This window comes from Calidris pugnax, unplaced genomic scaffold (genome assembly GCF_001431845.1).
Source record: "Calidris pugnax isolate Ruff unplaced genomic scaffold, ASM143184v1 scaffold435, whole genome shotgun sequence".
NCBI lineage: Eukaryota > Metazoa > Chordata > Aves > Charadriiformes > Scolopacidae > Calidris > Calidris pugnax.
This window is the reverse complement of record NW_015091240.1, coordinates 3,375,635-3,447,723: the sequence shown is the minus strand read 5'-3', so window position 1 is coordinate 3,447,723 and position 72,089 is coordinate 3,375,635. Positions and strand designations below refer to the sequence as shown.

General features: G+C 39.4%; 1 protein-coding gene across 1 annotated transcript; it reads left to right on the top strand.

Moving 5' to 3' along the window:
- Positions 1-16,244: 16,244 nt before the first annotated feature.
- Positions 16,245-60,754, top strand: MUC5AC (mucin 5AC, oligomeric mucus/gel-forming). The gene is made up of 49 exons (XM_014959947.1): positions 16,245-16,347; positions 18,314-18,385; positions 19,994-20,065; positions 21,026-21,287; positions 22,334-22,448; positions 22,923-23,013; positions 23,410-23,522; positions 24,004-24,220; positions 24,564-24,689; positions 25,720-25,837; positions 26,679-26,817; positions 28,478-28,588; positions 29,003-29,072; positions 29,862-29,999; positions 30,084-30,248; positions 30,956-31,050; positions 31,982-32,108; positions 32,662-32,917; positions 33,517-33,566; positions 34,191-34,291; positions 34,420-34,571; positions 35,120-35,258; positions 35,359-35,472; positions 35,794-35,973; positions 36,417-36,656; positions 37,247-37,403; positions 37,995-38,123; positions 38,457-38,598; positions 39,881-39,924; positions 40,024-40,230; positions 41,506-47,415; positions 47,600-47,823; positions 48,733-48,907; positions 49,090-49,340; positions 50,791-50,974; positions 51,365-51,563; positions 52,527-52,705; positions 52,920-52,989; positions 53,292-53,392; positions 53,747-53,778; positions 54,570-54,747; positions 55,405-55,509; positions 55,702-55,736; positions 56,101-56,223; positions 56,336-56,434; positions 57,172-57,300; positions 58,087-58,144; positions 58,798-58,903; positions 59,449-60,754. The coding sequence occupies exons 1-49, from the start codon at positions 16,275-16,277 to the stop codon at positions 59,678-59,680; spliced, it is 12,405 nt and encodes a 4,134-aa protein (XP_014815433.1). The 5' UTR covers positions 16,245-16,274; the 3' UTR covers positions 59,681-60,754.
- The last annotated feature ends 11,335 nt before the right edge of the window (positions 60,755-72,089 follow it).

Here is a 72,089-nt window from a genome sequence, read left to right as displayed (position 1 = left end):
TGAAGTCATTGCAGAAACAAAAAGATTTAACTTTGTAGTGCTTCACGTGTGAAATTTGGCTGAACAAGAATTCCAAATTCAGGACCTGGATGGTTATGGGCTGTATGGTTACTATCAAGAGAAAGCCTGATATTTATTGAGGTAAAATGAAGTGGGAGTTCTGTACTTTTTCTTACTGAACATGGGAAATTTCCTTTCGGATACTGTCTGCACAGCACAGCTTAGTGTTAAACATACATTTCTGGGTGGAAACCAACCAATAAATGGTATACTTTGCTATTGTTCTTGTTTTCCTGCATAATGGTTCAGACAGGTTAGTCTTTGTTTTCACAGATGCTTGGCTTGAATTTGTTCATTTAGTGTTTTGGCACCAGAGAGAACAACTGTTTGGCAGTGCTGTGCATCCTCTATGGCTGTGTACTTGCTAAATTTCACTGAATTTTTAGAGTTGGATGATCTCTATGGTCCCTTCTAGTCCAACTCCCCTGCTAAAGCAGGATTGCCTACAGTTCGTCAGAGCATGTTACTCAGGACTCCATCCAGGTGGGTCTTGAAAATCTCCAAAAAAGGGGACTCCACAACCTCCCTGGGCAGCCTGTTCCAGGGCTCTGTCACCCTCACTGTGAAGAAGTTTCTCCTCATATTTGAGTGGAACCTCTTATGTTCCAACTTGTGCCTGTTGCCCCTTGTCCTGTCACTGGGAACCACTGAAAAAAGTCTGGCTCCATCCTCCTTCAAGCCACCCTTGAGATACTTGTAAGCATTAATAAGGTCTCCCCTCAGCCTTCTCTTCTCCAGGCTAAAGAGTCCCAGCTCTCTCAGTCTGTCTTCATAAGGGAGATGCTCCAATCCTTGAAGTAGTTCCCTGTCCCTCTTGAACTGGGGAGCCCAGAACTGGACACAGTACTCCAGTTGTGGCCTCACCAGTGCAGAGTAGAGGGGGAGAATGACTTCCCTTGACCTGCTGGCCACACTTCTCCCTATGCAGCCCAGGATTCCCTTGGCCTTCCTGGCCACAAGAGCTCACTACTTGCTCATTGTCATTTTGCTGTCCACAAGGACCCCTAGATCTTTCTCTTCAGTAGTTGCTTCTAGCAGGTCCACCCCTAACCTGTACTGGTACCTGACATTTTTCTTCCCCAGGTGCAGGACCCTACACTTTTCCCTGTTGAACCTCATGAGGTTCTTCCTTGCCCAGCCCTCCAGCCTGTCCAAGTCTCGCTGGATGGCAGCACAGCCCTCCAGGGTGTCAGCCACCCCTCCCAGTTTGGTACCATCAGTGAACTTGCTGAGGACACACTCTGTCCCCTCATGCAGGAAACCCCCTCTCCGTCTCAGCCCAGACCAAATTTAAAGAGCCACCCCTCCCAGTTTGGTACCATCAGTGAACTTGCTGAGGACACACTCTGCCCCCTCATGCGGGAAACCCCCTCTCCGTCTCAGCCTAGACCAAATTTAAATCCGCAGCACTCACCGCTCTCCGCCGTCGCCCTCCGCGCGGTCTGAGGGAAGCTCACCGTATGGCCCCTCTTAAATTTGCCGCGGCTCGCCCGGCCCGCCCCCAGTTACGTCAGCCTCTCGGCTCCCTCGCGAGATTCCCGACTGGCTTCGGGTCTCCCCGCTCTCCCTCGGCTTCCCGTCTCCGGGAAAGCCCCTCTCCGTCTCGGCCTAGATCAGATTTAAAGCTGCAGCACTCACCGCTGCTGCTCGCCGCGTGGTCATATAGATATTATATATATTATATTATATATATATAAATATGTTGTTTAAAAATACTGTCATGAAAAGAATCCACTCTTCACTCCAGCAGAAGATACTGACATATTCAAACAGCACAGGTCTTGCGCTAATAACTAACAGAATGGGAAACTGCTAAGATATTTAGCAGATAATTTTATAAATTAAAAATTTATTAAACTAATGTAGAGAATTATAAGTACATATTGTACTAATTTTAGAAATCATTCTAGTTCTTTGTATGAACATGTAAATTGCAATCTGTTCTGTATGCAGTTCTGTTCAATGTTTCATTGATTTGGATAATGGCATTTCTTTATTATATCAACCTTGGATGGGCAACAAGTTCTCCGGAAAAAAAGAATTGGTATCAAAATTATCCAGATAAAAGGGGAAAATGTCTAAAATTAAGACGAGAACATAAAAATTATTTGAGGAGTTGATTTTGGGTTGTGAAAAGGAATTTAGGAATTGCAGAGGGAATTAGATGCCAAAAGCTATCGAGAAAAGTGGCATACAGTCTGCTATAATTTCCAGTTAGCAAGTTAATAAAAAAGCATCATATTACTTCCACAGTAATTCGCTGTTTACCATTAAGTAAGTTTGAAACTCTTAAGCTTCCAGAGCACTGCTGCACAACCTTATGTATGCAAGTTGCCAGGAATTTATACTGCACCTTCATAATTATTAGAAAAATTCTCAAAACAGACTTCAATCTGTAACTAGCAGTTCTTACAATGATTACATTTCCTGCTAACAGTAGCAGAGCATCAGGAATCACCATCAGACTTATGGATATACTCAAATAAAGCTGTCAAGTTTATACTAATGAGACTCAAAGTGTTTCGGACATGAGGAGCAATTGCCAGTAAACTGGATAGCTGCATAACTCTCTAAACACATTATTAATTGTAAGGGTAAACCTCTTTAAGCTCAAAGATGTTGCTTGCAGGCTATGGTAGTGACACATGAAGGAAGAAAACTATTCACAACACCTTCAGTTTAGCTCAGCCCCTCTCAATTGCATTTTCAAAAGGTGCCCTTTTAGCTCACCTTAACCAGTGTTGCAAGACTTTGGAGAAACAGTAAGCTGTAAGCAAATCTCTTTTGTGATTGGGGCCAGAGCTTAAGGCACAACATTACCATGCTACAAGATACTACTAACAGCTATCATTCCTTCCACTTTTCCTCCTTTATCTCCCAAAATTCCCATAAGAGAGACAGAAGAAAATTCTCTGCATGCCTGCAAGGGCACATTCTGTGGCAGCACTTCCATCAAGGGTAGTTTTATTCTTTGTGGTTATTGGAATGAAGAGAAATAGCAATGCAGAGGAGATCTTTATCTGGAGCTGTTTCTCTAACAGCGTGTATCACAGGATTTCTTCCCTGGTTTGAATAGGCACATGTCAAGAAGGCTGCCAATAAAAGCATTGTTTCAGACTTTCAGTATTTCAACAAATACTGTTTTCACACTATGAAATGTGGCTCTGAGTTTTAAGTGCTTTATTTTCAGGGGATGGCAAAGGTGATTGAAGCTGTACACCCAGAGTGTGGGCACTTAAAATCATCATCAGAGCCATCGATCTGGCCTCCACCCTTTCTTAGCACTTAATCTGCCATCCTGTGTTATTAAGTGCTGAATTTTGCTAGATACTGCCCAATACAGTTGCTAGGCTTGTTGTGTATCTCGTATTTGGAACTGCACAATGTACAGTGTAAAAGAGTCATTGCTCTTTACACAGCAAAAGTGTCCTTAGACCCACTTATTTACTTGTTAATTTACAATTCTGCCTCTGACCAGGTTTCTCAGGTGTTTCTACCCTATCCCTTCATTTGCCAAGGTGGGAACAAGCACAAATCACCATCCCTTCATTGCCTTTGATTTTTAAACTTATAAGCTAGAAGCCAGCTGTGCATATCTATTTTTACTTCCCACACACTCAAAAAAACCCCACAACCAAACCACCTCTTGCACTTTAGAAATTAAAAAGGACTTGTGTTTCAAGTCCATGGAATTTTCCCCTAGCTTCTCTAGTGAAAAAGTGGATTGTCGAAATAGATTTCTTATCAAGGTGGAAAGTATCTCAGGACCACTGAATTTAATGGATTACACAACACAGAGATAATCATTACTTCCTGTAGACTTGAGGGCAAGCTGAGCAAAGGTTTTGCTTTTGGCTTTGAGGATAGCATAGTAAGTTTTGTGAATATCTGCAAAGGAATCCTGCAGTGGAAAAAGTTCAATTGATTGACTATAGGCCAGTCAGTCTGACCTCAGTACTGGGAAAGATCATCCTGGGAGAGCTCTCACAGCAAGCGCAGGGCAGGCAAGGGATCAGGGCCAGCCAGCATGGGTTTATGAAAGGGAGGTCCTGCTTAACCAACTTGATCTCTTTCTGTGACCATGTGACCCATTTTCTCGATGAGGGGAAGGCTGTGGATGTTGTCTACCTAGACTTTGGTAAGGCCTTTGACACTGTCCCCCACGGCGTTCTCCTGGAGAAACTGGCAAATCATGGCATAGACAAGTGTACCCTTCACTGGATAAAAAACTGGCTGGATGGCTGTGCCCAGCGAGTTGTGATTAATGGGGTGAAATCCGGTTGGCGACCGGTCACCAGCGGCCTCAGGGCTCAGTTTTGGGGCCAGTCTTGTTTAATATCTTTATTGATGATCTAGATAAGGGGATTGAGTGCACCCTCAGTAAGTTCACAGATGACACCAAACTAGGTGGGAGTATTGATCTGCTTGAGGGTCGGAAGGCTCTACAGAGGGATCTGGACAGACTGGATCAATGGGCCAAGGCCAATGTGCCTGTAATAAGGCCAAGTGCCGGGTGCTGCATTTGGTCACAACAACCCCAGTCAACGCTACAGGCTTGGGGAACAGTGGCGGGAAAGCTGCCCAGCAGAAAAAGACCTAGGAGTGTTGGTGGACAGCTGGCTTAACATGAGCCAGCAGTGTGCCCAGGTGGCCAAGAAGGCCAATGGCATCCTGGCCTATATCAGGAATAGTGTGGCCAGCAGGAGTAGGGAAGTCATCGTGCCTCTGTACTCGGCACTGGTGAGGCCTCACCTTGAGTCCTGTGTTCAGTTCTGGGCCCCTCACTACAGGAAGGACATTGAAGTGCTGGAGCGTGTCCAGAGGAGAGCCACCAAGCTAGTGAGGGGTCTAGAGAACAGGTCATATGAGAAGAGGCTGAGGGAACTGGACATGTTTAGTTTGGAGAAGAGGCGGCTGAGGGCTCATTGCCCTCTACAACTGCCTGAAAGGAGGTTGTAGAGAGGTGGGTGTTGGCCTCTTCTCCCAAGGGAATAATGACAGGACCAGAGGAAGTAGTCTGAAGTTGGGGCAGGGGAGGTTTAGATTAGATCTTAGGAAGAATGACTTTCCTGAGAGGCTGGTCAGGCACTGGAACAGCCTGCCCAGGGAGGTTGTGGAGTCACCATCCCTGGAGGTATTTAAGAAACATGTAGATATGGCTCTTTAGGTCATGCTCTAGTGCCCAAGATTATTGGTTTGTGGGTGGGTGTGATGTGGTGAGGTGTTGTGGTTTTTGTTTTGGTGGTGGTGGTTTTTTGGGGTTTTTTGTTTTTTGATGTTTGTTTGGTTGGTTGGTTTTTTAAGGTTGGACTCGGTGATCTCAGAGGTCCCTTTCAACCATGGTGATTCTATGATTCGGTGATTCTGTGATCAGGAGATTTTATAGGTCAGATACAATGAAACCCATTTCTACTACCTAAGAATCTAGGCTATTTTAATGTTTCATAAATGTACGAAATCTGTATTATGAACTCTTAGTAAAATTTATAACTTCAGCTTGGAACCACTAGAGGGGAAAGTCATTGCAGTAAGAAAAAATCTTCTATTTCCTCAGCTAGCTTAATTAGTGTCAATAAAATGAATTCATGTGAGCCATGACAAGATGGTTCAAATGGAGACCTAACTTGATGGAGCTTCAAGCCATTACATGCATAAATAGCTGAGTAATTGCTAAGCATTATACAAATTGTAAGACAAAACACAAAATCATTTAAGCCTTTTGATACACAGTAGTCACAGCAAAGTTGAAATACACCACAAAGCCTAAAAGAGTATGCTGTAGTTACCATTGTACAGCTCCAATGTGTTCAAAACGCCTCTAGTTATATGCAACCCAGATTATTACTGACACAGTGAATGGCTTCTCACTTTTTTCACCTACAAGCAGTATTTTGTCTTTATCTGAGTCACTTTTGCTTGGTGTGAGGCAAAACTGGACTGAGGTCCTGGAAGATGAAACTCTCCATGAAAAACAAGGCAGTCAAACCTATTTTAGCCAAATTTTAACATCTATCTTTTGGCAAACTGACTTAGTGGTCAGCTGGGCAATGCTTCAGCTTCTGATGTATGTATGCTTCCTCCCCACAACTCTTCCCTTAGAAAATAAGGCTGTCATTTAGCAATGTTGAGTATGTATCAACTAGAACAGCTTATCAACAGATGCAGACAATACTCTGTCATTGGGAATCTGTGAGCCAAGAAGGCATGTTTGTCTAAATGATTTGCACTAATTCAAATATAAATTGGTAAGTTACATGAAAAAAGCACAGGATAAAAAGCCTCTGAGACTGTAGTCTGAGTTAAACAAAAATTATCACAGTGATCTCAAGTGCCTTTAAATCTTTGAGTCTTGAAATGTTCTAGAAGTTGTTTGGAATATCATTGAAAGAGCACGGAACACACATGCAAACTTACTTCTGCATAGCTCAACCGAGTTATGATGAACTACTTTAAAAGTGCACCAGCATAAGAGACCCGAGCTTCCTGGAGTCTTGAATTCAATCCAAAAACTGTAAGAAAAGAAAGCGCTCTCCACCTGTTTGCAAGAATGATTCAGAGAGAACAAATGAGCATACAAAGGAGTTCCAAAACTGCAGGATCCACACCATAAAAGCAAACTTACTTTTCCTGTTTTTCTTCTTGTTGGACAGAAACAGAAAATGGAGATGGACAGCCTTCTGGACTGTGCTTGTTTCAGAAAGCTTAAGAGCGTACTGTCTGCCATGAAACATAGGTCAGGTTTTTTCTGTTTCTTTCTAAGGATTGTAGTAGGCTAATTTATTTGTTCCTTCTTGTAAAGACAGAAAAAATGTCTTCTCGTTGCATGACATATTCTCTATCAAAAAGTTATTGCATTGATAAGGATAATAGTGGAAGACAACCCTTTGTGTCAATATTAATCTCAGATAAACTTCAATAAGAAACCTACCTCACTTTCAAATTCCAAGAAAGTCAGTCTTTTACAGACATATGTTTTGCAGCCATTTGCATGATCAGGTAATTAATTCTACAATGGACAAGATTTCTTCAGATCTCTTCAGCATTCACTGCATAGAGATTGTAAGATTTTCAGTTCAGATCTGCATTTCATTATTGCATGTCTTACTTGCTCTAATGCAGCATTTTCTATCTGTAGTGTCCAAAACACTTTCCAGAAACATTAACAACATTCCTGTTATGTTAAGAGGGGAATGGAGAACAACACTGAGTTTAGTTTAAGTCAGCAGTCAAAGGCTTGCTCTCCACAAAATTAATTGAACTTATTCAACGTCAGGGCTTAGTGCTTTCACCAATAAGCAGGATCTACTCTTATTTCAGTCACGAAATTGAAACATACACAAATAATATATTGCAGCCAATAAGTTAAATACATTCTAGCATGAATTACTCTTGTTCTATGACATACCATACTTTCAAAAGAAGGAAAAAAGTACTGAAGACACATGAAGAACTGGCAGAGGAGTGTTTCCCTAAAGCTAGTTGTGGGGCAGTACAAACAAGAGATAAATGTGTTTTGGGGCATTGTACAAAGGGAATCATAGTTCTTCTACTCTGTACTTGTATAATGGCTCCAGTCCACAAGCATGTATCAGAACTAACCACACATAGAATAAGCCTTAAGATAGCATAATGTAGGACAAAAGTATCAGGAAGATAAATTTTGACAAAATAATTTCCACATATTCCACCGTACCTCAATGGCCACTGTCTTAAGAGACAGATGAGATATAAAAGATGAAGTGTCTGAAAATCTAGAGAGGCAAATCTGTCCTCTAGAAATTAAGTACTTGAATACCACTTTTATTATGAAAACTAGGTGAATTTGGCACTGTCCAGGGAATACAGAAGTATCATTAATCTGATTTATAGAATGACTATAAACACTTTATAATTTAGTCTTACTTTCCTAATCAGCAGCTCACTAAAACCTCCTTCAGATCTGAAGTCTGTGTGGGATTCTCTCTGTTCACTTTATTACTAATAATGCAGATGCTGCCTTCATTCAGTCAGAAATATTATTAGCAATCGAAGGTGCTGCAGAGGTAGAAGATGAACTCTGTCAAAATTAGTCAATGACTAAAGCAATCACTACCAGCTTACAACATCATACTTCTACTGAAGACTGACAGTTGAACTGCCTTTGATAAAGTTTGCCTGATTATGACAGTAGAAAGGAGCAGAATCATGTTCTACTCATCTGTAACTCCAGCAGTCATTTCAGGTCAAGGGAAGAAATTTCAGTCAATACAGTTCTTATGTGCAAAACATGAATGTGCAATACTAGTTTTCAGTCACTTGCAGCAACAGACCAATGCAGATAAGGATTTTCATAGTTTTCAGATCAATAAAGCCGAAAACTGACTATAATAGAGGTCAACAGACAGACAATTCATCCACTGACGTATTGAATTTCAATACAGTACAAGTCTAGCTGCTCGAGTTTGACAGCATTCTTGTTTTATATCATACTTGGACATTCCAAAATGATAAGGCGGCTGACAGCTCAGCTTAACAAACGATGCAGACGAATTAGTCACCTCCATGATGCATATTTAGAGAATATATCTAAAAACCACAGTCTACGATAACCTACAACATAGAGCCCAGAGAAATGAGAATTTCTCATGAGAAGTTCTCCTCTACCCACTCAGATTATATGACAAAGAATTACTTACATGAGTAATGAGTGCAGGCTATCTGAAGTCGTAATGTGCCATATTTGTGCGTACGCAGTATTACACAATCTCTAAGCATATGATTGGATCCTGCTGTTCATCACTGGGTTCCTATTTCACTGGGTGTATATCAAGCACCTGCTGTAGGGAGGGTGAACCTGGATTTGAGGTTGAATGAAAGCAAGTTGTGAGCGTGATGGTTGTCCAAAGTCGTCTCTCTCATTGCCTGGAGAATTTGGCTGTTGTGGAGTGAACGTTGAAATGGATTCAGTTTCAATCCACCATGTTGAAATGGATTCAGTTTCTTCCTCAATTTGAATAGTTCTTTTTCAATGCTGCACATATCTGTTTAAACTGCCATTTTCACAGTCAGTGACTTGTTTTCTTCTAGATGCTGTGCTGGACACTTCAGCATCTCTGCTGCAAAACTGTGGGACCTTCACAGTTCTACCTGAAGTCTACACTCTTAACATGTAAAAATCAATCCTAGGAGCAATAGGCTGTTCACTCAAAATTATAGGATACCCATAACTTTTCTATACCTTATCTAGCAATATGTAAAACAAAGGTAATAAACTCCAAGTATTTCCAAACATATTTTCAAAGCAATACATTACCATTGATGAACTTCTCACATACTCCAGTGGTGGGCATAACAGAAAAGTAACTGAGGAAATTGATGAGTCTGTATTCAGGGTAAGGTTTAAATAACAAAGTGTCAGAGGAGACATAGTTAAAATTAATTGAACAAATAACTGAAGAGATACTCATTATCTAAGCTCTGTCTAAAAAATGCCAAGAACCCTTCAAGAAACACAAGCAGATCAAGGGAGGTGATTCTATCTTTCTACTCCACTCTTGTGAGACCCCACCTGGAGAACTGAGTCCAGCTTTGGAGACCCCAACATAAGAAGCACACGGACCTGTTGGAACACATCCAGAGGAGGGCTACGAAGATGATGAGAGGAATGGAGCACCTTTCCTATGAAGACAAGCTGAGAAAGTTGGGGTTGTTCAGCCTGGAGAAGAGAAGGCTCCTGGGAGACCTCAGAGCAGCCTTTCAGTACCTAAGGGGGCCTGTAGGAGAGATGGGGAGAGACCCTTTATCAAGGAGTGTAACAGTAGGATGAGGGGTAATGGTTTTAAACTGAAAGAGGGGAAAATTGCATTAGATATTAGGAAGAAATTCTTGACTGTGAGGGGGGTGAGACACTGGAACAGGTTGCCCAGGGAAGTTGTGGATGCCCCATCTCTGGAGATGTTCAAGACTAGGCTGGACAGGGCTGTGAGCAACCTGGTCTAGTGGAAGGTGTTCCTGCTTATGGCAGGGGGGTTGGAACTAGATGATCTTTAAGGTTCCTTCCAATCCAAACCATTCCATGATTCTATGATATTTCAGTCATTTAATTTAAAATTATCTCATGAAACTGCACTGATGGTCTTAACACCAATACCTCCCAGTGTTTTGACTTCCAAACTTAATAGTGCTTTAAAAAAAAAAATAGAAGTTTTGCATAAAATTTCCCAAGCTAAAAATAAAACAATGGATGAAGACAATGTTAATCTAAAGCATTATACCAATAACCGTATGAGTGAACATCAGGATTGTCTTCAAAGTACTTATGGTCCTTATCCTTGCTACCGCAATAAGGTCTTGCAGAATGGGTGGCGATCCTGTGATGCTTACAAATCTTATCCACATTTCCAAGTGAAATTAATTTGTGGCAGATTTGTACTTCCCTGTATTTCGTCCAACATCTTCCATTAGTTTAACACTTTCTGCTGTACTGCTATCTAAGTTTGTAAACTGAAATGCTAAATATAGAAAATGAGCTCTTAAAAGTTATTTTACAATAGAAATTCAATACACACACACAAATACTCCCCATACAATATATCCTCCCCTTGAGGAGGATGACACAACAGAAAATTTAATTAATAAAATTAATGGCAATATTTGAATTGAAATACTAAAGAAGTCTCTGCTAAATTTATACCACAACTATAAATTTAATTCATTTCTCAGAGTCTTGAATCATACATGGACTAAAGAATTTTGTTTCCGTCTAGATGTTTGTGTTTGTTTACATTCATTTGATTATATACTCCATACACTTTTTGGATAAAGAAAGTCTGCTACAGACTTAAACTAAGGATATATTTGAAAGGGTCCAGTGGACAAAGAACTACACAACTTCCATTAATAAAAGGACTTCTGACAAAACTCACTAGTGTTAATAGTGTAATATCTATACTGTAATATATATATACATCTGCTTCTTACACAGTCTGTTGTTAATATATATTACAAATGTTTCTGACTGACAATTCAGCAGAATTATGTCTACCAGAATATCCTAGTATATAGATTTTTTTTGAGGTTGTGCACCACTAATAGATCCCTTTGAGGGTTTAGATATACTGTTCAGCTCAGCACTCCATTTCACTCACTTTGTTACTAGTTGTACCATTTATTTCTCTGAGCCTGCAAACACTTTTTTTTAAATTTTGGAACATTATAGCACTACATAACAGAATCCAGCTATGCCCATATGGCACAGTATAGCACTGGTAGAGATATCAGCTCAGATCCCAAATGGAATGTTGCAGTGCCAGTGCCTCAGATAAAGGAAAATTCTCTTAGCTGCAACTTCATATCAATGTAGTGACACTATTTCCTATTATAAATTTACTTTGACTGCTGCTAGCAGAGGATCTCTGCAACACGCACCACTGCACAATGTAAATATGTCCCCAAGCGTGTGTGTACATCAGTTTTTTAGTCTATTGTGCAAATATTGGTACGCACAGTTGTGGTGTCTGTGTTTACAAGCTATAAAGAGGCTTAAGTGTTTATCCCCTTTATAAACAGAGATATCCTGGACATGTTCAGACAACATGGAAACCTTACTCTTCATGGTACAGGATGCACATTATTTTATTCTGCAGAACCTCCTCCTAATCAGAGCATTGCAGGAATCTTTCTGATAAAATTCACTTTAAGATTTCCTGCTTTGTTTGTTTATTTGTTTGTCTGTTGCGGAACTTAAATTTGAAGTCACTGAAAAGAGCAAGGACATTATCATCAAACTGCTTGAGTGCCACAAAGCTCATTTGGGACGTCAGTTAAAAGAATTATATCAAATTATAATAGTGATTATAATTATATATTTTTAACTGTGCATTCTTCATTTTCCTGACAGCTTGAAACACTGAGACTGAACATGCATAGTGCTGAGCATTCAGTTACTGCTGAAACCAACAGGAGCCATGCTCTGAACATTGTACATAGCACCAAATACTATGAGAAAATCCCAGGTCCCGAGTTGTCTTCAATGGGGTATGTCAAGAAGAAGATAAAGGACACTAGAGGAAGAGAAGAATGTAGAGCAGCATTGATTGCAGGTAGATATGAGGCAGAGAAACAAAAATGGTCCAGATGGCAGAAGCAGCCAGTCATGAGAAGGTTTATTCTCTATGTAAATACCTTGGGAATGACAACCTGATATTTGGCACTGGAGTTGTGGAAAAGGTGTGAAGGAAGGCATGGGCTGAAACAATGCTGTTTGACCTCTGAATGTTTTATTACAGGGAAAACACCTCATACCAATGCAGGGTTACTCTGGGAACTTGTGGTAGTCTCACATTATTGTGCTAATACTAACACTATTGTCCACTTGACCCAGTCCATGCCACTCATGACATTTCAGATCTTTCCCAGGGAAAGGAACTTGCTTAATATAAAAGCATGGGTATATTTGACACTCAATACTTATGAGGTCTCTACTAGCTTTGAGTAGGCCTCAAATGTCTCAATACAGGACTGTAAGGTCTTCTGTGACTGGATTTCTTCCCAAAGGAGAACTGGTAAATAAAATGAGATACTATACTTCCTAGTCATATTGTTGTAAATTAGCCTCTTATGTTGCAGCTAGACATCTTCTAATGCCTGATTTAACTTGTTATGCTTTGCTTGGGTTCTTCTAAATGACACTGCAACCTTTGAAATTAACAGATAATAGAAATAAAACCAGAAATAGATCCTAATCATATTACACATTACCTGTTTTACAGTAAAGCATAGAGGTTGCAATGGAGATCAAAGCATTATGTAGGAGAACTACTCATGTTAATGAAATAGGGTTTCAGGTCTCGGGTATTTATGTGATTTGATTTTCAATGAATGAGTTTTATCTAAGCTTTTAGAAGTAAAGGAATGGCTCAATAGCACCATGTTTTACTAAGAGCTAGCGAAGGACGTAAAAGGAATTGTATGCCTATTGTAGTCCTTAACTATAGCTTTACTTTAGCTATATTATATCGCATCATAATATAAAATACCTACTGCAACTGTACATGCAGTACACCTTCACATAATTAGGGGAACATCTATAATGTTAACGAACAACTTTTGAGTAGAAACTAATCAGGTGCCTCACTTTTCCTTCTAAACTTATAGATAAAAAATATGGGTTTGAATTTGCACAGATTAAAAATTAGACACAATTAGAATGGTACTTCCACTGAATGTAAATCCTAATGCCCCAGAAGCAATTATGGAGCTTAAACTCATCCTCAGAAGTGGGTAAATGGCCAGCCAGGGAAAAACCCAGTAGACAGATCCTCAGGTCCTCATTAACTTGCATTTTAGTGCTGGCACAGAGGAAGTGCCATAGTTTCTACCATAGTTTCTTTTATTCTTCCCTCACAATGGAGCTACTCCAGTATAGTACTAGGTGGACTAGACACATTCTGCATGTGTCTATAAGTCCATCATTCTACCTCTTAGAAATATAAATGGAAATATATAAATACTTACTACACCTGAAAGCTAATTAAATTTGCTATGACATTTTATTTGCATCTTGCATAGAGTATGTATGAAAATAAGGTATGAAGGTCTCATTTTTTTTCTTATGAAGAACCAGATTCAGAAATCATGAGTAAGATGTGCTAATAACATCATCACCACGGAGAATTTGATCGTGTAGGATTAAAAAAACTGAATCTGACAATCCTAAAAATTCTTTTACTGAAACATTTCATTTAATTAAATATTGCAGACACGGAGAGTAGGAACACAATCCTGTGAAAAAGAAAGATTAGCTGTAGAAAGAAGTGTTGGGGTTTTCAGATTAAATGCAGTGTCAGAATCCGTTCTCTTGTCTGTTAAAATAAAAAGTATGTACATCAATACATTTTTCAAATATATTAATACTTCTGCTTATGCAGTCAACAGTACAGTGATTTGATCATAAACAGTTACATAAATATGGACATGTTGCTCCAAGCCAATCTTAAAAAAATAGTCTCCTATGTCACCTGTGTAGATCTATTGAGTGAATGGACACAGTTTTTCTTTGAATAATTAGTAATACTACTAAATTAATTTATCGTATTTGGAAAATATTTTTGCAATTCTCATATATTTTGACACATTTTATAATAATTTCTGAGAAGAATTGACACAAGATAATGGAAGTTAACATGGCAAGAGGATTAATCAATAAACTAATAACTTAGGAGTGTGAGGATGTGATCCATGACGTATAAAAGACTTGAGATTTTCAGCCAAAAATGCAGATGTGGGGAACCACTTTTGATGATGCCTTAAAGCTCAGTCAAAGGGGTTAAATTTAACTGTAAACCGGTTTCAGCCATACAAAAGGAATCATCAGTAGTGACCAAACTGGGATCTCTGAAAGGTCATAGTACTTCCCTGAACATGCAGGAAATGTTAACTTGTGTATGTAAAACCACAGCATAGCAACTGTTGATATGAATTGGTTTTTCAGCGGTAAGCAATGTAATGATTCATAAAGCATATTTTTCTTCTCACAAACAGAATCACTTAATAAGCTTATGTGTGTTACCCAGCTGAGTTTACCATGCTATTGTATAATTATTGTAATTACACACCACTTATATCTGTTAGAATATTTCTTTTCTAGATCTTCATGCTGGATCTTTGATAATAACTGCTAGCAGAGATAACATTTACCCTAAATTTTCACTTCATGTATTTCTGTATATACAAGTATCTTGCAGTCATCTTCTTTTTCTCATTTAAATAATACCAAGGTATTATACAAGGTATTATACAAATTAATGACCAGTTGTACTTTTAAAATATTCAGGAAAGACAACACCTTTGCTTGCTTCTGTTTACTGCTTAGGGAAAAAAAAAGTATCTTTTGTTTCTCCCTTAATGTTGAAGTTACCTCCTCAAATGTAACTGCTCCAACAGAAAAAAAATACGTATTATTTTTCAGAAAATGAAGGAATTTCAAATGGCCATTTAGTGTATTCTGCTGCCCCAGGGCACTATCAACACCATTCTCAGGCAGGTGTTTTTCTAACCTGTTCTTAAAAACCATCAGTGATGGAAATTCGACAGTCTTCTTGGGCAACCTGTATGAGTACTTCACCATCCTTGCAAAAAGAAATGTTATCCCCAGTGTCTAACCCAAACTTCACTCCCAGTTTTAAACCTGATTACATCTTGTCCTCTTGTCAGAAAATATAGAGTTCATCCAGTACCTTTGCAGTAACTGTTTGATCCCATGGGGGATTATGAGATCCATGTTCTAACTGAAGACTATGTTTCTCTACATCCCGGGGTAAAACAGTATAAAAGGTAAATTCACTAAAGTAATGTAGCTATAAATAAATATATTAACATATTCACAAAACATTGTTCACTCTCTCATTGTTCCTAAGATACAGAAAATTCCAAAAGACATTCTTGCAAATCAGACTTTTTATGTCTTTAGGAATAGGAATCACCAAGAAAATCTGTAATTTTTTTATTGTAGTTAGAATCAATCTAATATGTTATGGTGGAACCATGTTTACTCAGAAGGGAAACAGGTGAAGTAGTGCTAAAACTACCCATGTGAGAAGATGAATCCCTCAAGGAAAGGTCCATATTACTGACTCTCCAATGCTGAAGGATTTTCATTGCATTGTCCTGTGTTGTTCCTGGCCTGTGGATAAATGCTGACCTTAGATGATGTTTGATTTCTCCATTTTCACAGGCAAATTAGCTACACTGACATGTGCAAACTGATTAAAAAAAAATCAGTGTTAGACCAAACTTCCTTGGGTTTTCTGAGAAGTTGCCATTATTTACCATAATGAGGAAAATTAAAAAGTAGGGAAGTAATTAATTCAAAGCTCCGAATCAAAAGTCACTCACAAGTCCCTTAAATTTTATTTATCCCGTAATATATAACAATTGGGAATACTAAGCCTGGGCAAAAATTCATCCTACTCACTTCTTGACATTTCGTCAAAAAGACCTGTAGAAAGAAGACTCCTCCTAGAATGCAAATAGCTGAGGGAAAGTCAGAGCATCCTCTATTTACCATTGCACCTGCAAAGGAAAACTAAAATGTCTGAAGCCCCACCTTTTAAGAACCTTGTGAAACAATCTGGGAACTGAGCCAAAACCTACTCTCTCACTATATAAGACTCGGGAGCAGACAGGTATTTCCTCAGAGGCAGGTTGTTCGGTAGTTTCTACCGGACTTCCAGAAGATGGGTACAGGTGGTGGGACACGAATACCACTATGGATATCAATACTAGCACTTGCCTTCATAGAGATCAAAGGTAGGAAGATTCACTTGCTTGGTGTTTTTACTGTTTTAAAGAATTTATAACTTGCTTCAGAGATCAAAACTTTTTTTTTTTCTTGGCTTTGTGAAGCTAATGAACCTGTTACTTTTATGCAAGATTATCTTTTCTGTTATGAATACTTTCCTTCCTAAGATGAGGAAATTACCTGTCTTGAAAATTTGTCTTGTAGCACATGTTCTCATCCTATTTTCTTCAGTTGAAATCTGGAATAGTTCCACTGAACTCAGTGGAACTCACTCAGAACTCACAGTTCTACCAGAATGCCTCAAGATTTGCATTTAGCTTTTGATGTCCACTTCAAGGTGGTACAACATTTCTAAATGCACAAACAAAAAGGTGCAAAAGTGGCTTTTAGGAAGGAAAAAAAATCAGTGGAATCTGTCTGCATGTATTATTAAAGATTTTTTGTTGTTTTATCAGCTGATGATACAGTATTGAAAAAAGGAGGGATTTTGCTTGAAAAACATTGGACAACAGTTTTTAAAAGCTCGTCTATTTTTGCACATGTGGTTGCATAAAAGCTTAGAGCATAGGGTTGGGTTTTGATGGGGTAAAAACAAGTGGAGTTGCCTTAAATATTCTAAGAGGACACTTAATATTAACAGATGAGTGGAAATCTTTTTTATGTATACTTCACTTGTTAATTTCCCTTAAAGTTTAAGATAACGTCAATGTTAGTTTTTAGTGCATTTTGATCTCAGACACAGATCCTAATGGATTATTTTACTTTTTCCTACTTCCACGTAATTGCACACTAACTTGCATTAAAAAGTGGTAGTGTCAAAAAATAGCCCATCAAAAGACTAGCTGTAGCATTGCCGCACCGTGCAATGGAAACGAGAATCTGTGGTGCATATGGCATGAAGCAGAGTATTGGTGCCAAACAGTGCATGCGAGAGAAGCAAAAAGCTCTCTTAAGCTAGACAGTGGAGAGGAGCCCAATGAATGAATGGCTCATAGCTTTAAAATGAGCACACTGTGTTCTTCCAACATCAGCTGCAGACCCCCAGCTGGTGCAAGATGGAAGGGATTTACGGAGCTCCTGCAGCTCTGATTTCAGTATTAGCCCCTCTAGCGGTGCTACCCACGGACTGCCCTTCTTGTGGGATGCAGCAGAGGGTGACCTGCCTTTTCGGTTTTCTCCGACCAGCGTAGCCTCTCCCTGAGGCTGCCCTCTGACAAACTCTCAGCAGTGCATTAAAAGCCCCTCTGGCCCCTGCAGATTTCGTGTGTATTCCTATTCTGATGCTGCAGTGGACTGGAATGAAAAAATGGTTTATTTGCTGGAAACAGAGAGTTTTGTTTCGCAAAATCAACATTCACAGGTGTATCTATTGGAAAGACCTGTTTCTTTCTGTGTGGCTTGTGTGGTTTTTTTCCTTCTGCTGCTAATTATAAGAAGTGCTTGAAACTATAAAATACAGAGTAACTTTGGATTTCAGTAAGAGGACAGAGATCAGTTCTCTAGCTCAAAAATTAATCACTCTTGCACAAAAGGGACCTATTTTTAAAGGACTCTGGCTAGACAAAAGGTTTTACTGGCACTTAAAGCACACAGTGATCAAAAGAACTAAGAAAATTGTCCTCTATCTGAAAAGCTTATAAGGTTATCCAGAGGTACTGTGACAATAACCAAACAAGGATTTGCTCAAATTACCACATTATCACAGGCATGCTTTTGATGGCTTCGCTGCAGGAATTTATTAGGGGAAAAAACAAAACAAAACAAAGCTAAATGAGTGATATATGGCCAGGATGGTTGCATGTAGCACAGGTCCTGATGCAAATCTGACCTTCTCTACATGAACATAGCTTTCCTGATTTTTTATATACTGAGTGTTGCATGTTTAAACAGATGTAATTGAGAAATGATGAGGGAATTCAATAAAATTACACATTAACATTTTCACATTTTCCTCCTCCATTCTTCTTGATGCAGTTCAAGCTCAGGATGATGAACCACAAACAAAATCAAACTATGTTTCTCCATCCACCCTGCAGCGACAAAAAGGCAAGTATTTTTATGCTGATCTATTTCTAAGATTTTATCCCAAATTAAATTGATAAATAATAAGATTACTAGAATAGTCTTATTCCTAGCCAGAACATACTTTCCCTTGCTCCCTCACCTCCCTCTTCCTTTACCCCTCCCCCCGAAAAAAAAGGAGAAAGAAATATATATAAAATATATTCAGTTCTCAGCCAATCTCTGACTGCTCTGAACTGGAGAACTTCCTCTGACATCTGGCCCAGTGGATGTGATGTGATACAGTTATCTAATCTTTAAGTTTATGAAAGGTACATACCTTCCATCCACAGGTGTATTTTCAGAAGAGGTGTGTGTATACATACATATGACAAAGGCACTTGATAGTAGGTAACAAAAGATGCATTTTTTTATGCTATCAGGATGACTGTATCACTCACAAGAGAATAGGAGAACTGTAACTACCTTAAACATTAGAATAATTAAGAACTACAAGATCATGCATGACTCCTAACTGTACAGAGCAAACAGCATAACTGTATAGAGCAAAATGTGGGTGGAAGAATACAACACTGACAGGTATATTAGTGATGACAGGATGAAACAATCATTAAACCTGTGCTGCAATCTGTAATTTGTGAGGTCACTAGTTGGCAATTAAAATAATTATAAACCCAAACTGGAAGTGTACCACAAATTATTTAACAGTGAGAGCATTTAATTATTGGAGCAGATTGTCAAGGAATGTAATATCTGTGCTTTCCCTTAAAGTCCTTACATCAAGACTATATTAGATTGTATTTCTAAAACACATATTTGTCTTAGTGATATTTTTTGGTCTAAACACAAAGTCAGTAACTGATACTGCACAATCTACAATCTGGAAGTCATCAGATTCTATGATTTTGATACTTTCAAGGGAGAAACTGCATCAATTCCTCAGACTCTCATCTTAAGAAAATCATATTGCAGGTTCTCTAAGTATTCTATCCCTTTCATTGTTGAATCCAAAGAGAAATATATTGGATTTGGACATAAAAAATTTAAGGCTGAATGCTACCAATAGAACTCTTTGCATGAAAAGCCCATGATGAAATTTTCACATAATTTAAACTGCTTTTAAAAAAAAAATCTGCTTAGAGTTATTTGTGCAAAAGCGCACATCTCAGCACAAAGAAAGGTATGAGCTTCAGAAAAAAAAACAGCTCCTGTTTCTCATCCTCAGTTTCTAATACTGTTCAGTAACTTTCTGCTGAGAAGCAAAGGTTTAGACAGACACTAGCACTGCTTTTTTTTTTTTTTTCATCACTACTACAACACTGTGCTCCAAGGCTCAGATTCCTGCTTTTGCATTCAGAACATCAGGACCAACATCAGGTGGAGGTCTTGAAAAAAAATAACGGAAGTACTACAGCCAAAGAGCATGGTCTTTGGGATTTGACTGTTAGTGAAATACATATAAAGACAGAACGCAAAGCACTGTGTAAAAACACCAATAAAACCTTGTGGAAACTTCCTCCTAGAGCATAACTAGAATTAGGATATGTTAACAGCTAAGGAGACTAGTCAATCTCTAATAATTTTTTATGACCTCTAATAAGATTAAGTTTGATTGGTTTTTTTCCCCCTTAGATTTTCCACCAGCTTCAAAATCCCATGAAGTGACAATCATTCCACCTTTTCCAAACATACTGAAAGTAAAGGGTAAGTTAAACAAGTGGGTTAGATATGTGAGTTCATACAGGTAGAACACAGAGTGACTGAAAATATTAATAAATTGAATAATTTAGCATCATAAAATTAAAAATGAACAAAAAAAGTAGTTGGTTCATCAGGTAAAAAAGATAATCTAAATGTGACCCGCAGTACTCGACCTGCAGATGTAAAAAAAAAAAAAAATTAAAAACTTTATATTTGTATATATGTATAAAAATAATACTGGGAAAAATCATGCACAATATTTCCAGTAAAGAGAGGGAAATATTAATGTGTTCAAAGCACTGGTGAGACACTTTTTCTAAGGTACAAGGTACACTTCTGACTAGCTGTGTTCAAAGGTGAGTGTAAATCTGGAAGAGACATGGAGAGGGACTGTGAGGATATTCAGGGAGATAAGAGAGCCTACTTGCAAGAAAATGAAGACTGAAGAGAGAGAAGTGATTTCTGTAACTGGTAGGGGGAGGAGGAGAGACATGGACACCTTTCAAGGTGAAGTGTAATATTGACACAAGAACATCCAGGCATACATGAGACAGGAATACATTTTGGAAGATGCTGACAAAAGTCTTAAGCCATTCAAAGGGTGCAGCTATGAGTGGCCTTCCGTAGTAGGAGTATCAGCTAGTTTTAAATTAACTTTAAATTGGTTTTATGGTGAAACTTTAGAATTTTGTACATTTAGGAAAGGATTTCTAGAATATGGCTGTCAGCAGAACCAGAACATTGCACAGAGTGACCTGGGAGGTCTCTCCCAATCTTCGACACCATATCCCTGGGCAGAACAGATTAAACACAAAAGATAACTGAACTATATATATAACAGGAAGGAAAACAGAAGATACTGGTTTTAGACAGAGGCTAGTGAAAGAAAGGGGAAAAGCAGCTAAAAGGAGAGTATCTACAGTAAATGACAGAAAATTCTTACTGCTTATTTTGAATCCACAGCTGGCAACCCCTCTCACAATGGCCGTGTGTGCAGCACATGGGGTAACTTCCATTTCAAGACGTTTGACGGGGACATCTTTTACTTCCCTGGGGCCTGCAATTACATCTTTTCATCCAACTGCAAGTCTCCCTATGAGGACTTTAACATCCAGATTAGGCGTACAATGGTGGAAAATGCTACCATGATCACTCGCGTCATCATGAAACTGGAAGGAGCAGTGATTGAACTGACCCGTGGCACTGTCCGGCTTGATGGCAAATCGTACGTTCATAACTTCAAATTTCCATCATTGCTATTGCTCTCACTGGGCTCTTTGAGTGAGCATACCTTTCCCTCATCTGATCTCACATTGCTCCCAAGCAGCTGGAGGGCTCAGGTACTTCCTGAAATACCAACAAAATTTAAAGGTCCTGATAGTGAGCTAAGTGCCACTTCTGCAGATTATCCGTGTGTCCATTTTGTTCAGATGAGCTAGATCCCAGATGCTGCCCCACTGCTGCAATTTTGTGTGTACATACCCAATTGAGTCTATAAACTGAATTCAGTCAAAGTGTAAGGTTTTTACACCCTTTAAGTTTCTACTTTCCACTAATTTTACCAGAACACGATCCTTGAGAGGAAGTTTTGACGGCTTTTGTCCTTGCACTGAACAGTCTGCACTTCAGCAGTGACTGCAGCTTGTACATGTGCTTATTTAAAATTAGCCACTCTGGAAACTTGCTATCTATGTAGCAATGGTAGCACTGACTTTGGCATAGGGTGTGAAACCTGTCCAAAAGGCTGGGTAAATATTTGGGCAGCTATCCCACAGTGAGTTGTGTATTATAGCAGCTACATATAGTGAGCTAGTCTAAAGGTTATCTTGGGTACACCTTTGTGAATAGCACTCATGTCACAGAAAGCCTAAAGAGTATATCCTTTTATTATCAAGGGTTTTAAGGAGTAAATAGCAATATCCTGAAGCATACTGCCCACAAAACAGAACCTCCCTTTTTTGACAGCACTTCTTTGAACAATACAACCAAAGACACATGCCAACATTTTACCTAGCAAAACATCATTAAGGGAGATAGCCAAAACGAACAGCAGGGAAAGCAAGGCTGATCCATTTGACAATGAGAAACAATTGCACAGGAAACAGCCAAAATGTAGCAAACTTGCTCTGTCTGCATTTAGTTAATGCTCTGACTGATTTCATCACCCATGTATGTTGAAGCTTTTTGAAGAGAATGAGGAAAGCTATCAGTATGGATATTCAATGGATATTCTGTTCCTACCCCCACTGAATTATGGTGATCTTTCCCCAGAGTTCAGATGCCCTACAGCCATATGGGAGTCTTCATAGAGAGAAGTAACAGCTATTTGAAAGTTTCTGCCAAGTTAGGACTGACCTTCCTTTGGAATGAAGAGGATGCTCTCCTGGTAAGAAAAGAGAAAAAAAACATGGCAGAAAGCCTGTGTTTTAAAAACAGTCTGTTTACATCTTTGCAGTCTTAATCAACCAGGCAGACATTAATTACTTTTGGATTTGTGTCCATTTTTAGTATATTGTTCTGTCTTCCAGTCTTCTTCTAATTTCCCTTTTTTTTTCCACAAACCTCAGCTCAGGATTAATAGATGCCCAATTAGAACATCCCCACCTCACAGTGAAGTACTCCTCAGATTCCAGACCTGACAATGTGTTGTTCACAGCCCCAGAGATGAAATAAGACCAAGTTTTTCTTGATGGTCACTGCTGTCCTTCCCAATGGTGCCTGCTTGGTTACCCCATGGCAACCTGCACAGCACACATATGTCAAATTTAGAATACATAAGTAATGTTGATGCAGGCTGTGTTGCTAACCATCAAGGCCAACATTACTATTAACCTAAGCTCTCTTTCCTCATTTCTTTTAGGTGGAACTAGATAAGAAATATGCAAATCAAACTTGCGGACTTTGTGGGGACTTCAATGGAATTCCAATTAGCAATGAATTTATTTCAGAGAGTAAGTAATAAAAAGCACTATTAAGTATTGGCACTTCTTTTTTCTATTATTTAGCAGTGTACTGTAACATACGTCATGGGTTGTATTAACTTTAAAACTAGTGATAGTTATTTATGTATTTTTACGATGTCAGTTATGTATGGAGTCAGGGCTTTGAGATGTATTAGGCTGCTTTCATTACTGTTAGATCTTTTAAGACCTGACATAGGAAACTTTCTACTTGTTTTCAATAGTTAGGATCCAGTTCACGTCTATCTTCTTCATCTCCTTTTGCCTTTCATATTATAATTGTATTATTTGATAATCACTGCTCATGTCATAATGGATAGTGTCACAAAAGAAAATATCTCCATGCAACACTAAATGTTATTCTAATATTTGGACTGTTTTTTACAGAGACAAAACTGACTCCCATACAGTTTGGAAACAGGCAGAAGATGGATGGACCAACAGAGCAGTGTGCAGATCCTGTTCTTCCTGCAGTTCCGGTGAACTGCTCAGCTGAATTTGTAAGAACTTTTCTCTCAAAATATGTTTTCTCAGTGTAAAATACATTATTCCTGTGTTCAGGGAAAATTTGGTAGAATTGGAAAAAATATAGCATGAATATGACTCAACCATAAGTCTAGAAAGAAAATTCTTCTAAATTTAATTTTTTATTCTTTACTAAAGTGAATGCTAAAAAGTTGCATTCCCCTTCCAAGACAAGACTGGATATTTTCATGAAAGAGAAATTCACTGAGTATGTCCTAATATAAAGAAATTCTATAATGCTTGGGAAGTTATCTGAACTGAAAGCAACTCAAGTTATGGGAAGATACCAGAGTTAATCAAACAAGTTTCATATGTACTTGCCCTTTTGTTATACTTTTCCCTAATATCTGCTTATGGCTACTGTTGGACAGGCTTCTGGGCCAGAGGGACCTTTGGCCTTAGAGAATTAGTTTCATATTTTCTGAACATGCTTTACTTCTCTCTTTTCTCTCCTAGGCTTCTATCTGTGAAACAGTATTAACCAGTAAAGCATTTACAAGCTGTAATGCACTTGTGAATGTTCAGGATTACATTGAAACTTGCATACAAGACCTATGCCACTGCGATACCTCTATGGCTGACTTCTGCATGTGCAACACCTTTGCTGAATACTCCCGGCAGTGTGCTCATGCAGGTGGTCAGCCTCTGAATTGGAGAACCTCAGAACTGTGTCGTAAGTATCTCAGGAAGGGACTTTTACCTGTGCTTACTAGACATAGTATACTTCAAATATGTGATTTTTTTTTCCTGAAGAAGACAGCTGTTTAAAGATGCATGTAATTTTCATGAAATTGGTTTTAACTTGAGCATACTTAAGACTTCAGGAATATGCAAGCATAGAGGATTTTGCATTGGTAAGGTTTTTCAATATGTATCCAAACGTCTAAAATGTTGCAGCCTCTACTTCAATCAGGATTCCCAATTATATCTTGATAAAAGACATCCTAAATTGCAAATACCATTTTCTCAACATTTCAAAGGAAAAGTCAGTATTATGATATTTCTTCTGCTTTCAGCCAAATCATGTCCTTTCAACATGCAACACCACGAGTGTGGCTCCCCCTGCTCTGACACATGCAGCAACCCGGAACGATCTGCACTTTGTGAAGATCATTGTACAGATGGCTGTGTCTGTCCTCCAGGCAAGCTTATTTCCTGCCCTTTTCTCATAGCCAAAACTGCTAGAACACTTTCCTGTACCTGTTTAACTACTTCCCTACTCTGTATCATTCTCATCACATCATTATAGTTATTATCGTCAAAGTAATAACTAGATTTGTTCCTTGATATGCACCATTTCTATTCAGATTACTAAAAATGCCCTTTTAAACAATAAACATACCTGAGACATGTAGATAAGGACTGAACTGAGAATAAGACACTTTGCTCCTAACAATAATAAGAAGAACTCTATTCTCAGCATCCATATTCAGTTCACAGAAAGTATGTAATGTTTAATCACATTTTGCCCACAATGATAACTCCTGGTGTTAGCGAGCTGTGATTGGTTCTCTGATTCTCCAGATTACAAAACCCTTCCTGTCCCATATTGCATGTCTTAACAACAAGGAGCTGAGAGAGCACTAGTCGATGTGGTAAATCTGGTGCTTCAGAGAATTACACATGTGAACTGAATATCAGCACAAGACAAACAATGCAATTGTGTTCTCTTTGTGCACACTTACTTCTGGGGCTGAAATTGTTGCTGTTGTGAGTGACTGATGGTAGAATCTTCACCGCTTACAGCTCTTCTGCACATTCTCCATGATGTCTCACCGAATTCACCATTGCTTTTTTTGTGTAATATCCTTGACTTCTCTTAGATAACCCTCTGCCTTTGGGTATAAAAATATTTACAATATGAATATGTCCCTGGGCAGTCTTACAAATGATTCATCTATTTCACCTCATTATCTAGTAAATATAATCTTACTTCCAATCTAATGAAGTCCATAATAGAAAGGTATTTCCCTAGAAGTCTCTTTTGATCACCCTAAAATTTTAGATAGGGTTCAATAGCTCTTCAACCCCTACATAACTGGCATCCTATTATTTTAAAGTACTTTCTATCAATTTTCTGAGTAAAGCAGAAGAAATGGTATCTGCCAGATACGTGTACAAAAGCAGGTTCTGCAGTGCACAGAATGAGTAACAAACCACTTCTTTCCCTAGGAATGGTATTTGATGACATTAATGGTGCTGGCTGTATTCCCCGTAAAGAATGCCACTGTACCTATGAAGGTGAAACTTATGCTCCTGGTGCCTCCTTCTCATCTAAATGCAGATCATGGTAACATACTCCCTTTCTCATACTTCTTTTTCAGATGTATTACCTCAACACTTTGAAGACAGGGAAAAATAACTAATTTCCCCTCAAAAAGAAATGAGGAACTACTTATCAGCTGAATTACCTTGATTACACATTTTTAGAGGATGTTTCATCTCTGTTTTCTTCCACACTTAGAAGCAAAAATTTAAATTTAGATGTAGGTACTCCAATTTCAAGACCAATCAATTAAAGGAGACAATCAAATTCAAATACTGGAGGTGTTTAAAAATGTGAATTACTGTACGTCCTTTGCAGCGCTACAGTGTAACGCTAAGATACTAATGAAAATACTGTGGAGGAAATGACATTTAGCGACATGTTGCATTAGGCAGAATGGGAGATCATATTTGAGAGGCATGATTGACAGATATGATATACATTTTTTCAATATCACTATAATTACTGAAGTATTATTGCATAAGTTTACATAAATGCAGCTATCTATCTATGAATACAAGAACCACAAACATGCATGCTGTTTTCCAATAAATACTTAACAAGTTTGAAGCTTGAGCCTTGCTAATGGAGATGAAGGGCGATACTTCATATGTAGCAGAATGGATGCCAGGATCATCAGGACTGAATTATATCCAAAGATGAGATATGAACAGCAATATAAAAATTATCACTTATAAAATTGTGCCTACCCCAAACTTATTCTGAGATTTCAAAGCAATGTTCATTTATTTGACAGTATGATTAATGCTTCAAGAGGAAAATTAAGACATCAACTGCCCTTATTGTCTCTTATTTCATTTGTGTTTGTGTTACCCAAGATTACTGAATGCTTTCTTGATTTCAGTACCTGTGTTGGAGGTGAATGGTCTTGTGTGACCCAGTCATGCCTCGGGACTTGCAGCATTGAAGGAGGCTCCCACATTTCAACATTTGATGAGAAATATTATTCCTTCTTCGGAGACTGTAGCTACGTCCTAACCAAGGTAAAAATGAGCCACCATCCTTGCTAAAGCAATATGCTAAAGGAAAACATTGTTATTATATATAATTCTGTTTAATTAAAAATACTGGCAACCACATCAGCTTTCTGAAACTTAGAGGGTAAACATGGAGCCTTAAATGGATTTCAGGGGGCTTTCTGTTAGGGTAATACTAAATAAACATATTGTAGTAGTTTTGCATTCTTTGATCATTGTTTAAGAATTGCACTGAGTTTTTAGGTTCCATGAAGCAATCTACATGCTTCCCATTATTTTTTTAATTAAATATTGCCTGTCTGGTGTTTTATAATTACTTCTTTCCAAACAATGTGCTTATTATATCCATTGCTGCTGTCCTTTTGTGACAGTTAATATATTCATAATGCAATTATTATTATTCAGAATTCATGGGAGAGGATTTATTTCATTAAGATGATCAACCTTCCAAATAGTAAACATAGACTCTAGAGTTTAAAAGCAAAAAGCTAAAAAGTTAGACAAGTATTTTAAAACCTGAATTAGAAATTGATGACTTATAAAAATACTTACAATTTACTGGAGTTTTTAGATTAGTAGGGACTGAATTCTAAGTAGATATACCTGAAATAATGACTACAAATTTACAGATTTCAGAACCCTAGGTATTTTGGTGTTTATTTGTACTGGATGAGTTATTGAAACATTTTCATAAAGACTTCAGATTAAATAAAATCCGTTCTCAAAAATCTCAAACTGAATGTTACAGAGAAAGAGAACCATAAAAACTTAGAAATGAGCTAAAGTGAGGTAATTTAGAAATAGATTAAGCTAAATCAATTAAATGTTCTGATGAGATTCACAAGCTCAATTCACAATGGGAGCATAGATCTGACTTATAAGTTAAATTCCCCTTTTGGCACTAGCATATAAAATTAGATTCAGAGGTCTGGAGGTTCAGAAAACCCCTGAACATGGACACAAAGGGTCAAAAAGCCCAGAGTTCTAACATTAAATTTCCAGATGGCCGTATTCCGGATTTCAGCTGCCCTCAACTTAATCTTCATTATGCCAATAAAGTGATACGACACATTCAGAATCACAGCATTCTGTGTGTTTGCCTGTAACATTTTGGTCATTAGGTACACTCTGAATATAGCTCACAGAACGCAGTCCATTGAAAATCAGAACCAAGAGAAAAACTGAATTTTGTCTTTATTCAGTAGCTTAATGAATGCTTAATGCATTTCCTATCTGTTAAAAGTATGTCCGAATCACCAGGCTCTTTATTAATCTGTTCAGTACGGAAGAGAGTCAAATCAATTTGTCTTCACTCCCAGGTAAACACCATAATCAAGGGGCAAGAAAGGCACACTTCCTTCTTCTTTAGCGTTTTAAACTAGCATTACTTAAACATTAAGAAGTTTCAAAGTTCAGCTTAATATGCTTAAATTTCCCTTGAATGTCTGAAGTAATGGATAGCTTCCACTGTGCAGGCTGCATGAATGCCAGCTTATTTGGTGACTGTGTACTTATATGTAAGAACATACGAGCAGGGAGAAAAGGAATAAACCACATTTTAAAAGATTTACTTTACTAAAAATGCCATTTGAGTGTGAAACTTTTAAACTTAACTATTTTAACATAACAAATCCTTTTAACAATATATTTTGTTCTCTTCTTCTAGCTCTGTGACAGCAATGAATTCACTGTTCTGGGAGATATCCACAAGTGTGGCCTGACTGATACTGAGACATGCCTCAAGGGTGTAGCCGTCAGCCTAAGTGGAGGACAAACTGTAAGTAGCAAATGTAGACACCTAACATTCTGCAGGAATGTTTTCAAAGCTTAGTAGACAAGTAGTTTGCAAATGACACATAATAGCACAGATAGGAAATCTGCACTGATTTTTAAATTTTATTTCATTTGAACATTATTCAAAGAAAGACTAAGAATAAAGTAGGTACATTGACTGTCAAGATCCTCATAGTTTTGTCATTTAGTTTTATTTGGGCTTTTGCTTGTTTGTTTTGGCAGTCAATGAACAACAGTCATAAAGACTAAAGAAATAGTATAGGAATGAGAATATCATTACAGTGTCCCCCCACTTTTTTTTCCCCTTTATCCTGAACAATACTACATAGAAAACATTTGGAAAGTGTTTTGCCTTTTCTAAATATGCTTGACAATCCCTGTCTTTTCCTGGGGACAGAACATTGTGATCCAGCCTTCTGGCAGTGTATTTGTGAATATGATCTACACACAGCTGCCATTCTCTGCAGGTAAGCTCCCTTGGAAGAGTTCTGTGATGTTTCTAATTTTTTACTTTAAAATGTTATTACATTGGTTAATTGAAAGTCATATTCTACCTTTGGTTACACTACAGCAAACCCAAGTTACCCTAGTAGAGCATAGTCTCTCATTTTTAAAGTAATAGGGTTGCCCATTCAACTCTTAAAATTTTAGCAAAAATATGGTCTAATTTTAGCAATATCTAAATTCAAGATATTCAAGCAATTCAAGCAAATAGTATGATTGCACACTTCCAGATCCAAACAGTGCCATAAGAGAGGAAAGAAAAATTTCAATATGCAACAGTACTCCAATATTTCAAATTGTTTAGTTCCCTGCGTTCCCTCTGTCCTTTTGCTCAGTGCACATTCATCACTGGAGAGTTTCTCTCACGCTGGTTCTTCTCGGATACTACTCTACCCAAAGAGAAAGCAAACCATGAAAGGACAGAATAGGTCCAGGTTAGAGTCTACCACTAAATCATGCTATATGATTTTCATCAAGCAAAAGTGGTCTTTTAAATAGCAACAGAAGTGTTTGTTCTTCCCCTCATTTCAAAACACTTGAAAGAAAGCAGAGGTGTTTTATACATTTGTTGTTTAGGGAAAAGGCAGCTGTTTTGCTGCTGGATTTTAAATCCTAGAAGGATCATTTTCCCTCAGTTCTTCAGAAATTAGCATCATATCAAACATATCTGTAGAATCCCTCTATATGATGAACAGTCATTTCAACTGCTCATGTCATATGAAATTATAACTCTTATATTCTTATGACCCTAGCAAATGTCACCATCTTCAGACCATCATCTTTCTTCATCATTCTGCAAACAACTTTTGGTCTTCAGCTACAGGTTCAACTTGTGCCTGTCATGCAACTTTTTATAGACTTAGACCCATCACACAAAGGGCAGACCTGTGGTAAGTGATCTTACTGTAACAACTACCTTCATCAGTAGGCTTCATTCTGCAGGAGACTTTCACAGCCCATCTGCTTCTTTTTAGGTCTCTGTGGAAACTTCAATGACATGCAGACAGATGATTTCAAAACCACCAGTGGTGTAACAGAGGGTACTTCAGCTGCCTTTGGCAATACTTGGAAAACTAGGGCTGATTGTCCTAATGTCAAAAACACCTTTGAGAACCCGTGTTCTGTCAGCATACAAAATGGTAAGCTCAGTATATAGTAACCTCTTCTATTCTCTTCTAAGATGGAAAGAAGGAATAAACTGGTCAACCACCAAGCATTTATCCAAAATAACAGTGGACCATTTACACACATGCTAGTTTACTCAGTTGACACTAGAAGTCTTCAATTAATAAATAATAACTAGGATAATATTTTGGATCTTCAACAATATTCCTTTGGATAAAGAAAGCAAGTGCATTCCCCAACTTACTTAAGGGAAACTGGAACCATACAGTATATCAGGGATCCGTTCCTGGAAAGGGCTGATTGTCATCATCAAGAAAAAAGCTATACATAGACCCACTGAAGGTTGAACTAAGTGTGGTCCTTCCACTTTTAAACTGATAACGAGGCTTAAAATTCAGAGCTTCATAGCTCTCAGGCTCCATTTCAGCCAATGAAAATGTAATTTTTGAGCATTCACAAGCTACTCTTGTTTTCTGAGGTGAACTAGTGTATTTTTAATTCACAATGTGAACCTTCTTTTTCAAAATTCATCTAAGATATATTAAGAGCATTCAGTCTATGAAGAGTTCACATTTCTGTATAGAGGAAGAGAAAGACTGTTTTTTTCAGCAAACGCAGAGCTGAATTCTATTGTAAAGTTAAGTTTCTGCAGGAAGTAGAGTTACACTGAGACAAGAGTTTAGACAGTGAAGTGCAATCTTACTGTGTTTTTAATTCACAGACCAGTATGCTCAGCACTGGTGTGGAATGCTCTCCGATACCACAGGACCTTTTGCTGAATGTCACTCAACAGTGAATCCAGAAGTTTACCAGAAGGTATTTGGCTCTTAACTTTTCCCCATTTTAAAGAAAAAGACTCCGATTCCTGATACTAACACCGAGAAAATAGCTTGCCAATTGGGAGGAGATGCATTCATGACAGTTCTTTTCAAGCCAAGGGTTTGTTTTTATCTACATGACTTAATAATTACTGCTTTGTAAAGGTACCCTTTTTCTATTTCCAGGAGGATAAACTTACAGGTATATTCCTGCTGCCCATATTTTTAGGTACTAAACGCGCAAGCTAGGAACTTGGACTCCCTGAACTTCTTATCAAAGGAAAAAGCTGTCCCTTCTGAGATATAAGGAAAGCTTTAGTCAGAATATTAACTAGCACTGTGCCTAGTAGCTCTGAACTGCTCTCAGAAGGCTTCTGCATATATCCAAGACAAGGCAAGAAATGTGTGTAAGAAGCAACAAAGAGATTTAGATAAGATGTGATCAAAAATGTTCCAGGAATTCAAGGTGATGAAGCTCTGGAACAGACTGTGTGGGGACTTTACAAAGTCTCCCTGCTACTGGAAACGTGTAAGATTATGTTCAACAAACATCTTCTGGAATGATAACATTATAGTGACCTTGCCTGGCATAGCAACATATTAAATGAGTTCTTGTTTTCTTCACTCTGATGCAGAGAGCCCAAGCTCCTAAGCCCAAACCCTAGAAGTTGGGTGGCATCAAATACCCTCTACTTGTTCTAAGAAGCCTACCAACACCTGAAAAATTGAAACAGAACAAGAAAAAATAAAAATAGTTCAAAGCTGTGGCTCTGATTACTCACTCTCCTTACAAATAATCTTTATTGAAAGTGCTCGATGAAATCATCAACACTCACTTTAGCTCTAATGAACATGACACTCTAAAAAGTACAGAGCGCCATGGTTTTAATGTGACAATCTCATGATCATATGTCATCCTCTGTCCCTAGAACTGCATGTTTGACACATGCAACTGTGAGAAGAGTGAGGACTGCATGTGTGCTGCCCTTTCTAGCTATGTCAGAGCCTGTGCCGCTAAAGGAGTTCTCCTCACTGGATGGAGAAGCAAAGCTTGCAGTAAGTTCTATTTCCCTTTGCCTCCTGAACATGATCATTGAGAAGTCCTCACACAGTAGCTCTCAGGGATTCCCATAGCAAATTGTGTTAAAATATATTTTAAGTACAATTTGCAGAGGAATAGAATACCACAAAAGACAAGCAGTAGGCAGAGAAACATAAAAAAGAGATTTTGTTAGATTACTAGCTCAGAACCAGCAGAAGCAACATGGACCTCAATATCTTTGCAATAAGAATAAACTAAGTAGAGTGTTTCTTAATTTATTTTGACAAAAAATATAAAAGTAGCAATGAAGAAAAAAGACACTATGCATTAAAATAATTGAACTACTTTCTTTTTTTTAACCTGAACAAAATATTTGTATTCATGACACATTTATAGGGGAAAACTCTGCCCTAGCAGTACAAAATAATTACACTATCGAGGATATCAGTAAAGTACATGTACATACATTGCCATGTTTATCATATATACTTTATCTCAAACACTGCATTTATACCTATATAAATTCTTAAATGACCTGCAAATGTATCTCAACTTTTTACTCTCAAGCAAAATACACCACCTTGTGTCCGAAATCCTTGAAGTACACTTACAATGTCAATTCCTGCCAACCCACCTGCCGGTCTCTGAGTGAGCCTGATGTCACATGTAGTATCAAGTTTGTTCCAGTTGATGGCTGTACCTGCATAAATGGAACCTACATGGATGAAAGTGGCAAATGTGTGCCTGCTGCTAGCTGCCCTTGTTACTACAAAGGAATGCCTCTGTCTTCTGGAGAAGTTATTCATGATAATGGTGTTGTCTGGTAAGAGATTTGTAAACAAAGAAATGAGATTGGATATAGGCAATCATGAAACCACATATACATTATTCAATCTATTCCCATCAAATGCATTTCTCTCCCTAAGAATTTCAATACAAAAAATCACAGATCCTTAAAAATTGTTAGGGCTATTCATGTTTGGAAGATCATACTTAGACTACCACAGAAATTGAACAAACTATACTGTGGTGGGTTAGCCTTGGCTAACAGCAAAACTGCCACCCAGTCAGCCAGTCACTCATTCCCCACCACACATACTGTTCTTACCCGTGGCTGTAAAATACTTGTTCGCTGGTGAAAGGTACTTGATAATTCCATTAAAGATTATTCCCATTATGAATGGAATCTGAATTATTCTGGGGGACAGTTTTTATCTAGGCAAATGGACAAAGCAAACCTATATTTATATAGAATATACTTGTATTTTGGTCTGCTCGAATATAAAATATTTTTGAATAGTACAAACTATTCTGATAAAGGACACATTTTCACTGTTTTATCACAGTAATTTTTCATTATTTCAAATTCATTAGGAAATGAGGAAAAGCAAAAACTTATCCATTTGCTTTTTTTTATAATAGCACTTGCACCTATGGAAAGCTGAGCTGCATTGGAGAGAAACCTGAACCAGGTAACATATCACTTAAGGTTTTTTTAACTCTCTGTTTCCATTTTCACTCTTTTCAGTCCTATCTTTTTTTTTTTTTGGTCATAATGATGCAAATTGTACAAGTCTGAAATCAAACAAGAAAATGAACTGATGACTTGTGTGATGTAGCCGATATTTTGAAATATATAAAGAAACACTATCTTACATTTCAAATGGCTGACATAAGTTATAACCCTCTGCATTAACATGGGAAAAGAGTAGTTGGTCACTTCACTGAATGTGAGGAGAAAACTGACTACATTTTAAGTAAAATAAAAGTGCTAAAACAAAACAAAAAACCAAAGCAAAGCAAAGCAAACCATTATCTTTTTTCTTGGTTGGTTTTTTTTTCTGAAAGGAAGTTTTTCACAAAACTGACTAAACACTAATTTCCATGAGTAGTCCAAGCATAAATAAAAAAAAGCAGATGAGCATAACTTCAAAACATCATTCAGTTTCTCTTTCTGCTCAAATGCATTTTATTAAGGTACACATGCCTCAGACAGGATTATTTTAATTTTATTTTTCTTCAATTTGCATTAAGGAAACACAAAGATATAAGTACATGGCTGATCTCACCTTTCTCATGGCTTTTCTCCCTTTCAGTCTGCGTACCTCCCATGGTCTACATTGACTGTGGCAATACCACTGCAGATACGATAGGAGCGGGATGCCAGAAAAGCTGTCAGACTCTAGATATGGAATGCGTAAGTATAGATTCTTTATACCCAGTTGAAAGCATTTTGAACTATATCTCTTCTACAATTACCAGCTGCAGCTGGACTCTTCCATCAGGAAAATCTTTCAAGTCATGTTTTCTATGTCGTCCTTACAGTACAGAACCCAGTGTGTCTCTGGCTGTGTATGTCCTCATAACCAAGTGTCAGATGGCAAAGGTGGCTGTATAGCTCCGGAAGATTGTCCATGTGTTCACAATGGGAATTCCTACAGTCCAGGAGAATCAATCAGAGTTGGCTGTAACAACTGGTAAGGGCATATTGAAAAATATTATTGTCAAGCATCTGAAAAGGAATAGTTTAAGCTCTAGGTGAATTACAACAGTTCACTCTAGCAGTATCAAGATTTATAGTAAGGAATCCTACATAAGATGATCCGCTTAGTACCTAAAAAGCAAGCTCTACCTGTTTTTTATAATAGCACATAACACAGAAATTACAAGTGGTCAGAAGAACAATACAGTTTGGATGTTGTCATATTCACTCGAGTCAAGAAAGCTTTTTTCCTTTCAGGCAATCCCTACATTTTAATACATCCAACAAGATTTTGAAATGTGAAGGATTTAAAGTATTTTCTAACCAAAATTATTCATGACATCAGGAACTAACACAATCTTTGAGTAAATCCCAAAGTTTCTTGAGCTATGCTGCATTTCTGAGAATAAACAAATCTTGTTTTTCCGTTATAAGCTTACAGCATTTTAAAATCAGATTGACATACATGCAGGAACGTACATATATCTACATTGTGTGTATGGGGTTTTTTTTTACATTTGGAGTGCTTTTTGTCTTGTGTAGTACATGTAGAAACAGAAAATGGCACTGTTCCGAGGAACCTTGCCTGGAAACCTGTTCTGTTTACGGAGATGGGCATTACACCACCTTTGATGGCAAACGCTTTGATTTTGAAGGAGATTGTGAATATGTTCTGGTCCAGGTAACATAGTCTTTCCCAGATTTTTGGACTATCAAAGTACCCTTCATTTTACATATGGCCATGTAGCAAGTTAACACTGAATATCATTCCACTGTTTCAGAACTACTGTGGTCAACAAGGTATGAATCAGGGAACCTTCAGAGTCATCACTGAGAACATTCCATGTGGCACTACAGGAACCACCTGCTCTAAATCTATTAAAGTTTTCTTGGGGGTAAGTATTTGCTTTAATAAGTTGTATGCCAGGTCTAATGTGCCAGAAGGACACAACAAGCTGTCCCGGATAGACTGCATCATGAAAGTGTCCTCCAAGACAGTGAAAATGTTCTTTGCTCACTGCCAATGATTCTGCTCTCTGCAAGAGAAAGGAAAGAGGGAATTCTAAAGAGAAGTTGCTTAACATGAGTTTGTTGAACAGAACCATTTTTATGATAATAAAGTTATTATTTCCATAACAGTTACTGGCAATATATAAAACCATACCCAATAGATGACTTTTTTAATTGGCCTCTAACTTTTTCTTTTCCTGTCCTAGAACTATGAGTTGGTACTCAGTGATGGACACTCTGATGTCATCCAGAGGACACCTGGAGGAAAAATGCCATTCCAAATACGTTCCATGGGCATCTACCTGGTGGTTGACACTACTGTTGGCCTGATACTCATGTGGGACAAGAAAACCAGTATATTCATCAAACTTAGTCCCAGCTTTCAGGTAAATTTTAAAATCCAAAGCCTAGATAAAATTATTTCTGAAAGATATTCATGTTATCTGTCAAAGAAAAAAATGGAAATTTAGGCTGTAACCAGAAGACTGAAAGAGCAACGATTGCATATTACTATCCTTGTACCCTTGTTTACTAACATTGTGTACTACACATTTTCCCCAAAGTATGTTATTCAGGAATGGCATAACAGCAAGTACATCAATAGCTTTCTCTATGAAAAGCCCTCACTGATGAGGTATGTTCAGGACTAGATAAAACTAATTAGCTCAATACTAAAAACAAACCCCATTAATCTAGTCTGCTTCCTATCCTTATCCTTTCCAACAAGTTAGAGGCATCTCTTCATGAAAGGTATTTTATGAAAACGATCAGAGATACTGAGAAGCTGTACCTTACTGATCTTTGTCATTTTGTATTTATCTCCATGCAGGGACATGTCTGCGGACTTTGCGGAAACTATGATGGCAATGGAAACAATGACTTCACTACTCGCAGTCAGTCTGTGGTAGGAAATGTGCTGGAGTTTGCCAATAGCTGGAAAGTGTCTTCTAGTTGCCCAAATGCCAATCGTACCAAGGATCCATGTACTGCGAACCCATACAGAAAAGCCTGGGCACAGAAGCAATGCAGCATCATTACCAGTGAAGTGTTTGCAAAGTGTCACTCCCAGGTATGACAAAAACCTCTGTCTTAAATTCTCTTGAGCCAGAGATTACATTAATTTTTACGTGGGATAGCTGAAAAACAAACTAAAATACACTTTGCAATGCTTGAGAAAGTGAAGTCAGACCAATTTCCAGGAAGACTGCATAGGGAGTGTTTTCACTTCCATTTTCTCAGCTTGTGCCTTGAACTAGTATGCTAAAGAAATAGATAGTTGGGTTGGGTTTTTTTGATATAAAGGACAATGACGGATAAATCTCAGGATACTTTTATTTTCTAATGGCATCATTTTCTGCTAATATAAATATCAGCCACCTGATATATATGGCTGTGTGCTAGCTTGTACTAATGGAACAGTATTATTTTTGCAAATGTATTTTCAGCATGAAATAGTTCTTAGCATTATGACTTACTAGTAGTAGCTTTGTTATACATTTTCCTCTTGATTGTTCAAAGCATTCTCAGGTTTCTTCCTTTCTTATCTTTCTCACACATACAGAGTTGTCAGTTTCAGATATTTTATTCAGCTTTTTTAGGACAGTGAATGCCTTTTCAAAGAGGACAAATCCATGAAAACTCAAATGTTTTCTACAACAGGTTGAACCAAATGAATATTATCAAGCATGTGTGGATGATGCTTGTGCCTGTGACACTGGAGGAGACTGCGAATGTTTCTGTACAGCAGTAGCTGCCTATGCTCAAGCATGCAATGAGCTGGACATCTGCATTTCATGGAGAACCCCATCTATTTGTCGTGAGTCTCAACCTACTGCTTTTTGAAGGAGTCCAGAGGGAAAGAAAACAGAAGAAATAAGGAAAAACAAGTGGAATGATGACAGAAAGAAGGATAAAATTATATTTGTAGGAGACACTCTGTATTCTAAAAGCAGCAAAAAGACCCCACAAACACAGCTGGGCAAATCAGTGGAAACAAATTTATCTTCTTAAAATGAAACCACTGATAGTAACTTTACCAGTGGTGTCATTAGTATCTGATTTACTTGTCAATCACGATACACAACTGGTGAACTATAATATTAAGTTACTCTCTCACCTGTCTACATCAGGCTCAGTGTAAATAAATATTATTGCATAATAGCTAAAATCAGTGATTCAATTAATTGATTTTTCATGCTTAATGTGTAACTCTGTTCTATGCTTTATAACTTTATTGGTGTCAAAAACTGGTAGAAGTTTAACAATTGTATTAATTTAGAAGTAAGACAATATACTGTTCACGTCCTGTGTGATTATACTGATCACATGGGATTTTTACACAGCAAAACTGAAAGACTGTAGAGCAAAAAAGTCAAAGGTCTTTTTCTGTTGTTTCTTCTTCCTCTAGCTCTGTTCTGTGATTACTACAATCCACAAGGGGAATGTGAGTGGCACTACAAGCCATGTGGAGCCCCTTGTATGAAGACCTGCAATAATCCAAGCGGGAACTGTCTTCATGAGTTGAGGGGTTTGGAAGGTAAACATAATTATGCATGTCTCATTCTACTTATAAAAAGCTAAAATGCAAATTTATATTACTCAGTATATGACATGTTTGTATTAGAAATTATAAGAAGAGATTTTCTAACTAGTATCTTATTCCTTAATGGATCATGAACTTGTTTGGAGTGAAGATAAAGACAGAATGCTCCAAAGCTTAATGTGAAATCAAAGAAATAGCACTAACAGAGTCTGAAATTCAACTTACAAATGAGACAATTTTGGGAGAGCAGATAGATATAAGCAGACTACAGAGTTACTTCTACTTGTGAAAGGCTAGTGTCAAAATAACTCTCATTTTTCATTGCAGGCTGCTACCCACACTGTCCAAAGAATAAGCCCTATTTTGATGAAGAAACCATGACTTGTGTTTCTAATTGTGGTTGTTATGACAACGGAAAAAATTACAAACCAGGAATGCAGATGCCTTCAGAGCAGAACTGTCAATCATGGTAGGATTAGTAAAGATTTTTAAACATTGAGTTTAAAGTTGTGAAACATAATTCATTATGCATTAAGGTTTTTTGTCTGCCAACAGGAACTAGGCCAGTCACGGGCTGCTGAATGATGTCTAATTTTTCTATATTCCCAGGAACTTAAATGATGACATGGTGAAAAATTTTACCACAGAGAGATTAATTTAATATTATTTATTATTTATATATATTTTTTTTACTATTAATTATTCTGTATTCTTAATAAAGTACTTTTAAATTGTTAAATTAAGTAAAACCAAATTAAAATAGTAATATTTGTGGCGATAGTCTGAAAATTTTTAGTAGGATATCCCTAAAATCATTATGTGAAATTATTTAGAAGTTAGTACGCAACTAATCTGCGTAGTTTTGAGCTTGTTTCTGTTACTGCACTGTTACTTGCATATTTGTAACAGCAAGTATTCCCACACATTCTGACAGAATTGATGAGATTCTGGGACAAGTGCTCTAAGCCTTCTATCAAATAGCGCGACGTTAGTAGAACCAGTTATGAAGCAGTTAACACCTGTACCAAGATACCCTTATAGTAGCTACACTTGAATACTTTAAGCAGTGCACCCAGAGTGGCAAAGAGCTTAGCACGAAGCCCACCTAAGCTACCCTACCTTCATGGCATGTTTTGCAGTCCATAGACAGCTTTGCCTGCATCATCTGTGTCACTAACAGCACCAAACCTAACCTGTTAAATACATATCTATATTTACTTAAGTTTATTCACTGTACAGATGCCTTTAGTCACTGTAAATAAATGCAAGATTCAGTTCTTAACAGATAATAAATTCCCTTTAAAAACAGAATGCACTCTTGCATCTTTTGGAAGTCTGATGGAAGTTCTCTGTGTAGACAACATCAACACCTGTGATACAGTGATCTTTTCTCAAGTGATACATTTACTGCACTTTCCCTTCCAAAAAATAAGTGTACCTATCAGGGAGATAACATTTCAAATCACACCTCCCTACATAGTTGCCCAGCCTCCCAAAGCACCAAGAAGGATACTGCATATTTAGTATGCTGACAGAAAATTTGCCTTTCTTGACAGAAGACTGAGTGATCCTACCTAACCTGAATTTGTACAGCAGAACTGAGCAGAACTCAGAGAAGATAGGGTCTTTCTACATTTAAACACATAATGAATAACAAAGGATCAATAGCAAAAAAAAACAATATAGAGACAATAAGATGATATCATGAACCTATATATTGACATTCATCTTCTCCTTTTTTATCTTTTCAGTGAATGCACAAAGAATGGAAAAAAATGCAAATATGATGAATATGGTATGTTGACAAATTTCGTTTTATCTGAATAGGATGCACCTGAGGTACTCTGCTCTGTGTTTCAGGTACCAAGGAATAACGCTCTCTTTTGATTTACAGAATGTGTGTGCATTTATGAGGGACAGAAATACAACTATAAAGATGTGATCTACAATACTACAGATGGCACAGGAGGGTGCATTGTCGCAATCTGTGGTCCCAATGGAACACTTCAAAGGGTTGTCTATGAATGTCCAATCTCAACATCACCCACAACAGCAACCACGTTTCATTTCAGCACTACGCCACCTGCCACTACTTCCACAGGTACATCCTTCATAGGCCATAAAAGCGTGTTCTATTCATTAGTGAGTAAAATACAGCTACAACACCATGCCCACACTCACAACATAAATGAACTAATACATCTTCAAAACAGATGAGAGTAAGTCTCATTTGTTATTAGCATTTTGTTTCAGTCAGTATCTGGTAACCAAATAGATACAAGGAAATAAAAAGAGAAAATAAAAACACTTCTGAAACACCAAAATGGAAAGCACTGCACAGTGGTTTAATACTATTATTTTGCTTATCTTCATAGTGAATGATAAAAACCAGTATCAGACTTATTATCTGTAATTAGAACTATTGCTATACCAGGAATAATCTTTATTGAACAAAAAAGTCATTATTTTTCCTATTAAATTACAGAATTATTCTGTTCTGTAAAATTCCTGGTGGGATTCATGGTATTTATAATTACAGTACTAAGGGGATTGCTCAGATATTGGCAAAGAAATACTGAAATTTTTATTTCTAGAATTTCTGTTTAGCATTCTTCAGGCTGATAATCTCTAATTACTATGGGCACATGTTAAAATATAGAACTACAAGTTTTGAAATCGCAGAAACCTCCAGCACTGCTGGAATTCATTAGTCTTTTTCCAACCATTTCACAATGAGAATTCACCTAGAGAAGCTTATGGACTGTTCTCCAACCAGTGAATGATTTCAAGAGTGACAATGGTAGACAAGAGTGCAGAGGTGCTCATAATGCTGCATTAGATGCCTTTTACTTCAAACGGAGGAACAAAGACGATGCAGCATATTACACGAGGATTCAACTCATTTGGAAAAAAAAAAAAGTACTTATTAATCTTGATGCACAGATGAAATGTTATTCATTCCACTGGATTTGAATCTGGGCTTTGACATTCCAGAGGTATTAATAAATATGAAAACAAGATACAAACGAAGCAACAACACTAAATGAAATCTAAAAAAAAAAAAAAAGATATTTTTTTTCTTTTCCCCAATGCATATAAATTAAGCCCAAGACTTATTTTAGCACTTTGTAAAAGATAGCTGACATTCTCTTGGGAAGCGACAGTTCCAAGAACATCAGTACATCAAATTGCTGGGTGATGGATTTTCCGTGCTACTTCATATTAAATTATAAGTACACTAAACTGATGCACTACAGGCGCACAATGCAAGTAAATGACCTTAGCGAAATTTTCAGGCCATATAATATTATAAAAAATAGAATATCTACAGGAATTAATTTTAAGTTTCAAAGCCTCTTCTTTTTCTCTTTCACAGTGTCACCAACTACATCAGTATGTGTTCGTGAAGTCTGTGAGTGGTCAGAATGGTATGATGGGAGTCTGCAAACCCCTGGCTACGATGGTGGAGATTTTGAAACCTTTGATGATTTGAGAGCTAAAGGTTATGCAGTCTGTAAAGCTCCACGGGCTGTTCAATGCAGAGCAGAGAAATTTCCTGATATACCACTGAAGGACCTTGGCCAAAAAGTAGAATGCAGTACAACAGCTGGGCTTATATGTTACAACAGAGATCAAATTTCAACACTGTGCAACAATTATGAAATCAGAATTTTATGCTGTGTTTTTGTACCATGCTCTTCCACAACACATTTCAGTACATCAATACCGACCACAACAGCAGCTAAGAGCACAGAAACATCAAGTCAAACTGAAGAAACTACATCGTTTTCAACTACTATATCACCAGTTACTACAACTTACAAAACGACAATAGTCACACCTTCATCCACTCATGAAACAACCACTAGCACAACAGAAATGACACCTCCTGTCACAACTTCTCCTTCAACTCCTCTTTGCATTAAAGAAGAATGTTACTGGTCAAGGTGGTATGATGTAAGTTATCCAGGCTCTGGATACAATGATGGAGATTTCGATACAATTCAGAACATTGAAAATAACGGATACAAAGTCTGTGATAAGAGAAAGGCTGTAGAATGCAGAGCAGTAAGATTCCCAAATACACCATATCCCCTACTGGAGCAACACATAACATGTAATACAGAAGAAGGATTGATATGCTACAATAAAGACCAATTACCACCTATTTGCTATAACTATGAAATAAGATTTCAATGCTGTAGAAACATAACAGCACCATGCCACACAACAACAGCACCCCATACAACTACAGAAGAAACAAAAACAACCCGAATTTTCTCTACAACTCTAAGTACATCATCCACGGAAGTAACATCAACACCTGGCTTACAAACAAAGCATGAGACAACTACAGAATCAACAACTCCACCAAAAACAGACTATATACAAAGCAGAATTACATCACAATCAACAACACACAAACAAAAAGAAATAACGACCACAACATTCTCAAGCCCCACGACGACACCTCCCTCATCCTACCCCGTTGAGAGCTACACCACCACCACCACCACATCCACTACCACCTGTGAACCCGAAGTGTGCGCCTGGAGTGAATGGTTCGACGTCGACTTCCCCTCCTCGGGGCCCAACCAGGGAGACTTTGAAACCTACCAGCACATCCGGGCCGCCGGCAAGCAAGTCTGCCAACATCCAAAGGAAATCGAGTGCCAGGCGGAGGACTACCCCGACGTCGCCATCCAACAGGTCGGGCAGGTCGTGCAGTGCGACGTCCACTTTGGACTGGTGTGCAAGAACGAAGAGCAGACTGGCAAATTTAAGATGTGCCTCAACTACAAGATCCGCGTCCTCTGCTGCACACCTAACTACAATTGCCACACCGCCACATCCTTGCCCACCACCAGACCCACCGTCACCACCGTCCACGGGTCAGCCACCACCACCCCAACCTCCACCACTGTAACCACCTCCACCTCCACCACGCAGCCCACCTCCTCTGAAACCACAGCGCAAACCTCCACCACCACCATCACCCCCACTACGACACCTCCCCCATCCTACCCCGTTGAGAGCTACACCACCACCACCACCACATCCACTACCACCTGTGAACCCGAAGTGTGCGCCTGGAGTGAATGGTTCGACGTCGACTTCCCCTCCTCGGGGCCCAACCAGGGAGACTTTGAAACCTACCAGCACATCCGGGCCGCCGGCAAGCAAGTCTGCCAACATCCAAAGGAAATCGAGTGCCAGGCGGAGGACTACCCCGACGTCGCCATCCAACAGGTCGGGCAGGTCGTGCAGTGCGACGTCCACTTTGGACTGGTGTGCAAGAACGAAGAGCAGACTGGCAAATTTAAGATGTGCCTCAACTACAAGATCCGCGTCCTCTGCTGCACACCTAACTACAATTGCCACACCGCCACATCCTTGCCCACCACCAGACCCACCGTCACCCCCTTCCGCGGGTCAGCCACCACCACCCCAACCTCCACCACTGTAACCACCTCCACCTCCACCACGCAGCCCACCTCCTCTGAAACCACAGCGCAAACCTCCACCACCACCATCACCCCCACTACGACACCTCCCCCATCCTACCCCGTTGAGAGCTACACCACCACCACCACCACATCCACTACCACCTGTGAACCCGAAGTGTGCGCCTGGAGTGAATGGTTCGACGTCGACTTCCCCTCCTCGGGGCCCAACCAGGGAGACTTTGAAACCTACCAGCACATCCGGGCCGCCGGCAAGCAAGTCTGCCAACATCCAAAGGAAATCGAGTGCCAGGCGGAGGACTACCCCGACGTCGCCATCCAACAGGTCGGGCAGGTCGTGCAGTGCGACGTCCACTTTGGACTGGTGTGCAAGAACGAAGAGCAGACTGGCAAATTTAAGATGTGCCTCAACTACAAGATCCGCGTCCTCTGCTGCACACCTAACTACAATTGCCACACCGCCACATCCTTGCCCACCACCAGACCCACCGTCACCCCCTTCCGCGGGTCAGCCACCACCACCCCAACCTCCACCACTGTAACCACCTCCACCTCCACCACGCAGCCCACCTCCTCTGAAACCACAGCGCAAACCTCCACCACCACCATCACCCCCACTACGACACCTCCCCCATCCTACCCCGTTGAGAGCTACACCACCACCACCACCACATCCACTACCACCTGTGAACCCGAAGTGTGCGCCTGGAGTGAATGGTTCGACGTCGACTTCCCCTCCTCGGGGCCCAACCAGGGAGACTTTGAAACCTACCAGCACATCCGGGCCGCCGGCAAGCAAGTCTGCCAACATCCAAAGGAAATCGAGTGCCAGGCGGAGGACTACCCCGACGTCGCCATCCAACAGGTCGGGCAGGTCGTGCAGTGCGACGTCCACTTTGGACTGGTGTGCAAGAACGAAGAGCAGACTGGCAAATTTAAGATGTGCCTCAACTACAAGATCCGCGTCCTCTGCTGCACACCTAACTACAATTGCCACACCGCCACATCCTTGCCCACCACCAGACCCACCGTCACCCCCTTCCGCGGGTCAGCCACCACCACCCCAACCTCCACCACTGTAACCACCTCCACCTCCACCACGCAGCCCACCTCCTCTGAAACCACAGCGCAAACCTCCACCACCACCATCACCCCCACTACGACACCTCCCCCATCCTACCCCGTTGAGAGCTACACCACCACCACCACCACATCCACTACCACCTGTGAACCCGAAGTGTGCGCCTGGAGTGAATGGTTCGACGTCGACTTCCCCTCCTCGGGGCCCAACCAGGGAGACTTTGAAACCTACCAGCACATCCGGGCCGCCGGCAAGCAAGTCTGCCAACATCCAAAGGAAATCGAGTGCCAGGCGGAGGACTACCCCGACGTCGCCATCCAACAGGTCGGGCAGGTCGTGCAGTGCGACGTCCACTTTGGACTGGTGTGCAAGAACGAAGAGCAGACTGGCAAATTTAAGATGTGCCTCAACTACAAGATCCGCGTCCTCTGCTGCACACCTAACTACAATTGCCACACCGCCACATCCTTGCCCACCACCAGACCCACCGTCACCCCCTTCCGCGGGTCAGCCACCACCACCCCAACCTCCACCACTGTAACCACCTCCACCTCCACCACGCAGCCCACCTCCTCTGAAACCACAGCGCAAACCTCCACCACCACCATCACCCCCACTACGACACCTCCCCCATCCTACCCCGTTGAGAGCTACACCACCACCACCACCACATCCACTACCACCTGTGAACCCGAAGTGTGCGCCTGGAGTGAATGGTTCGACGTCGACTTCCCCTCCTCGGGGCCCAACCAGGGAGACTTTGAAACCTACCAGCACATCCGGGCCGCCGGCAAGCAAGTCTGCCAACATCCAAAGGAAATCGAGTGCCAGGCGGAGGACTACCCCGACGTCGCCATCCAACAGGTCGGGCAGGTCGTGCAGTGCGACGTCCACTTTGGACTGGTGTGCAAGAACGAAGAGCAGACTGGCAAATTTAAGATGTGCCTCAACTACAAGATCCGCGTCCTCTGCTGCACACCTAACTACAATTGCCACACCGCCACATCCTTGCCCACCACCAGACCCACCGTCACCCCCTTCCGCGGGTCAGCCACCACCACCCCAACCTCCACCACTGTAACCACCTCCACCTCCACCACGCAGCCCACCTCCTCTGAAACCACAGCGCAAACCTCCACCACCACCATCACCCCCACTACGACACCTCCCCCATCCTACCCCGTTGAGAGCTACACCACCACCACCACCACATCCACTACCACCTGTGAACCCGAAGTGTGCGCCTGGAGTGAATGGTTCGACGTCGACTTCCCCTCCTCGGGGCCCAACCAGGGAGACTTTGAAACCTACCAGCACATCCGGGCCGCCGGCAAGCAAGTCTGCCAACATCCAAAGGAAATCGAGTGCCAGGCGGAGGACTACCCCGACGTCGCCATCCAACAGGTCGGGCAGGTCGTGCAGTGCGACGTCCACTTTGGACTGGTGTGCAAGAACGAAGAGCAGACTGGCAAATTTAAGATGTGCCTCAACTACAAGATCCGCGTCCTCTGCTGCACACCTAACTACAATTGCCACACCGCCACATCCTTGCCCACCACCAGACCCACCGTCACCCCCTTCCGCGGGTCAGCCACCACCACCCCAACCTCCACCACTGTAACCACCTCCACCTCCACCACGCAGCCCACCTCCTCTGAAACCACAGCGCAAACCTCCACCACCACCATCACCCCCACTACGACACCTCCCCCATCCTACCCCGTTGAGAGCTACACCAACACCACCACCACATCCACTACCACCTGTGAACCCGAAGTGTGCTCCTGGAGTGAATGGTTCGACGTCGACTTCCCCTCCTCGGGGCCCAACCAGGGAGACTTTGAAACCTACCAGCACATCCGGGCCGCCGGCAAGCAAGTCTGCCAACATCCAAAGGAAATCGAGTGCCAGGCGGAGGACTACCCCGACGTCGCCATCCAACAGGTCGGGCAGGTCGTGCAGTGCGACGTCCACTTTGGACTGGTGTGCAAGAACGAAGAGCAGACTGGCAAATTTAAGATGTGCCTCAACTACAAGATCCGCGTCCTCTGCTGCACACCTAACTACAATTGCCACACCGCCACATCCTTGCCCACCACCAGACCCACCGTCACCCCCTTCCGCGGGTCAGCCACCACCACCCCAACCTCCACCACTGTAACCACCTCCACCTCCACCACGCAGCCCACCTCCTCTGAAACCACAGCGCAAACCTCCACCACCACCATCACCCCCACTACGACACCTCCCCCATCCTACCCCGTTGAGAGCTACACCACCACCACATCCACTACCACCTGTGAACCCGAAGTGTGCGCCTGGAGTGAATGGTTCGACGTCGACTTCCCCTCCTCGGGGCCCAACCAGGGAGACTTTGAAACCTACCAGCACATCCGGGCCGCCGGCAAGCAAGTCTGCCAACATCCAAAGGAAATCGAGTGCCAGGCGGAGGACTACCCCGACGTCGCCATCCAACAGGTCGGGCAGGTCGTGCAGTGCGACGTCCACTTTGGACTGGTGTGCAAGAACGAAGAGCAGACTGGCAAATTTAAGATGTGCCTCAACTACAAGATCCGCGTCCTCTGCTGCACACCTAACTACAATTGCCACACCACCACATCCTTGCCCACCACCAACCTTACCACTACTACCACACCTACAGTATGCTGCACCACCACTTCTTCTACCCCTGTCTTAACACCTTGTTTCTGCAGAATTGGGGATGATATTTTTTCACCTGGTTAGTTAATATTTTTTATCATTTATTGTATGTTTTATTTAATGCTTTATTTTCATCACATTTTCCTGATTCTTATTTAATATATTTCCCAGTTTCTCTTTGAATTTTTTTCTACCTAATATGTTTTGGTCTTTTTTCTTTGTTTCCTCTTTTGTATGTTACTCAGTTTTCTTTTTTTTTTCAGGTGACTTGATTTACAACAGAATGGATAGTGATGGATGTAGATTTTATGCCATCTGTAGTCCAACATGTACAGTTGAACGACACACTGCATATTGTAACATCACTACTCCTCTAACCACTAGTTCCCCTGAATGGTCCACCACAACAACCTCAGTGCCTGTTCCTACCACTTCTCAAAGAATTCCATTTCCTGGTTGTGTATCTTCTACTTACCCTCCCCTACAAGTACGTAGTTTCTTTGTTGTGTTTTGTTATGATTACTAACATCAATAGTAAGTTGACACCAGAAATAAAAATGTTGCAGCCTTTAGACTTTCTATGTTCAGGTCACCAGTGTACTCATTACTGGTGATGAGCAACTATCATGTCATAACATTTTTATGTCCTTCTTTATAAATTTTTTTTCATACTGAGTAAGCAAGCCAAAATAATATTTTCTAATTACTTTATTTCTAGTTAAACACTTTCTGATGCAGTACACTGCATAAATAACAAACCTTTTTAGTGTATTAATAGAGGAAGTTTTCTTGTGCATTTTTTTCCTTCAGTAAACAGAAAAATTTGAGCTGTTGTCTGACTTTTATCTGTTTCTCTTCTCCTGCTTTCTTACCAGTACTTCTGTGCACACCTTTTTTTTTCTGTACACATTTTCTTTTTTTCTGTACACATTTTCTTTTTTGATAGTGGTGGTCTGTCCTGACAATGAAGTACAGTATACATTGGTAGTGTAAAGAACATTAGTTCTCTTAACCCAAGATCTATCTCCCTAAACTCCAGAAGAGCTCCTCATGAAGAAGAGACAGCTGAAATTAAGGTTCCCACCTCCTTTTAGCATCAAAAAATCAATTGCATAGAATATTGACAACCTTGTCCTACCAGTGAACATTTTCATTTTAGTCTTTGCTTTAAATTTGGAAAAGAAAACTCTTTCTGATCCTCCATATCAGGGTCAGAATTATGAATACCTCTGGTCAACATTGCAAATCATTAGTTCCAAAACTGAAGAGAAGTAATTATTAATTTCCTTTCCAACGTCACCATTTCTGGAAAGAATACACCAGCAAATTAGAAATTTGAGTAAATGTCATATCTGGTTGCAAACTCCTGTGACAGCAATTTTTGTTAATTTTTCAGATTGGACAAAGATACAAACTAACCAACTGTACAGAACTCATCTGTAAGGGAGACAACAAGGTAGAAGTAATTCCAACGCACTGCCCACCTGTAAAGGAAATCACTTGTGCAAACAAATACCCGGCAATACTGGTACCTGATGAAAACGGCTGCTGTTACCATTATGAGTGTCAATGTAAGCACCAGTAGATTAAGGAATAACCTCTTTTTGAAAAATGCAAAACTTTTCACAGATTATATGGGCATTTTGTTTTCTTAGTGTTGCTCTATTAATTGTATTAATTAACTTCAGTTTCTAAATTCTTTCTTCTACATTAATTTTCTTGTTAATCTCTTTAAATATTTTATCTCTACCAGGTGTGTGCAGTGGATGGGGTGATCCTCATTATATTACTTTTGATGGAACCTACTATACTTTCCTTGAAAACTGCACTTACGTTCTGGTGAAACAGATTGTACCGAAATATGACAACTTCCGTGTTTACATTGACAATTATTACTGCGATGCAAAAGATGGACTTTCCTGCCCTAAATCCATTATTATTTTCTACAAATCCGCAGAAGTGGTGCTGACCCGTCAACTCATGAATGGTGTTATGACCAATGTGGTAAATTACAGTTTTTTATTTCTGTATTTTTTCAGAAAAGAAATAAGGTTCATAGGTCTTAGTGATTCTTATTTGAAATACAGTCTATTAGAATATCCTGTCATAGAGGCGATGACAGAAGAGGGTATCATTAGGACAAAAAAAAAGATTACACTGGTTTCTAAGAGCAAAACCTCAGGAACAGCTTAGCACTATGCAGATGTGAATATATTATGTGCATGTATAAGTATATGTAACTAACATAAAGAAACAGACTAATACAGCTGATAGAGACATAAGAGAGAAAAAATGTTTATGTTGGTGCTTGATTCATGTTTCATGAAAATTAGTACATTGTGCCATTCACTTATGTAAAAAAGACATTATGAAGAAACATGAATGCGTATCACAAGCATGATTCTTCTCTCACGGTGAAGATGGGTATGTGTCCCTTACCAGCTGGATGACTAGGCACTGCTTCCTCTGCATAAGGAACTGTAGGCACCAGAGCCATGACATGCTTCCCCCTCCAATTGCTTGCTGAGAAGGGACATATAGTTGAAGAAAAGGGATAACTGGAACTATCACTTCACCTTCACGATCCTACACTACTGCTGGCAAGTCAGTGAAAATGAGAAGTCAGTCCTGCTGTTACACTAGGGAATTTATTAGTTGATTAGAGAACACAAAGAGGTAGGAGGAAAAGTTTGCGCCAATATGCACTGTCCCCCTACAGAGCTATGCCAAGTTTCTTCTACAGTCAGAAAGGTATGCTGAAACAGTTATTCTAGTGAAAGAAATTCCTGTGAAGGAAAACAATAACTGACAGTTTTAACTCTTACTTTATCCCAATTCAATGAGAAGAAAGTTGCAGAATAATTCCTGACAAAAAGTTACTAAGCAAGTATGCTCACCTTCATTAGCTTGTATCAGACACAGGCTGCAAACGGAACAGCTTAGATTAACAAATAAATGACTGTTATGTTAAAATTGGCACCAGGGAAATTTTGCTTCATTTTGAGTTCAGATAACTATTCCAATGCCAAGCAACATGTAGTATAGGGACAGCGTGACTTTGCAGCAAAGTTATTACATAATAATGGCAGAAATATTTCTGGAGTTAAAGAAAACTACCGGTCATTTTCCTATGAAAAACGTTTACAATAAATGAAATGATGAGGGTTACAAAGAAAATGCTTGGATTTAGAATGCTGTGCATTACCACACAATATGCACAAACACAGTATATAGAGGCCACTTAGATTATTATCACACTGTAGCAATATAGCAGTACAAGCGGAGATATGAATACATATATATGCTGGTATTACAATGCCAATGGGTGTTGGATGTGATGCACAACAATATAGTGTTATGCATGATTATGAAGATTATAAAACACATTATTTAAAACAATCAGCCAGAAGCAGTGCTCATTTTGAAGTTGTGCTTTTTTTAACCCTGCATTCAGATGTATTTCAACAAAAAGATTGTCAAACCAGGCTTCAAAAAAGATGGCATTTCTTTCTCCACACTTGGCATCAACATGATTGTTGAAATACCAGAGATTGGTGCAACCATCACCTTTAGTGGGCTGATTTTCTCCGTGAAACTCCCATACAGCAAATTTGGCAACAACACCGAAGGACAGTGTGGTAAGACAGATGCACTCACTGGAGGTGGGACTCTTTCCCCACCCTGCTGTGGTTATTCTCACCCACTCTGGCTATGCAGTCTCATTATTGACAGAAATTTTTAAAGAGCGGTAAAATGGAAATGAAAACAGTTCTGCTTGTCAACTTCTGTAGGATCAAGAGCTCAATATTTCTGGTTGGTTTTATTTTCTTTGGGGTTGGGGTTTTAGGTTCGTGTGTTTTTCCCTAACCTAAATTAAAGTTAATGTAACTGTAAAGAAAGAACTCCCTATGAAGCAAGGCATCTTATACATTTCACAAGTACATCATATCTAAACGTGGTATCAGCACTATCACATACTGTACATCTCTGATGGGGCTTATGAGACTTACATAGCTTGTCTCTTCCAGGAACATGTACGAATAACAAATTAGATGAATGCCGCTTACCAAGTGGTAAGATCATTTCTTCCTGTCCCCAAATGGCTCATCACTGGATTGTTGATAACAACAAGTCATGCCATGGAGTACCAGTACCACCAGTTGTAACAACACCTTCACCAAAGCCTCACTGTGAAACACCTCAACTCTGCAAGCTTATCTGGAGCGAGTAAGAAAAAAAATGAATTCACTCTTTCTAGACAAAACTATCTCAGTATCTTGCAAGAAGAGTAAGAACAATAGCCCTAGCATGTGATAATAGTTGAAAACGTCAGTCAGCTTAACTACAGGATATATACAGTAAAAGCCTTTGCAAAAGAAACCACTCTTCTTTAATGCGTTGCATGCCAAAGATAACTGAGCAAGGAGAGATGGAGTCAGAAAATCAGGGATGCAGCAAGCACTAAAATCCATAGATGCTGGGCTGCAACCACACATTTTTCTCCCACTCTACCTTCCAGAGTATTCCCACCCACTCTTAGTTGGACTATTATGTAAAGACTGAACTCTAAGTTTGAAGGGAGCCTTCAGGACAAACCGTAAAGTACCTGGTTACTAACCAGGTTAACAAAGCAGACAGAAACATCTCAGCCAAAAAGCATCCTTCATTCTTTGTAAATTTTGTGTAAAACATGGAACTCCAAAAGCACAAAGACTTGTTTCCTGCATTATTTCCTGTACTTGTGTGAGCTATGACAAAAGCTTTTTTTGCAACTGAGTCACTTACAGAGGCTTCTTACACATGCTTGCTGTAGTGTCTAATAAGTTATGAGCTATTGTATGTGCCATTTTTCTATTTCTTGTCTACTTCTATCATCCCTTTTTCCTCAATCTGATGCAGTTGCCTTTTTCATGAAATTTCTGGTGTCATCTGAAGAAAACTTGTGTATACATGCAGAAACACTACGACCATTAGCCCGTTTAGAGGGGAAAGAAAAAAAATGGAGCTTCAAATTTCCTAAACTTTCATTTCCTGAATCTAATTCTCAGATTATTGGCCATTCTTAGGGTTTTGTTTCTCATAAGACACTCCTTCCTGAAGCAGAGTCTCACATGCCATTAACTGGGAGTGATGGATTTTATATAATGACTAGTTAACAGAAAAGATCTTTGGCTTCTTCTCTGTCTACAGGATTTTTGCAGAATGCCATGCCGTGATACCACCAGAACCATTTTTCAAAGGCTGTGTTTTTGATGGGTGTCGCATAGCTGATGAATCTATGCAGTGTTCCAGTTTGGAGATATATGCTACAGAGTGTGCTTCCAGAGGTGTCTGCATTGACTGGAGAGGAAAGACCAACAATACATGCCGTAAGCATTGCAGAACTTAAAAATGTGTGTGAGAAAGGGTAGCAATTAGTGTTTTATTCAGTAAACACATCTTACTTCTAACACTTGACTACTGTCTACAAAAACACAGTGACATCACAGAAGCTGCATAGGAAGAAGGCAAAACTGGAGTCACTTTTGCTGTAAAAGTGTATCTACTGTCAATTTTTGATCTTTTTTCTTCTTTTTCATACAGCGTACAACTGTGCAGCAAACATGGTATACAAACCATGTGGGCCTATTAATCCTGCTTCCTGTGACCCAAGGTATGGAAAGACAAAAAAACCCACTCCAAAACAACTGCTTATATTTTCCTCTTTTTTCCCTTTTTTACCTATCTGCTTTCCTTAGAAAATGGAGTAACTTCATAATTAAATGCCTTTAGAATTTGGATAATTTATTCAATATTTATATATATCAATCAGCTCTATGAATATGCACTTCCTTTTGAACTTTCTTTTGTCTCCCTTGTATTGGACATGGCAACCTGCAACATATGATGATATCTCTCTCTCTTGCTTCACTGCAAAAACATTGTACTCAAATACATACATTCCTTCCACTCTAGCTTTGTTGAGCTTCCTGGCTATGGAGTAACTGAAGGATGTTTCTGTCCTGAAGGAAAGACACTCATGAGTGGAAACAGCAACATTTGTGTTTCTGAATGCTGTAAGTAATCTGTAGCAAGTTTGGGGTATAAATAGACATCAGGATTGACAGTCAGGAGGCCTGTGTTCTACTGCCCTCTTATACATGGTCAGATCATGGACGAATCTACCTCTTTAAGCTCCTTTAAACTCCCCATCTAAAAATCAAATAACAATCAGTACTACTTTTCTTCCTTCCTTACATGAGACTTAACAAGATGGTAGAATTCTACATTTCAGAAAAACTGGACTGCATATTCATTTGCTAGTTACTTTTATCTTCACAGTATTTCTATTTGAAATTGCATAAATTTACTCCTTTATGTCAGTTTTCAAGTGGTGTAGATCTTGATTTTATTTTTTTTTTTCTTACCAGCTTGTAGGGAACCAAATGGACTGTCCAGATCGGTGAGTATCACAGTCAATGTGGTTTATCAAATACAGACAAGTGAAGCAAGGGGATATTTAGTGTTTCACAAAAGCAAAGTTTTGCTGAGGTTGGAGGAGACTTTTGGATTTTTCCAAAAGTTCATTTCATTTTAGTCTTAAAAATAATGATGAGTGCCAGAGCAGAAAACACATTGCTCGCTAAGAAACGTAACAGTAAGTGATGGGATAGTCTAATCATCACCTCACATACTGAAAAAAAAAACAAACAAAAAAGAGAAAGAAAACAAAAAGAGATAGACAGTAGTAATGGAACTTTGGCATATGTACTTTTTTATTCCCACAAATTTGGCTCACTAAAGTTACTAGAGATGAGGGCACAGACAGAAAACAAAGTTTACCTGTTGCTGATAGCATTGATAGTCTGCATTCTTAGTTCCTCAGCTGCATACAAATTAGTGACATTTCTCTCTGTAACCCAATGTGCAAGTGAGTATATCGTATGATAGTTTCTTATCCAAAAATGCATGCAATGCTCAATCACTTCTCCTTTAGATCTCTTGTATCCCTCATATTAACACTACTAATAAATATAAAGTTATAGCTGTGTGAACATGCTCAGAACCTATCTTCCCCTAATTAGCTTCAGTTTGAGGGTTTCTTATAAAATCTAAAATTACTAGAAATGTAAAAAGGCTGATATAATCAGGTGTCACTGTATCCATGAATAAGTCAGCTAGAAACAAATAGAATTATTTTGGTTTAAATTGCTATATAATTTTTTTCTTATTTTATTTTTACTTTTTGTATAGCCAGGAGAAAAATGGACAAGAGACTGCCAGGAATGTGTCTGTGACAAAAACACTCTTAAAGTGCACTGTACAAAACACAAATGTTCTTTGACACAGCAACTATTTTGTGACGAACCAGGTTACATGCCTGTTCAGATACAGATACCAGAAGATCCATGCTGTACCAGGACTGAGTGCTGTAAGTACTGTCTTAGTTCTTTAACATGGGGAATAGACTGTATTTATTTTGTGGAACTACAGCAAGTATTTTTTTAATACTTTGCATTAATTTCATAATGTTGTTCTCCCTCATCCCACTTCCTAGGATCTTCTTGCAGAGCATTTACTAGATGCATGAAGAGAAATAAGTTCAAGATATTTCACGTAGTTAGACACTGAAAAGTAAATATAACTTAACACTGAAAAACTTTAATGCTGCTACCATCTGAAACAATATTAAACAAATATTCAAAGCATTTTCTGTTTCAAAGACCAGCATAAAAATATATCTTAACTTAAAAAAAGTCTTGAACATTTAAAAATTGCTCAGGAAAGTTCCCAAACCCCTGAAAGTCATCAGATTTCCCAGTTGGCACAAATTTCTCTTTGGAAGTATGTCTTTCCAGCAATCACCACTCTATTCTTCTCAGACAATGCTTTGTTTTACAAAGGTTATAGAAAAGCCCATTCACTTTAAAATAGCTGGGCAAATATACTGAATTAGTAATTAAACTAGCTTGTGTAAACAACACTATATTTGCCCCATGGGAAAACTTCTGAAGTTCATGCAAAACAAAATTACTTTCATTTAAAAATTCTGAGTTCTTTATTTTCTATACTCTCTTGCATTACATAGACTGCAACACTAGCCTCTGCCCTGAGGTCACACCCCAGTGCTTAGAAGGACAGGAAGTAGTCACAACAATGCAGCCTGGCAAATGCTGTCCTACCTTTGAATGCAGTAAGTACTATGCACCTTCATATGTTATTCACAGCTATATTTCTCTGAGTTTATGAATACAGAAAACTTAAAAGAGAAATATGCAAATTATCTGTGTTATCATACTGGGCCAACAAAGCAGTAGTTTCTTCATGTATTTGTGCTTCTTAAAACTTACTCCTCTATGACATCATCTTTCTTCCTTCTTTACAGGACGTGGCTGTGTAGTCAATGAAACCTACTATGCAGTAAGTACACACAATAATACCCTATAAAAATACACCACATAGGTTCACAATGCAATATTTTTGAGAATCCTATCATGGATCATGTTTTGCAGAAAGGCCTGAGATAAAACCTATTTAATTGAGGTCAGCATATAACACCCTTGCTCCAAGCAAAAGCGTTTTCTGCTTTCCTTTCTGCATTAGCAAAATTTAATTCCAAAATTAATATTACCAACAGAAACTCTGCTTAAATAAAACAATCAAAATTGTATTTAAGGATAATTTAGCCCATACATCATTCAGCTTTGTGTAGTCTGTGACACACGTAAACAAAGTAACTTGCTTTTACTGACTAATAATGACTTTTTTTCCTGACTTCCCCTAGCCTGGAGGTGTCGTTCCATCAGGCCCCTGTGAAGAATGCACCTGCTCTGAATCCTTTTACCCAAGCCCTCATCACACCACTGTCAAGTGCAAGCCTGTTATTTGTGACACATACTGCCCAGTGGTGAGTGATATTTTGTTGTCAGTAATTCATCCACCCACTCTGCTCAAATATCCACCAGTTCACGTCAGTGTTCTGACTTAATGTCATTTCCTCTCTATTTCTTTCAAAACAGGGTTATAAGTATACAAAGATACCTGGACAGTGCTGCGGCACGTGCAAGGCAGCGGCGTGTATAGTAACCGTGGGAGACAACATTACACGCATGATCCAAGTAACTATCCCTGTTTTAGTTCACTTTTGGTGAACTCTGCTAGTCTTTTTACTCTTTCCTTTTCCTGTCTTTGTCATGTTTCTTTGCTGCATCTTTTCTCATGTTAAACAAATGCTTGCTCAAGCAGAGAACTCTCTCACACACCTTGAACAATACTTTGAGCCATGAAACTCCAGTTCTAACAAAGACTTCTGGAAGCAACTGTGCATTGAACAATGGCTTTCAGAATTCAATGTACAAAAATACATAGGTCAAAGCAATGGGCCCTTATTTGCCTTCAGCTCTGAAAATAGAGCAGCCAGTTTGTTCAAAGGATAATTTTATCTGTGGAGGTAGATTTCTGCTCCAAACAGTCCGTCTCAAATTAGCTTAGAGCTTAGGACAGGATGAGTCAGTGAAGCCAGCAAAAATTCTGACATGTATGTGAATGGACATACTCATAAATTGACATGAAAATGACAAAATCAGTGAAACACAAGGTACTGTTTCTGAAAGAGCCCATATACTTATCCTATTTGTACAAAAAGCATGCCCTTATCCAGATAGAAATACAGTCTCTTCACTTGGTTAATGAAAAAGACAGCAGTATGGTAATACGATAAGTAACTATCAGCTAAATTTCAAGGAAATTTTTCAAACTGCAGTAGGCAGTAATTATAAGACACTGGACAGACGGTGGGGTGGGAGGTATTTCTGTTTTATCTAAGAAGATTTTTACTTACTTTAACTACTTTCAGGTTGGAGAATACTGGAACCCACCTGGTGATAACTGTACAACTTACACATGTGAAAAATATGACGACCAGTTCATTCAAGTCATCTTTCAGAAAAGATGTCCTGACTTTGACCCTGACAACTGTGATCCAGTAAGTATTCTACCAGTTCTCATGCTTGAAATGATTGCAGTGGCTAACACCACTAATAGAAGGATAATGGTGTCCAAGGAAATTATGTAGCAGAAACATCACAGAGGACGTAGCTCTCATTGTGCCCATCAAATTTCATTTCAGAAAAGTAATTCAAAATTAAAATGGGTGATATATCAAGCCTCACTGAGAACTGGGCACTAGAGAAAAGGGTACAGCATAATGTTTTGGATTCCCAAAAGTGTCAAGTGACCTAGAAGCAAGAATCTTATTGAAAAATAATTGGACTTGTATTCCTGAATTATTTAAGATTATAAATTCTGTTTTAGAATTCATTTATTGAGAGAAAAGATGAAGGAAAATAAGCTACTTAAGCTCACAACATCATTCAACTTAATACACCTCAGAGTAGATTAGAACCAGCCCCACACATCTGTGGAGTCAGTTATTTCATTAATTCTGTTACCCTGTCTGACAATCCTTCACCCGTACTGATTTTGGTCACTCAAAATATCCTAAATGTGCTACAAGCTTTATTTCTGAAATTTTACTGCTGAACTCTGATGAGAGAAAAACAGTTTCAGTCCCCCTCAATATCAGCTCTCAAAGGACTCTTATTAGTATTGAAGTAGTTATGTATCCTTAATATTTAGCCTTGCTTGAAATTGGATTCCATGTCAATACAAAGAAATTTTTGGTGACAGAGACACTTAGGAAGGTGGGGAAGTCTCTGTTTTAGTATGCAGACATGAAACCTGAGGATTTTTTTCTGTTTTACCACTCAAGGATGACATCATACTATCTGACGATGGCTGCTGTAAAAAGTGCCAAGGAAATCTGAAGAGTAAGTAATGATAATTTTGTTAAGAGTAAGTAATGATAATATGTGCCTTATTAGGTATATTAGTCCACCTTGCATGGTGGATGCATAGACGGAAGAGGTAAACAGATGGGTGCGCATTGAGCAGTTCACAGAATCACAGAATCTTCTAGGTTAGAAGGGACCTTAAAGATCATCTTGTCCAACCGTCAACCTGACTGACAAAAATAGACACCCACACAACAAACAAGGAGCATCATCACTAAACCATCCCTCCCAGCACTTCATCAACCCATCTTTTGAACACCTCCAGGGATGGGGCCTCAACCACCTCCCTGGGCAGCCCATTCCAATGCCTGATAACCCTTTCAGTGAAAAAATTTTTCCAAATATCCAGCCTGACCCTCCCCTGGCGCAACTTGAGGCCATTTCTGGTCTTTATTTCTGCGTCCTGCACCAAAGTTGCAGAAGCAGAAAGGAATTTTTCATTCCTTGATAACACAAGCAGCAAGAGTCATTGTTTGTCTCCTAGCAATTAAAAGAGAAATACACTGTGACCTAGTTTCATATTTCAGCTCCATCCATTGCAGTTTTCTACTACAAACTGTCGTACACAGATATCTATCTATATGAACATATATCTTAACCTATTTTCCCTTGGTTTGTGACAACCTCAGGTTGCAAGAAGCACAATACTACTACTGTCATCAAATATCGTGGATGTGTATCTCCTGCACCTGTTGAGATGACATACTGTGAAGGCAGCTGTGATGCTTCCTCACGGTAAGTAGTACAAAAGGAAATTGTGATCTCTTGTCTTCTACTCTTTACAGTAGTTGCATACAGCAAATCACAAGTGATTTTCTAGTATGCCCAACAACTACCCAGTCACCACCTGTTTCCATTGTGTTAACAAGAATTTTTAACAGACAGATACAACAACAGATGATGTTGTATTAGCTTAATTACAAGGCTCACAATGTTTTAACAGCCTGTTTGGTGTCATAGTGAATAGACCCAAGTTTTGATTTTTCCCATGAAAAAGTGAGGTTATTTGTTTCTCACTATTCTCCCATTTTGGACTGGATTAATATGTGATCTGTATTAAATAATTTACTTTTTCTGTGCCTTAAAGAATTGCTGAGTCCATCAATTTTTACAATGAGGAGCAACTTAAATTTCACCACAGTACTATAAGAAGGTGATACTGAGCGATAGTCCTACATGCAATCACACAGCTTCTGGTTATATGAAGTAATGGGTGGGATTGGTAGTGGTATTTCTCACACAATTTCTGAATCTTTCTCTTCTGTTGGTTTTTCAATCAGATATTCTCCAGAGGCAAACGCGATGGAACATAAATGCTCATGTTGTCAGGAAATCAAGACCAGTCAAAGAAAGGTCACTCTGACATGCAGTGATGGAACCTACCTTGATCACTCATACACCTATGTGGAGAAATGCAGCTGTGTTAACACTGAGTGCATTCCCCAAGACAGCAGCCAACAGGCAACAAACCAGATAAAGGCCTCTCAGGAACAAGTGAATGTCAAAAATTAGAACTAGAGACAAGTCGTCAAACAATGGTTGAAAATAAGACTAAAAAAAACTTTAAAAAATACACAAGTGTCAAAAGCAGCTAAAATTTTTGATGAACAGATGATATTTTTGTGTACAAACTCAATATGTCTGACTACACTATTTCATTTTTCATTACCAATATATCTCCTGTTGTTTTTCATGGTTTTTTCTTTTATACCTTGAGAGGTACAGCACAAGGTCACTTTGACATTTTCTGTTTGCTTGTCTTTTGAGAAGTGCTGTACCCTAAGACTGAGAGTTGGATTTACACTTGCACAAAGTCTATTATGAGAACAACATTCTTTTCTAGCTTGAAGCTTGCCTGGGGTGGCATAATATAGAAGCTTGACAATATCTAATATTTCCATTCATGTAGACTGACCTTTTTTATAACATTTTCATTCCAATTGATTGAGACAAATCAAAAGCTAAAGTCCAAGAAAGAAGCAAACAAAAGCCAAGGAAAACTATACCTGTCTGCTTCTTTTCTTTTTTTTTTTTTGCATTAAGGAAATCTTAGACTCCAAAAAGCCATACCTTCTCAAAACTATAAACTTCAATATTTTGAATAATTTATAATGGGCATATTTTCCTATATGTGAGAAAAATAAAGTAATCCTATAATGAGAAGCTGCTGCACACTACTCTTTGTTTACATAACACCATCATCATATGAATCTATGGATTTTTTTTTGTTTGTGGTTAACTGTTTACAGAAGAAGTATATATATATAATGTTATATTTTTTTTTGCCAATGGGGGCATATGAAGGATTTTTGTAAACACAAGATAATAATAATAATAGTAATTAATAATAATATATGTAAACTCTTTCCTAGAGAGCTTTTAAAAGTTGAACTATTGCTATTTATTTTGTTTTTGGAAAATTGATTTATTGGGTCATTTCTTTCAGAATTAATGTTATTTCATTTCTTAGTCATAGTCATGCTATCTGGGTGTGGTATATTTCCTTCTATTTTGTTTTGGAATATTGTTTTATTTTTGTTCTTTATGGAAAAAAGTAATGATGATTAATAAATTTTAAGCATTTTATAGCATGTCTCCTTTGACTTTTCACTGAATCCCTCACATGAGAGTTGCTGGACCCATAAAATATTTGCTTCCCATCATACTACAGCCATTTCTCAATAGCTCCAGGTCAAATGTCATAGAATCATAGAATGGTTTGGGTTGGAAGAGACCTTAAAGATCATCTTCCAACCTCACTGCCATGGGCAGGGACACCTTCCACCAGACCAGGTTCCTCAAAGCTTCATCCAGCCTGGTCTTGAACATCTCCAGAGATGGGGCATCCACAGCTTCTCTGGGCAACCTGTTCCAGTGTCTCACCACCCTCACAGTCAAGAATTTCTTCCTAGTATCTAATCTAAATTTCCCCTCTTTCAGTTTAAAACCATTACCTCTTGTTCTATCGCTACACACCCTGATAAAGAGTCTCTCCCCATCTCTCCTATAGGCCCCCTTTAGGTACTGGAAAGCTGCTATAAGGTCTCCGGGAGCCTTCTCTTCTCCAGGTTGAACAACCTCAACTTTCTCGTCCTGTCTTCATAGGAGATGTGCTCCAGCCATCATCTTTGAGGCCCTCCTCGGTTCTCTTCTCCAGGTTGAACAACCTCAACTTTCTCGTCCTGTCTTCATAGGAGATGTGCTCCAGCCATCATCTTTGAGGCCCTCCTCGGGATCTGTTCCAACAGGTCCATGTCCTTCTTATGTTGGGGACTCCAAAGCTGGACACAGTACTCCAGGTGGGGTCTTATGAGAGAGAAGTAGAATCACATCCCTCACCCTACTGGCCACACATCTTTTGATGCAGCCCAGGATGTGGTTGGCTTTCTGGGCTGCGAGGGCACATTGTCAGCTTATGTTGAGCTTCTCATCCACTAGCACCCTCAAGTCTTTCTCCTCAGAGCTGCTCAATCCAGATTGTGGTACCTAACCCCTTAAAGAGCTTTGATACTGCTTTGAATGAAAGGCACCCAAAAACAAATACTGAAATTGTTCCAAGCACATCACCTCAGATGCTGTCAATTAGTGGCCTTCCAGTAAGCAAGTTCTGTACCTGACATACAGACTATACAAAGTATTCCAAACCAGTTAGACTCATATTTTAGAGCCCACTGCAACACACATTAATCTCAAACCTGAAATTGCGCTATTGTAAATCTACAGGTTTTGACAGGTTACTATGCAGCTTTTAATTACGCTATACTTTGAACCTGCCATCACAAATCTGACTGTAGATTGTATAATGCCAAGCCACACGTTTTACACTACCTGCAAATGACTGCCCTATTATCAGAAGGGGAACCAGCAAAAAATTAATGGTGATGACCTTTCTCCTAGTCTACAGTTTGGACAGCTCAGTAGAGGGAGTAACAGGTTTGAGGTAAAGCTGAACCAATTTTCTGTTCAGTAATTCTACTTTTTAGCTAAGTCTCTTCTAACTAGTGGAACTCTCTGAGATTAACAGCATATTGTCCAGGCACTGTTAGCTCCCACAGAGATAAGACCTGACTGTTCCTAATCTTGCTTATACTTACTGCTAGGCCAACCAAGGTCAGCTCACTTTGTTATTTGCCCCATTGGAGGGTCGGAAGAAGAAAAGACTAGCGGGGTCATACCTGTGGGGAGGTGGAGACAGGACAGCTGACCCAAAACTGATCAGAGTGGCATTCCATCCCATTTGCATCATGCTTAGTGTAAAAGCTGAGAGATCAAAGGGTCAGCTCTCCTTCTTCAATGGCTGGCATCCAAGGAGGACCCTGTCTGTTTGTCTGCCTTTGATCCCAACCCATGCATTCCTGAATCTGGATCCAGAATCCAGTTCCTGTCTGCCACCGAGTCCAGTTTGGGACTTTCCCAGTACCTGCCAGTGGTGTAAACGTCATCCTGGGAGCTTGATATGGTTTTGTACATATTGTATATATTTCATTATTTTATTTTTTATTATTTTATTAATATTTTCATTTAAAAATTCATAAGTTTCTTTCTTTCTCTCCCTCCTCTCCTTGCAGAGATAGAGGTGGGGGAGAGCATCTGTCATTCATTTCAGTAGCCAGTCTGGCCCAAAGCACCCTGTAACAACACAGGCTTTCTGCAGGTGCCCTGCAGCAACTTAGGCTACTTTCTCACACGCTTTTCTTTCACAGAACAACCTATATCCTCCCCCACACAGAGGTGAGCACTGAGTTCTCCCTGAGGATCACTGGTAGCATCATATTTCCTGCCGGCAAAAACCCCTACCTCCTCCCAGCTTCCTGTTGGCAAATTGATACTTCACTGTCTGTTTTTCCAGTCCTTAGGCTCTTCTTCTTGTTGAGACCCCAGGTGGCACAGTGCTCCGTTCTCTTCTTTCCACCTAATCCACCAGGCTTCCCAGTGCATCACTACTACTGAATTTATGACCAGTTCAGTGAATGACAGATTCTCTGGCCTTCCCAAGAAAGCTAGGAAATTATTATTCTCCCACTCATTCTGCAGAAGGGAAAAAAGATTGTCTATAACATAAGACCAATTATTATGCACTTTGGTCCACAACAGCTCCTTGTCCACAGTTAACCCACTGAAATAACAGATTCTCTGTGTGTTACTTCAAGATGATTAGTTGGATTTCCATGCAAAGCCTGTATCTCAGTATCCCAGTAGCTACCCTCTTCCCTGGAAAACTCTATGTGCACTAAACCTGTGCTACCAGCCACTTCATATAACTTGCTGAAAGAGGAAAAACTCGTATGATGTGGAAGAAGGGAATGAAAGACACATAATATGTGGCATACGGGAAAACTGAGAGACGATGACAGGGACAGCAGAGATCAAAACAAACCTAGAGCTTGGCGGCATAAAGAGGGGAAAAAAAAAAAAGAAAGAGAAGCAAAGGAATAAACAGACTTTGGTCCTTGCACGGGGAAACAAGGAGGAAAGGAAACTAGGAATGGAAACATAAGCCAAGGCAAACCATGGAGGCCTGACCACAGAACCACAGAACCTGTGACTGAGTACGTACTGGAGATGCTGCCTTAGAGAATGAAGGGTATGTATCACAGGTATAATACCAGTGCTGGGAAAGAGCAAATGGAAACCCTCAATTGAAAGAAGGAGAACAGGGGACAACATGCTTTGCACATGAAAGAGCAAGTGGAAGGATTTGCAAGGACTCCCTGACAGAAGACACAGAATAAGTGGAAAACAGAGCGCTGCAGTGGATGTAGCAGATCAGCCTTACAGGCTTCCTAAATTTTCTATTACATAAAACCTTCCTTTGTTCTGATTTATTGCTGACACAGACTGGGCAATAGCTCCAAAGTAAACCTTTCTGAAAACTGGGATGAATGAGATCAGACATCTCTTAAAAATAAATTGAAAATTTCTTAAACTATAGATAAATAATAAAGTCAATAAAAATCAGGTGGAAGAAAGTGATCGGCTTGTTACTTCTTCATTGAGACAGGTCAGAATACAGTGCAGGTCACGCTGAACTATACTAGTGTAGGTAATTAATGTCTATTACGCTAACGCTAGAGGGCTCTAGGGCCACAGTTTACAAGCCTGCATAAAAAGGCTTTCTGTCAAAAGAGTTTCTCTCAAGGCATTTCGAGTTGACCCACGTAATAACTATTGCCTTATTTTCAAATCATTAAGATAAGCTTTGCTCTTAGCTTGCTTTTGAATCTACAGGCATCCGTTCCATATAACAAATCAAGACTTGTTTACACATCACTTTTTTCTCTTTCTTATCTTTGGAACACAAATAAATTGCAGCAGAGAAATCATGCTCTTGGGACAGAATTTACTGCATCTGTACAAAAAACAATCAAAGGTTTTGGGACTAATTTCAATATTGGCTGTCAGCAGTCCTTCCTTGGGTATTCATACACTCGCTCCTCACTCAGGACTCCTGTTAGGTAGCTTAACTACTGCATGAGCAGCTAATTTTTCCCCCTTTCCACACAGCATTTTAAAACTCTGCAGTGCAATTAACAAATCACTAATTATCACTTTTCAACTATGCTTGGTAATTATCAATAACATCTAAAATATAACCTGAAATTATATGTCTATTCAGATTTACTGCCTAGGAGTCCACTTCAAGTAATTAATTTGACGGTTAAAGTACAACAGCCAGCTTTTAAGCCACATCTCGTTCTGACAATAGCTGTGCAATTAGCACTGTTTGTGGCACAACCCAGGAGGAGTGCTGATAAAAGACAACTCAAGAATGGAAGCCACTCTTGATAGTAGCAAAATCCAACTCAAAGGAGGGAGCTTTCTTCCTCTTCAATATGTTTCATTCGATCATGCAAAAAAGCATCTCTGTTGCCACCAGCCAAATTAAAACAGTTTTAAATAGAACAGAAGACTAGTTCTCTTTGAATATTATTAATGTAATAGTAAAACAATTATAAATGCACAGAAAGTACATTTTTGCAAATGATGCAGTGCTCACGATTGTAACATTTTCCTTACTGTTTTAAAATTGTCTTTCTTCTTGAGTATCAGGTTTCTTTTGGTGTTCGTTATAACTCTTATTTATAACTACAATTTCGGTATAAGGAACCAGCAAATGTTTGCAATGTTACAATAATTGTTATTACTAACAATTATTCACATAGTTAATATCTTTTAAATAGACAGAAACTTAGTTTGTCTGCTAACTCTTCTCCTGCTGTTAGTCATGCATGCAAATAAAATCCCACTTTTGCCTCCCTCTGTTTTAAGAAAGAAAGTCTGTCCAGGCAGTCAAAAATGGAGTTGTTAAACATAAGCAATTATAGATATCTCATGCACTAAGGCTCACAAGATGGTGCAGAGAACTGCATGAGTCTAGAAGCCAATTCTGAAACTAAAACACTGCTTCTGCACTTGCACCAGTCTAACAACAAGGATATCCCCATGGCTGTTAGTGGTTTTCACTGACTTCAAAATATAAATGCTAGAAACATTTGAGTGGAGTCTGATTCCAAGGCAAATTTGAAACTGGCCTAAGTTTTGGAGAGCACCACATGTGGACTTGGCGGCTGTTCCCTCACTCAGCAAGAAGCCAGTTGAAACCTCTCATTCCACTTTAGCTGATCTCAGGGGAGGTTTGGGGACAAAACTGAGTTTCATTGCTTTGCTCAATGTCACACCTACTGAGGCACACAATTGCTAACTGCAGCAGAGGCACAATTTGAGAATCAGCAGACAAAATATGACAGGATGTGATATATAATCTGCAGAAAAGGCATAATAAACATCATGGACTGACCGCCGCCACAGCAGAACTAACCTTGTTATTCATGTTAGTTGGTGTATCTCTGCATGCTGGCAAATGAGATTATTTTACCTGATGCAGTTCTATCACTTGCTCTGCTATTAATGCTTTCATGTTTAAGACCTCATTCTAATGGAAATTCAGGTCCGTTATTCAGGTATCTGCTATTTTACATGAAATAAGCATTGTAATTGCACTAAATTCATGTTGACTGGAGATAATGCAAAACAATACTGAATCACATACCTCATGGCAAGGTGTAGTTGCATAGCATTCATAAAAAAGAAGTTATATCACTGTACATTTGATCTAATAGAGACATGTAAAAAACTTTTACCTTTAGAAAGGAAGCTATGGGATCAATATAATCCATCCCTCGTTAATCCTAGACTGGATTTCAATGACCAGTGTTTCAACAAACAACTTTCAATCTCAGTTGAGATTCCATCAGAAGAACCTCAATCATTCTCAGATTTCCAATATCCTCTAGGCTTTTATGAAAGGAAAAAGATTGTTAGCCACTGTGAATGTAGAGTACATTATTATAGATTCTATATTTATTTATATATACATGTGTGTGTGTGTAAAGACCAGCTAAGGTATATATAGGACAAACTCACCAGCCATCCTATCTACCATTTTTCTTACATCTTCAGTCTGAAATGGTTAGCACCAGAGGCTTCACACATACAGCCTGTTAATTCAGAGCAATTGCTTACCAAAATAACAGAGTAGCCTGTTTCAACGTACCAAGCTGAAGGTCCTGAAGAAAAGGCATCTCTGAAGAAAGCTTTCCAGCAGAATACAAATATTTAACAGAAAATTCACACAATTTGGATTTTTACATAAAAAAAAGAATAACCCCTTACTATGTTACCTTACCATTGAGTTATTAGATCTACTCTTAAATTCTTTCCTGAAGAATTCCTCTATGTCACTATCTTTGGAGAGGAACAATGGGCTTGAGGGAAATGGAGAAATGCCACCAAAAAGCGTATGAAATTCGGTCAGCCATCAGGCCACACGGACTCACATGTGCCTCTCCACTAGTGCAAGACCTCACCCATAAACAGAAGCCATTCCATAGCAGTGGGCGACCAAGGCCTTAGTTGTATCTACATAAAACCAGCACAGTCACTCCTGAATCACACCCTTGAAAAGAAAGGAGACTTCTGTGGGATCACCAAAAAAGTCAGGTAGCAGACAGAACACAATAAAAGAGTGCACCTCATGGGAATGTTTGGTCTTACAGTTTGCCTTTATATGTTAAATGCAGAGATTTATTTGTGAAAAAGTATGGGTCAAACCTGTATTTATGCTTATATACCTGCAAGTTCTCCTATGACACAGCTGCAACACAAAATTCATTTAAATCATCAGCCTCTTGTTTGGCACCAGGAAGACTTCAGCTGATTAAAAGACTGTATAATCTACTCTAATCCACCCCTTCTCTGCTCACCAGGCTTGAAGCATACCACAGGGACATGCCAAAGTATAGCTCGTCTGCTCAACTCCTGTGAACCTCAGAAAGCTCATATGTTCTTCTGCATCAGTATCAAAGAAGCCTTTTCTTCCTCTCCCAAAGCAACAACTCACAAAACAGCAATCCTAAACCACAAGGCCATCAAAGCCAGCCTGCACTCCAAAAGACACAGAAAAACCTGTCAGCATTACACTGACATAACTGCAGTGGACATGATATTAACAGAATCTCAATTTCCCTCACAGAAAAATACAAATATGCGCTATGAATAATCTCTGAGACTTTCAGAAAACTACAAAAATGGCTTGGAGACTCTATTTTACAGTTCATCCCCCCCAACTGAAAAAATTACTGTCTCAACTGCCTCAGTAAGCACACCTCACTAAATTGAGGAATCACATTTGAGCAACACACAAGGGTTAGAAATAAACAGACAAAAGTCACCAGAGAGAGACAGACACTTGCCCCTACCTTGGTTCACTCATTTGAGTATGGTCACACTGGTGTTATTCCATGATTAATCTAGCACACAGGACAGGAGTATCTGGCCTTCATATGCTGGGAATCAAACACAAAACAGAGCATAAGGATTACAATCTTTCTTATATTTATGACAGCAAGGATAAAGAAGGGGCCATCTTTCTAATGGCAAGTTTATTTTTTCAAGTTGTCAATTCTCTTTAAGCAAATTGAGATTAATCTGATAGGGTGATGTGGCCAAGCTAAGCATTCAGAAATTGCCCCTAATAAAGCCACCTGTTAGCACATTTTTTCAGTCCTAGCAACTGTTTTTTAAAAGCTTGTCTCAAAGACAGAATTAATACAATGTATTACAAATAATTTCTCACACATAATTTAATCACAAATGTCATTAAGTAATAAAGAATCAAACCACACTGGGCCCCGAACAGCTCTTTTAAAAACTCCTTTTATAAGAGCTCAGAATAAACAGTATGGGATGGAACAAATCTATTCGAATGTGCCACGAGCTGCTCACCCATGATGTAAGAGCATTTCAGGAGGGAGGAAAAAGAACAGCCAGAACACCAGGACACCCTCTGCCTTCAGAGAACTTTGCCCACTCAAACCACCACCACAGCTGTCACAAACTATTGAAGATAACACTGCAAAAAGGTGGCAGCACAGGAACTGCAAGGGGTGGGGCAGAAGGAGGTTGTGACCTTCCCAGAGCCTAACCAAAAACTCACTGAGCTCTAGGAGAAACATTGAGAAATACAAGGGAGAGAGGAACACCTTCCCCCAGGTGGCCTTCAAGTATGCCATCTTAAACCTACAGGGCCACTACAGGACAGTGGGAAATGTCTTGCTCCTGGGTAGCTGGCAGCTGAGCAGCTTAAGATGGCCGGCCTGAGGCATGTGATGCTCCTTGGCTGTCACTGAGGCTGGCTAAAGTCCCCAGGGATGATGTCCACCCAAATGCAGGGTGTCACCCACCTTCCAGAGAAAGTGCAGCTCTTTGGATGGGCTGTTGGGTTCGGTTTACCTCAGCACAGCTGCACAGGCAGAGGGGTGACTGGCACCTCCCTGTACCACAGACACAGGGCACCTGCAGCTCCAGGGATGGCAATTTACCCTCATCACCACTTCAAGAGAAAGGCAGTGAGGTACGTACCTGATATCTCCTCAGAAACCCATTCTGAGAGGACTTGGCAAGTTTGATGGATTTTTGCTCCTGTGACAGCTACCAAAACTGTGCCTGAAAGGCCCGGGTCTTTTTCTTTCCCTTTCTTTTAATTGTTCTTTTTTGTTCCGTTTTTTTGTTTGTTTGTTTGTTTCTGACAAGAATTTGGGGTGGAACAAACACATCCCCTTGTGCAAGCAGGCACCACCAACAAAATCCCAGGCTTCACCCCAAAATGACTTAGTGGAGCACAAGCTAATCCAGCTCAGCAAGCTAACCTGTTATCTCAAATCCAAGATTACATGTAAAGGGTGGAAAAGCGCTGGTAGCAAACTGCCCTCAGGCCCCAGTAGGGCTGCCCTGGCCCTGCTGCAGACCCAGGGCGGGCTGGCCAGCCAGACAGCCTGACTACCTCAGCCCCTGCAGCCCCCCTCCTATATCCTCTGTGGCAAAGCACACAACATGCAGTATTTATACAGGTGGTATAAATATACAGTATTTATACACAGGTGAACAAAGCTGGCTACCCCCTGATTCTCCATAAAGTCCACTTTCTAACGTCACTGGGATTAAGTACAGTTTTAGCCTCTTTAAAGGTTAAAAGAGAAGAGTGAGAAAAATGTCTCCAGCTGGTTTTTGAAAGCATGTCCTTTCTCCAACCTCTTTGTTTTTATCAGCAGGTTTTGCTGGTTGATCCTCGTTACCTGATACAGCAAAGTTGCATAGGTACTACATTTTACAGCAATCTGTGTGCCTTAGAAGGTGTTCCCCTGTCTCCACCTGCTGCACGTTACTGCTCTTTTCACAGGGCCTACAGGCAAGGCTGAGGATTCTGCTAGCTTAGGCAATGGACTGGATCAGGACAATATAGGAAAGGCTGAAAGCTGTAGATGTTCCTCTCTGTAAAGTATGCCAAACTGTATTCTGGCACTGCTGAGAATCTGATGTGTCATACAAATGAACTCAGGTGTCCTGAATGCAAAAGTAATAACTGTCAAGATCAATCATGTGTCTTACAAGGAAACAGCAGAATGTATGCAAGGACAGCCTGTTTGCAACCTTACTAAAACAGCTACTCTATCCTTGCTTATATTTCTTGAGGCTATGTCTGTCTTGTTGTTTATTCTTTGTTTCCTTCTTAATATCCATTGTGTCATGCAGCTTAATGCATATTTGTACTGATGATTGTATTGCAGTTCTTCTGTTACATGATATACGCTACTGACTTTCATTCTGTTTACTGACATGTATGGTTTTTTAAGTTTTGAAATCTGAATTTATTTTTTAAACAATAATATGTATTTATATTTTAAATTAAATCCATAAACTTTCAGTTCTCTGAAAAAACTATGTTATCAGTCTCCAGAAAATAGAGCTGGCTGCTTTCAGAATCACACAGGAAGTCTCACAGAGGTGCTTTTGATTTATACACCCAGCAGCAGCATCATGGAAGATGACTGGTCTATCTTGTCAAACTTTTGTACAATACAATAGTAGGCTGTTTTGCTCAAGGCAACAGGTTATTTTGTTCCTTTCTCCCCAAAAACTGTGTGTCATCTAGGATGTAACTCAGATATTTCAGCCGTGTTAGGCAATCTGCATTGATCCATATATATGAACTCTCATGTTAAGACTACTTTCTGTGGTTAGTGCACAAGGATCCCAAATGGGAAAGGATCTACAGGGAAAGTGCAGATTTGTTGTCTATTGTTGTTTGCTATTTCACCCAATTTTTCCCTCTTATTTTAGCAATATGTTGAAAGGCTTGCTTTCTCCATGCACTTCTATTCCACTATGGACACTCCAAAAAAATTAGTGCTACTACTGTAATACATATATGTTGCTAGATATAAAAGGGACTTGTAGGACTCACTTCCACTAGCTGTACTGGTGCAATGTTGATTTTTTACTTCAAGAAGAGCATACTGTAGCGCTACATTTAAATGTCTCTACACTGCCTATAAGACACATACGTATGCATCAGACACATAGGCAAATTCTAAACAGACAGTATTTTATGTTGAAACACATCCCATCAAGGATCCTGGGTCTTCAGGGATTGTTCCCAGCAGAAAAGACTGGTCCCTCTGCTACTAACATTGGTATGTTTCGCGCAGGTGGTTGCTTGTTTCACTGTGTCTGGCTTCATGGTAGGTTGTTTCAGGGTCCTCTACTTCTATATGTTCACGTGATACCATTAGTTGCTGGTAGACGACAAAGTCCTCCTTCTAACTGGAAAAACTGCTTTGCCCTTGAGTTCTGTAAAGGTTGAGAGTAGTTGTCATTTTATCCCTGATAATAAATCTCCTATTCATTTTGACAAAGGCATAGATATTTAACAGGCGTCACACTAACTGAATCCATACAGAGCAAACAGTCAGACAGAGACTGCCATTGTGGATGAGGTTGTATTACCTTCAGCCTTGTGCCTAAAAATGTCCTTGAGGCGTGGTCTTGGCTCTACCCCAATACAATGCACATAGTGACAGATCAGAGCCCTGTAAAATAGTTGCTGGTAGGTAAAGTAAATCCTCATCAAAATGTACTCTCTAATGAAAAGATCAATATAAGAAATCAAAACAGTCTGTTTGGAAGCCATGTGAAGGCTACAGGAACACAGAACAAGGACTGGGAGTTTTAGTTGAAATATTTCTGTAAAAGTCATGCAACAGCATAATTAACATTCCTTTATATGAGGGAATAAGTAGCAAGGAAAGGGTGATTCTACTCCGTGTACTGTCCCTCTGTTTTTTCTTCCCTCCCTCCCCCACCGCCTCCACCCCCAGCATGGTCTGATTTTTTTTCCTAGTTTTTTGATTGCATTTAATGAAGAATATTTCCATTTGGACGTTGTGGGGTACTGGTTCTTAGCTGTCAACTCAGCAACATTCCTGAGAATTATGACATTCCGAACCCATTAATAGCTGTGTTGAAACAACTGGGATTACTGTCTGTAAAGTAAGATTACACTTAATACCCAATTCCATTCCAC

Coding starts and splice junctions, on each gene's coding strand:
- MUC5AC (XM_014959947.1), top strand. CDS start 16,275: ATGGGTACAGGTGGTGGGACACGAATACCACTATGGATATCAATACTA. Junction 20,066..21,025: donor AAACATACTGAAAGTAAAGG/GTAAGTTAAACA, acceptor TTGAATCCACAG/CTGGCAACCCCTCTCACAAT. Junction 31,051..31,981: donor ATCCAGAAGTTTACCAGAAG/GTATTTGGCTCT, acceptor CTCTGTCCCTAG/AACTGCATGTTTGACACATG.